Source organism: Vicia villosa, linkage group LG7, assembly GCF_029867415.1.
Source record: "Vicia villosa cultivar HV-30 ecotype Madison, WI linkage group LG7, Vvil1.0, whole genome shotgun sequence".
In the NCBI taxonomy this organism is placed as follows: Eukaryota; Viridiplantae; Streptophyta; class Magnoliopsida; order Fabales; family Fabaceae; genus Vicia; species Vicia villosa.
In genome coordinates, this window is record NC_081186.1 from 2,096,990 (window position 1) to 2,169,078 (window position 72,089).

A 72,089-nucleotide genomic window follows, 5' to 3' on the forward strand; every position below is an offset into this window, starting at 1 on the left:
GAGAGGAAAAAAAAGGGAGGAACAAGAGGAGAGCACAACAACAAACACCAAAGCCATAGCATAAGTTTTATATTTTCCAAAAGTTTCAAGAAACTTGTAAAAATCAAGGCTCATTCAAATAGCCACTTTCAATCAATTTCAATCACTCTATTCCACTCTTGGGACATCATAGAGTAAGTACAATGTAATTTTTAATATGTAGTAGTGTTAGGAGTTCATGAATTAAAAACTCCATATTTATGCATATTTTCAATTTCTCAAAAAAAAATGTTTTAATTTTAGTTTTAAGTTGATAAAATGTTTATTTAATTTTTAACATAAAAATATTTTATTTCTTTTCATAATTAATTTATTTTGCTTAGTTAATTAGTAATTATGTAAATATTGCTTTTTTTAATTATTTTCAACCAATCAAAAAACTCCAAAAATATTTTCCTTTTAGATTTAGGTTTATATTTTTTATAATTTAATTTTTGACATATAAAATAATATTTTTCTTGTTAAGTTTAATTATTTGTTTAATTAGCTTGTTAATTAACTTAAAATCAATTCCAAAAAAAAATCACAAAAATAATGAATGAAGTTTAATTTGTTTTATATTGATTTTTGTATATTATTTGATATTATTTCTTATCTTTTTCCTTTGTCCCGAATCAGAATAAAAGATCAAATATGGCAGAGATTGTATGCAGTTGATTTAAGACTTTTGAAAATTTATCGTGTAGTCGCTATGATTCTATCAAGCTTCTGATAAATTTTCATTAACTTTAAATCCGAGATCATCATTCACTCACCATCGATCTTCACTAACATCGTGAATATACTTGACTAGCTTCAAGATGATTCACGTGCTAACATACTAACAATTGACTTTAATTTCCGCATTTTATTATATTGTTCTTTATATTTCTTGCTTTATGCTTTATTTTATTATTTATTATTTATGTTTCTGTTATTTTTTCTTTGTCCATTTGGACATATTATTTATATTTCTGTTATTTTTTCTTTGTCCATTTGGACATATTATTTATGTTTCTGCTATTTTTCTTTGTCCAATTGGACATATTATTTATATTTCTGCTATTTTTTCTTTGTCCATTTGGACATATTATTTATATTTCTGCTATTTTTTCTTTGTCCATTTGGAAATATTATTTATATTTCTGCTATTTTTTTTTGTCCATTTGGACATATTATTTATATTTCTGCTATTTTTTCTTTGTCCATTTGGACATATTATTTATATTTCTGCTATTTTTTCTTTGTCCATTTGGACATATTATTTATATTTCTGCTATTTTTCTTTGTCCACTTGGACATATTATTTATGTTTCCGCTATTTTTCTTTGTCCATTTGGACATATTATTTATGTTTCCGCTATTTTTCTTTGTCCATTTGGACATATTATTTATGTTTCCGCTATTTTCTCTTTGTCCATTTGGACATATTATTTATGCTTCCGCTATTTTTTCTTTGTCCATTTGGACGCATTGTTTATGTTTCCGTCATCTTCACTTCTTCTATTTTTAAATCAAAAGTGAGCTAAGCAATTAAGAGCCCATGGATAACCATGGATATAAAGGGTGCTTAAAACCTTCCCTTTGTATAACCAACCCCCCGAACCCAAAATCTGTCAAAAGGTCTTTCCTGTTCTTTTATGCCTTTCCTATTTGGATAAAATAAAAGTCGGTGGCGACTCTTGCAAAAATAATAAAAAAAATCAAAAAAAAAAGAAAGAGCAAGGAGTCAGTTCGCCTCAAAAAAACCGAGTTACAGAACTGGCGACTCTGCTAGGGAGTGAAAAATCTTTTTAAAGAGGGGTTACCTTAGAGTTTTAGATCACTTTAATATTTGCTTATACTTGGTTATTTTGTACATACTTGTTATTTCATGCTATTCTTGATATATGTGTGGTTCTGTCACTTGAGATACATTATGGACAAATCCTAACCCGGATTAAGTACACATAAGAATTAGGTGGAGGGTATAGTCATGTATGGCATACAAGGAGTTCAGTCCTTAACAAGCTGTCATGAGAATCCTTCCGCTCAGTGGAGGTTCCTTGCTGGTAGTATATGTTTAGCAAGTTCAGTTGCGAAAACATTATTGCTTTCATTGAACTGTAGAAGCTGAGTTGGTCGTAGAACCCCAACCCATCCTGGCCTTATTAGGTTGTGGCGCAGAAACTATTCAGGTGAAGACTTGGATTAGTTGTCATGCGAAGAGCCACACTCAGACGAATTTTTCTTGAGAATATTGCTAGCTCACAAGTTCAGTTGTGCAAGCCGGTAATATCCGAAAGAAGAATGTGGACTCTGATGTATCAGTAGAACATGTTATGCAGGTGATTAACCCTTAGTACTATCCCATGTTTGGTTCTTTGACCTCATGCTCGTGACGTTAAACTTTGGAACCTACCTTATGTGCACCATGTTTGTGTTACCATTTCTGTATATGTGGCATTCATGCATTCATACATTCATAAAAATATTTTCCTTTGATTTCCAATGAGCTCAGAGATCTTTTTTTGTAAACATCGTAAGTTTCATCAAACTCAATGGATCTTGGGTGTTGATGGGGTGAAAACTCTAATCCACCAAAATGGATGATTGATTTTGACGATAACTTGATCAATGCTTTAATCCAATGCTTGAATGTTTGCAAATTAATATCTTAAGTTCTTTGAAACTAAAAAAAAAATAATATAAACAACAATTGCATCATTTGCATACATACATCCAGGTTATCCATGAAACTTATCCTTGTCTGTCTCCATCATAGAAGTTGTCTGTCTACCATCAAGCCGATTCTTCCTCCTCGGAATCCTCTTCCAGAAGGTTTTAGGTCTGATCTTCATTGTCATTTCCATCAAGGGGCAGCAGGCCATGATTTAGAAAGATGTTTCCCTTTGAAGGACATAGTTCAAGAGTTGGTTAGATCAAAGTTGTTATCTTTTAAGAATGTTGGTCCCAATGTTGTCACTAATCCTTTGCCGAATCAGAATGGCTGAAAACAGGTCAAAGACAATTATCTCTCTAAAGCCAGTTTATCAAGACAGGTCAGATCATCCTCGTCATTGATTAGTCACTAGGCCATGTTTCCCTACTGTTTGCATTTCCTCAGTGGTATTTGTTTGCTTTTAAACTTTGTTTATTCCTGAATGTTAGTTTTAATGAAATGAGCATCGTATGTTTGAATTCATTTTCATCTACTATGTCTATGTTTATGCTTCTTTTACAAAACTTTTCTCCTATTTTGCTTTCTCTATCAAACTTGTGTTTTATGCAAAGATTGGAGGGAGGATGATGACAACGAAATACCCAGGTTGTTGAACAGTATGCTTTCAAATAAAACTTTGCTGACGATGTACAGGCATTGTTTCAATTCCCAAACACTGGAGAAATAAGGAAGTTAATCCCTCGTCAACCCCTTTGAGCCTAGAAGTTGGTGTTTCTTTCTGTACGAAATAACCCACATTTTAACCCGGGGCAGGGTAGTTCCTAGTTAATTTGGTCGTGCATTCTATTTTAAGAGAATCATTCAATACACCTTTCAACAAGTGTTTTAATCACAAGCTTTCCTCCGCATACATCAAAGAAATGTTGGAAACGCCAAGCAAAATTCGATGATGGTTCGTTATAATCATTAAGCAAGGTAGTCACTATCTTTCAAAAAAAAAGGTATCAAAAAAAGAAAATAAAAGAAAAGCCTGCTAAGTCAAAATCAAAAAATGACTTAGGCAAAAATTAAGGCATCCCGCTGACTGTAAGTTCAAAATAAACAGTTCAGGCAAAAGTTAGGGATATCAAAATAAGGAAAAAAGAAGAGATAAGTCAATAAATTCTTGAACCACAAAATGTTGTGACTATCAAAAGGAAAAAGTGACTGTCATCTCTAAGTTTTCTTGGCTTGTGAACTTTCATCATTACAACAGGTAAAAAATTCCAGAAGTCTCTTGGAACCTGAATGCATATTTTGAATCAACTGGTTTTAGGACTGAAGATCATCACGAAGATGGGGTGGGTTACAAAAATTTTGAGCCTTATACCTTTTATTTTTTAAACCGTGAACCTGACCACGTTACAACCTTCAAAAGCCCTAATTGAAGCAAGGTTTATTTTGAAAGCATACTACAACAAGGTTGCGTAAGCTGACTCCCAAGAGATTTACCAATCATTTATGTTGATACCATATCTTTGCTTTATCTTTCACGTTGATTGTTTTAACCTTTATGTTTTGAACAGTGATTCCATTTTCTTTACAAAGTGACTTTGATTTCAAAAATATATTTTGAGCATTGCATTAAAATTACCATTCTTGAATGAACATTTTATTTGCAAGTAAGCACTCATCTTCTAGGAAGTTCAAACAGTCGAGAAACTTGGTCAGTGATCCTATCAGGGGCACGTTACTTTAAGATCCTGTTGTTCATATGTTTAATCAAGATTTGTTGATCAGAATATCCTCTTCAAGATGTATACTATGGCAAGTCTTCCCAACATTCATTTCAAGAATTGAATATGTGATCAGTTCATCCCTAACATAGTTCAATTGAAGCCATGATCAGTTAACTTGCAACAATTATTCAATCAGGGGCAATCTTCTTCAGCGATCCTCAAGCATAGTTTATCAGTCCTTCTCAAAGGATCATTTGTTTAATACAGTTATCAGTGTGACAAGAAGTTTATTCAAGCATCTTCCGAAGCAGAGTTGGTAGAATTTCCGTGTTGAGGAATCAAAGCTCCAATATTGCCTCACAAAAGAGTCAATCTCAGTTGTCATAAATAACTACATTGCATTGAGCATTCATCATGCATAGAAAAAATTCAACATCATGCATAGAAACAAATTCATGCTCATTTATATTTTTCTAAGTCTTGTTGTTATCAACATCTTACCTTGAGATCAAAGTTCAACTTACTTGGCATTGACCTTTAATATTATTCAATCACGCTTTACTCTTGATTAATCTTTATTTATATTCAATCATGTTTTACTCTTGATGTTGTTTGATCGTGCTTTACTCTCGGTTGGTGTCTCAATCATGTTTTACTCTTGATGTTGTTTGATCGTGCTTTACTCTCGGTTGGTGTCTCAATCATGTTTTACCCTTGATGTTGTTCAATCATGTTTTACTCTTGATGACCTTTGATGTTATCCAATCATGGTTTACTCTTGATTGCTTTTGATACAATTCAATCATGTTTTAGTCTTGATTGCCTGTGATGATGTTCAATCATGTTTTACTCTTGAATGCCTCTGTCAATTTATACTCCTTTCCAAATTCATTCATGTTTTACTCTTGAATTATTTCTGATGTGGGTTCTAGAGATTTTTCTTTCTGAACGTCTCTGTTGATTTCCTGTCCAAAGTTCCTTTCACGTTTTACTCTTGAAAGCTTCTGTCGACTGTTTCTTTCTTTTGTGAAGTCCGATTCTATTCCTGGATGACTTATACCTTTTCCCCAACGGAGTCTGTTTATTTCTCCCCTGTGGTGTCCTGTTTCCATCTCGTGGAAATCATATGCATTCATAATCATAAGCATTACATTGCATCTCAGGTTCAAAAATTGTGTTTTTATATATATTTAAGTCTCTTCAATCACGTCGAAACGAAGATTTCCAATCTTCACACCTCCGGATAGAAGAAACTTAAATAGGGGCATCTGTTGCACCCCAATTTTTGACCTCTGAGATCCCATCATTTTCTAAGTGTTATGATCATTATTGTTATACCCCAAAATTTGCCCGCGTCTTTTTTTTTTCAAAGAGAAGTCAACAGACTTCTGTCTAAAAATTTGGAGTTTTATACAATCTTGGATTTTTATTTCATAAATATCATGATTTTATAAATACTCAATTTTTAGAATTTTTTATACAGTATTTTGGTTCGCTGTTAAATTTATTCTTACATAAACGCCAAATACTGTTTATCACTTCATACACTGTTTATTTGAGATTTATTTTCAGATAAATAATGCTGACGCAGTTGGTACAGAATTAAAATTTGCAGGCGCGGAGTCCGGTTTTCAGATTATACTGGTAACAATTAAATTATTATTGGTTTTATTTCCCACTAATTTTTATTTTTATACTATATTATTTTTTTCAAAATCTCTTTCTTTCTTTTCAAATATCTTCCTTTCTTTACAAATCTCTTTCTTTCAAATCAAATCCTAGCTTTATTCTATACCCCGTTTCTTTTCAAAACCTACCATACTTTTTTTCAAATCCTACTACTATTCAAACGGTAACACTCCATTCCCAACGTCTCTATATCTCTCTTTTCACTCTATAAATACTCCTCATTTTTTCCATAAATTCTCACATCAAATTTCACTCATCTCCCAAATTTCTATCACACTATCTCATAATTATTTTCTCTTCTTCCCCGGCAAAAATGGCAAAGTGGATGGATACACTTTTTCTTATAGTCATCACTATTTTTACGGTGATCATGTCCTTCTTCTGTCTGCATAGTCCTGAAAAATGCGGACCTGCGATGGTTACACTTCCGATCATCTATTTTCTGTTGTTCATAGCATGGATTATTAATCGTCATATGTAAAGTTTATCGTATCTTCTGTTTTTTAGAATGTACCGTTCTTTATGTTTACCGTACTATTCACTACGTTTTGTTTAGGTAATATTTGTACTGTCAGTATTAAGTATTACACTATCTATTATACCGTCGTTTAACTAGTAAGATAATATTATGTGTGTTTATTGCTAGTTAAATATTTATTTTTCTATGCATTAAATCCCTTTCAATCTTATTATTGACGGTAATTTTGTTCGCGTACAGTGTATTTTAGTTATTTATTATATTTGTGTTTTTCTAACAAATCATGTAAATAATTTCTCACCATTAACACAACAAAAAAACAAAAAGAAAAAATTGACTTTAACTGTTAAGTTTTCACTTTAACTGTTACGTTAATACCCGGACAGCTAGTTACCAGTCAAACCCGCTATCAACGCAATTCTCCGTGTTTGTACCATCAGTCAAATCACTTTTTCGCACTTCAAATTTCCAAGATTTTGTTCTAGAAGTCTTCTGATAATCACGTGATCAACAGAGACTCAACACTGCACAAAAATCAGGTACGCCTAACTGTCTCCTACACAAACAGTCCCTAACTAGGGTTTTTGTTTTTTTTCAGGAGAACGAGTTTTTGAGACCTCAAATGGATTTCATGGATCTCCATATGTCTCCAAGTACCACCAGACAAATTTTCAAACTTCGATTCGCTCGGACGCACAGTCAACAGCTCAAACAGTCAGCAGACGACCAGTTTGACCAAAAAGTCAACAGACAGTCAAAAATGCAATTTTTTGTCAACATCCATATTTCGTCAAAAGATTCATCATGTGATCAATGCTTGATCATAATTCATCAAGAAAAGTTCAGAAATCGACAAAACTCAAAATTGCAAAATTAGAGTTTTTTACCTAAAAGTCAACTGAACTTTGACCGACCATAACTCTCTCATAATTTATCAGAAAAATTCCAACCAAATCTCATTTTCAAGGAAATTCAATTCTCTACAACTTTGATGTTGGGACCAAGGTCAAGAAATGCTTCCGCCTAAGAGATATAAGCCAAAACATTACAGGTCATTTTCAAAGTCAACAAAAAGCAGTTTTTTGTCAAAGCCCATATCATCAAGTTAACTTCTCCAAATGCAAAAACACTTCCAAAGTGGCTTGTAGAAGACATCTTGGGCTTTCCAAAAAGTACAAGAACACTTTCATAGGATCAAAATTGAGGGATATATGCCTTGATGAAGTTGACCTTTTTTGGAAAAATGCATGAAACAAGTAATGACCAAAATTTGATTTTTTTCAAAAAGGCCAATTCTTTTGTGATTCAATCTTGATTCCCATATGTCTAAAGGGCATCCACGACCTATCCATGATTCATGACACTTTTATTTCATTTTAATTAAATTTTAGTCATTTAAAACTCAATTAAAGTGAGATAATTCAAAGATATTATCAAAGATGCTTATGGTTGCCAATCAAGACCAATTCAAAGATGCTTCAAGATAATATTTGAGATTGGAAAGAATAACACTTGATTGTTTTAACCATGGTTAAGAAATGCACTCATTGAAAATATTCCATTATCATATTTTTTCCACAAAATCAATCATGAAAATTCCAACTTGCAAGGGTTCAAGATCAAATCATTTGCCTATAAATAGAGCTTCATTTCTTCATTCATGGAGAGGAAAAAAAAGGGAGGAACAAGAGGAGAGCACAACAACAAACACCAAAGCCATAGCATAAGTTTTATATTTTCCAAAAGTTTCAAGAAACTTGTAAAAATCAAGGCTCATTCAAATAGCCACTTTCAATCAATTTCAATCACTCTATTCCACTCTTGGGACATCATAGAGTAAGTACAATGTAATTTTTAATATGTAGTAGTGTTAGGAGTTCATGAATTAAAAACTCCATATTTATGCATATTTTCAATTTCTCAAAAAAAAATGTTTTAATTTTAGTTTTAAGTTGATAAAATGTTTATTTAATTTTTAACATAAAAATATTTTATTTCTTTTCATAATTAATTTATTTTGCTTAGTTAATTAGTAATTATGTAAATATTGCTTTTTTTAATTATTTTCAACCAATCAAAAAACTCCAAAAATATTTTCCTTTTAGATTTAGGTTTATATTTTTTATAATTTAATTTTTGACATATAAAATAATATTTTTCTTGTTAAGTTTAATTATTTGTATAATTATTTGTTTAATTAGCTTGTTAATTAACTTAAAATCAATTCCAAAAAAAAATCACAAAAATAATGAATTAAGTTTAATTTGTTTTATATTGATTTTTGTATATTATTTGATATTATTTCTTATCTTTTTCCTTTGTCCCGAATCAGAATAAAAGATCAAATATGGCAGAGATTGTATGCAGTTGATTTAAGACTTTTGGAAATTTATCGTGTAGTCGCTATGATTCTATCAAGCTTCTGATAAATTTTCATTAACTTTAAATCCGAGATCATCATTCACTCACCATCGATCTTCACTAACATCGTGAATATACTTGACTAGCTTCAAGATGATTCACGTGCTAACATACTAACAATTGACTTTAATTTCCGCATTTTATTATATTGTTCTTTATATTTCTTGCTTTATGCTTTATTTTATTATTCATTATTTATGTTTCTGTTATTTTTTCTTTGTCCATTTGGACATATTATTTATATTTCTGTTATTTTTTCTTTGTCCATTTGGACATATTATTTATGTTTCTGTTATTTTTTCTTTGTCCAATTGGACATATTATTTATATTTCTGCTATTTTTTCTTTGCCCATTTGGACATATTATTTATATTTCTGCTATTTTTTCTTTGTCCATTTGGACATATTATTTATATTTCTGCTATTTTTTCTTTGTCCATTTGGACATATTATTTATATTTCTGCTATTTTTTTGTCCATTTGGACATATTATTTATATTTCTGCTATTTTTCTTTGTCCACTTGGACATATTATTTATGTTTCCGCTATTTTTCTTTGTCCATTTGGACATATTATTTATGTTTCCGTTATTTTTCTTTGTCCATTTGGACATATTATTTATGTTTCCGCTATTTTCTCTTTGTCCATTTGGACATATTATTTATGCTTCCGCTATTTTCTCTTTGTCCATTTGGACATATTATTTATGCTTCCGCTATTTTTTCTTTGTCCATTTGGACGCATTGTTTATGTTTCCGTCATCTTCACTTCTTCTATTTTTAAATCAAAAGTGAGCTAAGCAATTAAGAGCCCATGGATAACCATGGATACAAAGGGTGCTTAAAACCTTCCCTTTGTATAACCAACCCCCCGAACCCAAAATCTGTCAAAAGGTCTTTCCTGTTCTTTTATGCCTTTCCTATTTGGATAAAATAAAAGTCGGTGGCGACTCTTGCAAAAATAATAAAAAAAATCAAAAAAAAAAGAAAGAGCAAGGAGTCAGTTCGCCTCAAAAAAACCGAGTTACAACTGCGTGTTACCCACGTGGAGGTAACATTTAAACAGGCAGGGTGAGTAAATCGCAATCATCATAGAAAACATAAGTAATAGATATAGTATTCATATCAAGGGAACAACAACCATATAACATCCTTTAATACATTACATCACATAACAACAATTACCAGTTCTTCACATCATAGCATCATCAATCCAATAATAAATTAAATACACCACTTAAAATATATCAAATGTTATATTCTAAGAATCAATCAGAGATATCACTTATTCCAAGTATTATGCAATGCCACAAATAATGAAATGCAACTTCATAAGACTCACGCATATGGTACCAAAACATCTATGAGGACTTAGTCATCGTTGTTCTCCAAATATCCCCAGCAATAGGATCAATTATCGCTTGTAATTGGAGCACCTCACAAGTTGCACTCAATCCACACTATGGAATTAAGGCCATCACTGGACTAAAACGTCCTAACATCACTGGATAAATATCCCGCAAACTTCACTGGACAAAAGTCCTACAAATGCTATGAATGCATGATGCGCAACACCACATAAAATACGACCATGGCTGGTCAACACGCATCATCATTCATCATATTCATCATACATCATCACATTCTTCATTTTACACACATAATCATAACATTATCGATTCATCATATAACATACGTCAAGTTATGACAAGACATAGTTAAATTAATTCACAATAGCAAGCATTACATATTGGTATATCACCTTATGAGCTCATCATCTCGTCATAAGGAAAACACACATCATCATCACAATAAAATCATGTCATCATAAAGAAAACACTTCTCAAGTTATACCAAAACATGGCTACGCCAACTCATAACAAACATCATCCCAATTCAAGCACTTTAAGTCTACATCCTATGATTCATTTTATTACACAATGGTATAGTTCATTGTGTTAGCTTTCAAAATCTTCGAACGGCACATCAAATGGAGTCCGGAAACTCAAGTTATGGCCTTTACAAAAATCTGTCAAAAATTGGTCTACCTTGGGTCCGCTCGCGCCAACCCATGCGTCGATCGCTCGCTCAAGATCATAACTTCTCCCTACCTCGGGTCCGCTCGCGCTGAACCATGCATCGACCGCTCGTCTGCATTTGCGTCGACCGCACCTCTGTTTGCGTTGACGACACACTATTTGTGTGCTGAATTTTTCTGCACTTTTCAGACTAATTCCTTTGCAATTTTTACACATTATAAGCCCTAGAAACACCCTATAATTACCATATTTCTTACTCCAAATACATATTTATGCATTCTAACCTATGGGTATCATCTATTGCATATTAATACATCCAAATCATCAAAATTCATCATATCATCATCAAACCCTCATAACCCAAAATTCCCCAAAACCAAATCATACAATTATCAATCACTTAAACCATTCATGATAATCTAGATAAACTCCCCATACCTTAGATTGTAGTTAGCTTTGATTCTTGCCGCGTTCTCTCTACAAATTCCTCCATGTTCTTCGTGCCCCAACTCTCTCTCTCTCTCTCTCTGCCTCTTCTCTAAACTTTAATCGTACATAATGAATCCCTCTTTCTTCTTTTCTCTTTTTAACCCTAGGACCCCTAATATGGTCTTCCCATCTTGTCCTCACTTACTCTTCACAAATGACCACTCTTGCCCTTAATATCTTTAACACTAATATTATTATATTTCACTAATTAAAATAATTCCACTTATTATTCTAATTATTCTAAATTATTCTAAAATACTCCAAAATCCCTCAATACACATAAGCATCACACAAATCACCACAACATCACATGAATCATCGAAACATCACATAAGTCATCATAATCTCAAACATCATAGATCATCACAAACCATCATAAGGACTCAACATATCATCACATTTTCAAATACTTTACAAAAATCACTAAAAAATCATATATATCAAATTCTTCACGATAACTCACATAACCATCATATTCATCAAAACATCATGAATCCCCATAAGGTCTCGCATAAAAACACCAAAACATCATATATATATATATATATATATATATATATATATATATATATATATATATCAAATACTTCACGATGGCTCATATATTCATGCCAAATTAATTAAATAAATAATTAATCTAGAATTTGGGGCGTTACAAGAAGCATGCTTGTGATCAATTTCAAATGCAAATGAATGACATGTGGAATCTTAGGGGGTAAAAATTAAGGTATGACATGAGCCCGGGAAAACAAGTCAACGTTTCTAATGAGTTGGACGACTAGCTTGTGTTCTTCTTCCTCGGTAAGCAAAATTCCTATCTTCGTCACTTGATGGGGTGAAGGCCTATCACGAATTCTTTCAAGTCCTCAACGGGCATGCGTATCTTATTGGTAGCACCCAACCTGGGATCCCAACAATCAATTTCTGCATCTAGGGCCTTGGGGAGGGGTATGTCCACTAGGGCGAGCTCTTCCCTCTCCATTGTCAGGCTTCCCTAGTAACACTCTTTAGAACTTTTTTTGTCTCCTCGAATTGTCCCGACTTGCCCACCAGGCATCAAGTACTTTAGGACCAAATATTGGGTGAAAATAACCACCCATAACGCATTGATTACGAGTCAACTTAGGATGATGTTGTAGGGTGACAGGGTGTCTACTATGAGATATCTGACTCCAATCGCCTTGGCGTCTGCTCCTTTGCCATATGTTGGCTCTAGGGTATACGTGGCCCCTCAATTGTACTTGTTCACCTAACAATCCTATTAATGAACCCTGAAACATTTTGATGTAGTTGGGATCGAGCTAAAATTTCAAGAAAGCATCCCATAATAGGACATCAACCTAACTCCCGGGATCTACCAAAACTCACTTGATGTCCAAGTTGCCATGTTGCACACAGATGGACATGGGGTCATTATCACGAGGGAGAATTTCAATGACATCACTACTAGAGAAGATGATGTTGATTCCTTCTTGAGCCTAGGATTTTCTAGGGACTGATAACCACCCATTTGGCCAATGATTAAAAATCGAATCCCCATTTCTTAGGAGCTTCCCTCTAACCGATGAACGTCTTTACCACATTTTTCATGAGTGGATGAGTAGGGAGTGCACTTAGGGCGAGGTTGTTCCTAATGGGAGTGACATATTGGTGTAGCCCCCCCTAGGGGTTACCATTCTCCCACCTTTACTTAATCCTTTTACAAATATATCACTACCAACCTGAACCAACAAATTACATTCATTTAATCAACTAACGTATATTATTTTATTTGAGCTCCTCCACCCATTCAATAATAATATTTTTTAATCATAATTAAAATAATATAGTTTAATTAAGATCCCTTGAGAAATATAATACAAATTTTAATTTCAAAACAATTCCCCTTAATTAAACCTAATTTGTATGTTAATAATTCTATACAAAAATTGATATTTTTACAACATTCGTGCTTTCCAAGTTATCATTACTTAAAAAAAAAAAAAAATAATAATAATTTTTTCTACCACCATCTTTTAATTTTTGATTAATTCTTGAGAAACAATTCGCTTATCTTCCAAATCAAGAAATCCATTTTGATATAAATGAAGAGAAATGTTTGCAAGCAAAAACACTCCATTCTCTCCTAAACCCTAAAACCCCTTCCAACTCCAAATGGGAAGCAACCAAGCCGCAGTCTCCCTCCTAACAAACCTCGCCCGTGCCGCTATCGGCTTCGGCGTGGGAACCACCGCTCTCAACTCCTCCCTCTACACCGTCGACGGTGGCCAACGCGCCGTCCTCTTCGACCGTTTCCGCGGTATTCTCGACGAGTCAATCGGCGAGGGAACTCATTTCCTCATCCCATGGGTTCAAAAGCCCTACATTTTCGATATCAAAACTCGCCCCCACACTTTCTCATCAATCTCCGGCACCAAAGATCTTCAAATGGTTAACCTAACTCTCAGAGTCCTCTCTCGTCCCGACACCGCCAAACTCCCTGTCATTGTTCAAAACCTCGGTCTCGAATACGACGAGAAGGTTCTCCCGTCGATCGGTAACGAAGTTCTGAAATCTGTTGTGGCGCAATTCAATGCTGATCAGCTTCTTACTGAACGTCCACAGGTTTCTGCTCTTGTTAGGGAGACTCTTGTCCGACGTGCTAGGGATTTTAACATTCTTCTCGACGACGTGGCGATCACACATTTGTCATATGGGGCTGAATTTTCGCGGGCGGTTGAGCAGAAGCAGGTTGCTCAACAGGAAGCTGAGAGATCTAAATTTGTTGTCATGAAGGCGGAGCAGGAGCGTCGAGCTGCAATTATTCGTGCTGAGGGAGAGAGTGACGCTGCTAAGTTGATTTCTGATGCTACTGCTGCTGCTGGGATGGGGTTGATTGAGCTTAGGAGGATTGAAGCTTCCAGGGAAGTTGCTGGAACGCTTGCGAAATCGCCTAATGTTACTTATCTTCCTGGTGGAAACAACATGATGATGGCTCTTAATCCTGGTCGTTGATTATTGCGGTAATCATCCTTTACTCATTTTTCAAATTTTTATTTATTTATTTAGAGTTTGGTTTTCATTGCAGTAATACTCATAAATTGAGGTGCACTGCAGTCAATATATCAAAAACTTACAATTCAAATTGCTGTTGCAGACATTTTAAAATCCTAATTCATTACTATTTGTTACATTGCAATATGCAAGAGTGTGTGTTCTTTGTATTTATGGTTGCCGATGGATATAGATAGATAATTAATTAATATTTAATAAGTTACTTGAATTTCAATTGTATTAGTTGTCCTTGATATTCCAATTCTACTTAAGTAGCGGGTGTTGAAGTTTTTGGTAACTGCCACCGTGATATTGGTAGTTATGCAGTTTTTGAGACATGTTGTGGCTGTAATATTGTTTGACAGAGAGTGATTTGGGAGAAAGTGGGATGTTGCTTTTTAGCCTTCCAGTTGAATTAGTGGATTTTATAGTGGATTCTTGTGAATGTGGTTGTTTGTTTTGGTTCTTGGTAGGTTATACTTGTAGCTTTTAGGCAGATTAGACTTAGATACAGTCATACAGTTCTTATGGCGCTGTTCTGACATTTCCTCTCCTAATATGTGTTTTTTTAAAAGGTGGTTTTTCACACTTGTTGGAGTTGGAGATCGTTATACTATCTTTTAATTGTGAAAGTTCCGTCCTTTTTGTGCCTAAGTATATAGCCACAAAACCATTGGAATGTTTGCATCATGAAAATGCAACAGATTTAGCACACTCTATAGGCAGGAAAAAGCACCATGCTGTAGATCCCTTTTTTATTTTTTCCCCTTCATTGAGAATAGGTAAGACTTCTTTTTTCGTGGTTGAACTGGTAGTTTAAGAATAGCTTAATTGATTAAGCTTGTGAAACTATTCCTACTTGAATTCCTCTGGGAGATTGGCCAGTACTGGTATTCTTCTGGGAGCTTGGTCTGTTAGTGCCCTTGTTCCTTTTGGAGCATTCTGCATTCTATTCCTAGCTGACCTTTATTAAAATAGCGGAAAAGGATCTGTAATCTAAAAACATCGGTTTGTTGAATGATTATTAGCCACTGAAACAACCGTTGTTATTGCGGTCATGCGGTTCAATTTGGAACAAATATGACCCCCAATACAACTGCAATTGTAGTTGTTGAGTTCCTAAATCCCTTGATGTTGCGGTCATAATTGAAGTTGGGGATTGCAATCTAAAACTATTAAATCTAGTATTCATGGTAACAAATAAACACATCTTCATATTTTCATAAGGATTTTAACTTCCTCTAGTATTTCCAAATAATCTATATTGTGCGGATTTATCCTTGGTAGTAAAGAAAATCTTGTATTTATTGCCATTTTCTTATTCAGAGTTCAGATATTGTCCAGATTGAGGACAAGAATTTTATTTACTTGTCCAGATTGCATGTGGAAAGAATATAAAATGTATACTATCCAAATAAGGTGGTTATGAAATATCAATCTTCAGTTAGTTAATGATGGTATAGCTTTGTTATATTATAGGACCATTTCTCTTAACATGGTATGCCTTAGATAGTTCGATCTAGTACCTTGAATGGATTAGAAATGGGAAGAGCTTGCTAAGTTGTCAATATAATTAACTTTTTGTTTGAATATAGAAGTCACTACGAGAGTGTGGAGAGGTTTAGGATACTGATGATCAGAGATCATCAAGAAACAGGTAAAAATAAGAAGGGCAGCGGGCACAAGTCAGACACAGAAACTGAGTTTCATTTCATGTGTGCCGATGCCTTGAAAGAAGCTGAGGATCTGCGGATTGGAACTGAGTAAAAATAGTTTCTGAGTAGAGCAAAAAGCTCATTAGGTGAACATCTTATTTGCCAAATAACTGACTCAACTTCTGAGAATCCCTTGAAAAATAATTTACAAGCATGAACATTTGTTTCTGAGCATTTGTGTGACATGAACTATTAAGCCTAAACTATGGAGTAGTAATTTAGTTAAAAGTTGAAACAAATGATTGAATTATGGATTACTGTTTGAAACTGAGCCCGTCTCTTCTACCCCTCCTGAAAGAGTACAACAAACGCTTTTTAATTTTTAAGTAGCCAGTAGTTTTTAGATTTCGAAGTAAATGTTCTCTAACATGTCATTTGGATGCCATCTGCTAAACCTGTAGTCCCCTAACATTTCCTTCCTTATTTCAGGGCTTGAAGATCTGTTTATGGTGTAATGGCATGGTTGGCATATGGTCTTGAATTTTTTGCTAAAAGGAAGCTTTTCTTTTGTTGTAGGCCCCATCTAATCTGATGAGTACAATTTCATAGGTTTTTATTTTTTTTTGGAAAAAGTGTAGAAATAATTTTGAACCTTCCCGTTTAAGGATAATAAATTTGTTTTTAAACTCGGTGATTTCATGTTTGGAATGTGACATGAAATTGAGTAGACTTTCTTGAAGCTTAGATTCGATTGAAAGAGAAAAGAGAAAAGGGATTAGGATTCATTCATTTTGAGACAGAGTGTTGATTAAGGCTCACTTATGCGTTCAAAGATAGGGCCATTTTATTTCAGCTTTAAAAAAAATGGATTTTTTCTTTGTATTTTTGAAAATATTATAAATTTTTTTATATTTGTTTTTTTAAAAATGAAACACTAATTTTGATATCTTATAACATAAACAAATATTATGAAGAATAAAACATAGTCAAAATCGCAATTTTTTCAAAAAATGGTATTTCAAAAATGATTTTTATGAAAATCTATTTGAAATAGTTTCAAAATTAAGTGATTTTTTAAAATTTGAATAAAAAGATGAAATATTTAAAATAACACTTTAAGAATAACTATTTAAACACAATTTTCATTTGAAGTTTTTATGAAAAATTTCTTCAAAGGCCCATAATATATCTTAAATTAATATAAACAATGCATTTAAATTGTGAATAATTTTTATGTAAAATATAAATTTTTAAAATTTAAAAGATCTCACAATTTTTATGTAAAATAAAAATTATTAAAATTTAAAAGACATATCTGGTGCGGCATAATCTGGCGCCACTATTACAGTGCCATGTAATAAATGTGAAGACCACATAAAGTGGAGGGAGACTAAATAAATTTCAATAAGTTGAATTTTGAAGTTAAGATAAAAAAAAAAAGTTAAAAACATAGGATAAAAATGCTTAAAACATTTTATAAAAATTATTTTTAAAATATATAAAAAAATCTATTTTTTAATGATTAAAACTAACTGGGAAATATTTTTTGAATATTCATATTTTTTTAAAAAAAATCAAAAATAACAACATTTTCAAAAAAATTACGAAAATATTTTTTTTTTTAAATTACCACGTTGTCGCCAGGGGGGTGGCGACAACGCTAAGCCCTTAAAGATGTCGCCAGGCCCAATGGCGAAGCAGTGTAAAAATTAGGTGTTGTCGCCACCCCCTGGCGACAACACCCCCCTTATTTTTTTTTTCAATTTTATTTTATGTTATGTTTTTAGCTGTTTTTTTTTCATATTTTTTTTATATTATTTTTTTAGCTGTTTTTTTATTTTTTTTAGGTTGGAAAAATAATATCAATAAATTAAAAATTACCAAATACATTAAAATTAAAAAGGTACATTAAAATTAAAAAGATACATTAAAATTAAAAACAACACAAAATACATTAACGATACAAATAAAATTTCTATTGAGCGCCACGTGGACCATGGTACGATACGCATTTAGGTTGTCTAATAGGTCGTGTAGAAGGGTCACGAGTTGGTAGTTCTCCCCTATTCCCGCGACGCCCCCCTCTATTTGGTTCATCTTGTGTTTGAGTCGACGGCCCCTCAATGCATTCCGGGTCTACAAAATATGTGAGCCGTCCTTGACCTCTAGAATTCCCGCTATAGGAAAGGCGGTGTTTACGGTGATTTCTGGTAAACAACCGCTAGTTCTCCAAACTATAATAAATATGATTTGGTTACTCGCAGGATCGACTAGATTGATCCTAGGACATAGTCAAACGAAAGGTTTATTGATGTGATTTGGTTCATACCTGTTTGTTTTGATTTCGAGAAATTTATGTTCAAATGACTAATCATTCGAGATAACGCTGGTTATATGAGTTAGTGTAACTTCGACGCATAAATCGTAATAAGAAAACATGTAAATTGCGAGAATGTAAATTGCAAGAATATAAATTGCAGGAAAGTAATGTGCATGAAACTAAATGACTTCGAAAGTAAAAGTTTAAACAAGGAAAGTAAAGAAAACGAAAAGATATTTGATAAAAGTAAATACACATGTATTCAAATTGGTGGTGTCATACGTACATTTCTCAGCGAACTCTTTCTCTTAACACTAGATACTTGAGCAATATGTGAGTGATTTGTACAAAATGAACACACGAAATCCTATCATTAAGACTCCTATTTATACTAAATTTGACCCTAACGGTCATACAATAATCTAATGCCACGTTATCCACGAGAACTCTGGGGATGCCATCTGTCTATGTGCAGTTACATAAACCGTTTCGCAATTCAAATCTTCCCGCTCAAGTCCTTTTCGACATGTGGCCATATAGTTATATTCGAAAATGTTACGGAAATACATTAAGCTTCAGTACTTTATGTAATTTTCCGCGAAATGTCTAAGTCTTGGCAAAGATATCTTCCGTGTTAGCTTCGATACTTCTCTCCTTCGTTTCAACTTAGACGTTTTCTTGAAGCATGGCCATCAGTAGCCATTTTTTAAATCTTCGAAGATGGTCATCAGTAACCATCATTCTTCGAACTTAAAACCTTCTAAGATCAACTTCTTAAACGAAATCTCCAGCTAACAAATTGCCCCCAATAAATGCCTGTTTCGACAAACGAGAGAAATGGGCGTTTCTTGCCATGATGGGATTTCGTTTGCTTTCTTAGAGTCCCAAGACTAATAATTGACGTCATAATCAATTATGACTCTATTTCCAAAACGTCTTGTCGCTTTCAAAAACGTCTTCTCAACAGTTACATTCCCACGTCTTGACCTTACTTTATGATCATTACTCCTATATCCTAGGAATAGAGCTGGTGACTATTCGACCGCCGTTGTATTAAATCAATACTTGCCGCGCGTCCTTTAGTCTTTACCCAAAAGATTTGAAAGGGTTTCCGTTAAACCTTTAAATACTTAGTCTTTTCCTCTCTTTTTCCTTCTCAGTTCTATTCCTTCAAACTCTTTTCAGAAAAGACCGTACTTAGTTGCCTCCAAACTTCTTCCTCAAATCAAACATCTTTCAATGGCGTCTTCTTCAAATGCTCTCCAACCAGTTCTGAAGCTTCAGAAACCTGTGCAAATGGGGAACCAAGAATACATACCAAATCCGAATACTGCGGAGGAACGCGCCATTTACGCTTCCCAGGTAATCATCCCTTTTGAACTTTCTGGAAAAACTTATGCTTTCATGGGCCCGTTACCAGGAGAAAATAGTTCACCAAATAAATTCTTTCCTGCGTATTATAAGACTAGGCCGCTGGTTAGCAAGATTAAAATAGACGATGAAGGTAACCCAATCTTAGAGGATTCTAACCCTGCAGAAGGGGCTTCGACTGCGCCTCCCGTAGCCTTAGAGAAAATTAGGTTAGATTATGTAACCAATTTTGTGAAGGTTTTTAGGTCAATCCCTTTAGCAAAAGATCCCGAACTGTATTATTCTTGGTTAGCCAAAGTGGAGAAACAGAAGGCTTCTTTCTGGCAAGAGTTAGGGATTTATGACCTAATTCAATTGTCCAAGACTGGTTTAGAGTATAACCAAACTATGTTAGTAGCGTCAGTCCATTTCTGGGACGCTTCTCACAATGCCTTTCACCTTCCATGTGGGATGATTACTCCAACCCTTTTCGATGTAGCTGCCATCACAGGGCTTCGACCGACTGGCGAAACCTTTGATCCTAATGTTTTGGATGTTGATACTATCAACTTCAACGAAGCTACAGTCACTTATACTGCTTTCATCCAGCAATATCATGATCAGGCAAATGCTGCAGTCTCTGACGTAGAACATATTGCTTTCCTGGCATTATGGCTTTCGAGGTGTGTTTTCTGCTCCAGGTCCATACAAGTAGCGAAAAGATATCTTTGCATGGCTAATCAGTTACATGATGGTAAGAAACTGAACCTGAGCCAATTGATTCTAGGATTTCTTTACGAAAACCTTGGTGAAGCTGTAGATCTTGTAAAGACTTATACAACAGGATCTCTCCTTTTTGCTGGTCCCTTCTGGTTATTACAATTGTGGCTTAATGCCACCTTCGAAGCTCACCTCCCATTCCGAGGCATCGTCAACGAAGAAGTTCCAGAAATCAAAAATCGAACTGTCGAAGGGACTAGATTGGCCTTGTTAACCCCGAAAGAAGAAACTGGGAAACTTCGTGAACATTTCTTAGCATATGTAATGATGTTTGCTAAACGTTACCAGTTCAGTTCTTCGATGGCTCCATTTGTACGAAGAGTTGTAGGTCCTGAATGGTTTACTCGAGAGTTTCCTGCAACATCTCCGGATCACCAAGCTGAGTCTTTGGCTATCTGGGAAGCTTTTCTTACCCCGAGGTTATTCTATCACCGCCTTCGACCTTCCAAAGGTCAATGTATCCTCGTTTGCTATCAGCCAAATCTTGTGTCGAGACAGTTTGGGTTGGTCCAAGTGAAGCCCAAGTGTCTGAATGACAAAAGGAACCACATGTGCTTCCGTACTTTATATCTAACTGAAGATGAATGTGATACGAAGATAGCCAGATATACTGATGTTTTCACCCTTTCTCCTATCTCTTTCGTTCCTGCTTTCTATTCCACTCCAGATTTTCAACAATGGTGGTCAGATTATTATACCACACAAATCTATGATGTCGAAGGCCTTACTCGAGAACTAACTGAAGCTTTTACTGCTGTGCAGGATAAATTCCACAAAGGTACCTCAACTCACATTAAAGAAATCCAAGCTTTTCAAAAGTTCTTTGAAACTATTTACAGGCCTGATGATCTTAGTCGGACCGTTCGCGAAGCTGCTGTTATTTTACGTGAAAAGTTTTCTGCAAAACTGGATAAGTTGAAATTGCCCCCGTCTGTTCGACCAGAACTACGTTATGAAGTGGCATTTAAACTTAATCCTCCAAAATTCCCTCCACTACCAAGTGCTGATTTTGGTGTGGCTTTAAGTCCTCCTTTCCCAGACTGGTTCGTGTGTGGGAATGCTTTCAAAATTCTTCAAGAGAGTACCAAAAAACGCGCTGAACGAGTGGTCCCGACTAAGCATACCCTGGATACTTTCAAAGGGCATCTTCATATAGATCTTGAACACGTTCGTGTCTTGACTCCAATACCCGAAGGTTTGGGTCTAGTTAACCTTTAGACTGACTCTTCTTTCTCTTATCGAAATAATAATTCCAATCTTTGTTACAACTGTTGCTCGAAAGAGAAAGGTTAAAGCAACTGCTGCGCAGAAAGATTCTGAGGCCTCGAAGAGCAATAAGCCAAGTGGGAGCGATTCTATTACGACTGACGCGAAACCCACGGTACACACACATTTCATATTCCAACTTGCATGTCTTACGAATATCGCTTATTTTTCTCCTTTTCACTTTTCAGAGTTCGAAGCCTCCAATGCCTTCGAAGCGAAAAATTCCTCCAACTACTACTCCAGACGTTGCTTCGGATGAGGAAGACAAGTCTCCCCCTCGTACCAGGCAAGGGCATAAAAAGAGACAGAAGGTCACCACTCCTGTGGGCAAAGGGAAAGGACCCGGGTCTTCGAAGATTACCTCTTCGAGTGATAAGGTGTCTTCTGAAGAATCGCCTTTAAAAGCCACTAGTAATGCTCTCGTGATGGAAAGCCACAATTCAAGTCCAGCCACTAATACAGCTAAGGTATCTAGGCTTTACAACATAATCATTTCTATAAATATTATTTTGAATGATTAAGTTAACGTCACCTTATGATTGCAGGATGATATTGGAACAACTACTTCTGATTTCAACTCCTTCAACGCTGCCATTGTCCTTGGTAATCCCCAAGGTGAGCAAAGAAGTCTTTTGCATATGTCGAATGATTCTCTTGCAACTCTTACACCACAATTAACCATATTTGTTCATTTTTGCAGATGTCCCTCAACACACCTCTCATATACTTTCACCAGTCCTCGAAGACGCTCCTCCACTTGCCACTATCAATACTGTATCCTCTGTTGAAGGAAGCCATTCGACTGATGATTCTCCTCCTACTCGCAAAGACGCAAACATGGGTGAGGAGGACCAATTCTCAGGCGAAGATAATGCAGCTGTACCATCGACTGGGAGTGAGGCCACCGTATCTGATCAAGGTGTCGTGGAAGAAACCTCTAAGTTGATCGAAACTGACCTCTGTGGAAATTCAAATTTCGAAACTGTAGTTATTCCTGAAACTACTCCAATGCCTGCCCCAGCCATACCTACTCCTTCAGAATTGGAGCAACTTAGGCAAACTGATCCTCTCAGCTTTCTTAAAACCATGATGAACATTGATAGTACTTCAGCTCTTGCGTCCGAAGCTTCTCCAACTGTTCAGACCAAGTATGGAGACAAAGAGGACACCCCTGGCCTCCTTCATCAAATAAAGGAGAATTTCTTCGAAACGAACCTCGTCGAAATCTTAAGTAAGGACTCCACGAGATGTCATGGCTTGAAGCAACTCTTGAAGAAAGTGGATTTACTTCTGGTTTCGAAAGAGGTCTCATATGTGATTGTACTTCTGGGCTCTTTAATCGACCAGCTTCAGTCTAACATTCTTTGACAGAACAAAGTTAATGAGCAGCTTGCTGCAAAAATGGCCTCTCATAGTTCTTCATGGAAAGCTGCCACTGAGGCAACCAACAAGGGTGACGCTCTCAGGTTGGAACGTTTGAAGAACCAAGAAGAATATGATGAGTGTGAGAAAAATATACAATCTTGGAAGCAAGAGATTAAGAAACTCGAAGAGAAGATACAGGAAGCTGAGTCTCGCCAAGAAACCATTCAACAAACCAATGATCAAGAGATAGCTGAAGTAGCGCGACTAGGTATCCAACACTTCGAAGCTGCGCAGAAATTGGTGCCAGAGATCGAAGAGTTAAAGAAGCAACGAGCATTGCTTGAGCTTCGTATGTCTTTGTGGGAGGCTCAGTATTCGAAGATCAAAGATAGCCTTCCTAGGGATTTCAGTTAATTTTCTTCGAACTTTGTATTACTTTTTTGTGGCGTAAATCCCTTTGTTTTGTAATCGCTCGTTTTCAGAATATATGTATGCAAAACTCGTCTTTTTATGTGTTCACATTTTGCTCTGAGATGACCAATGGTAATGTTTAGCAATACTTCAAAATATTATCAATATATTTCTTTTTACGCCACAGTAACCTTAATGAATGCCTCACGTGGCTCGATTGCCCTTCACAGCCCTAGACTTGACGTTTCTCCTCCCCTTAGCCGTAGTCATCATTATTTGCTGACGTCATTTCCTCTCAAACGTCTCTTTAAGACGTGCGTGCATCAGTTTTATGATTACGTTCCAACTTCCAAGGGCGGGAAACGGCGGTGACCATAACTTCTCTCTGGAAACACCAAATGCAGTCTAATCAATCATTAAAACTGAAACGTTTCCTTATCGCTCCTTTTGACTATATAAAGGGTTAGTGTCCCATTCTTTTCTTCACGCTTTTTTCCAAACCTTCACTTCAGAACTCTTTTCTTCCCTCTCGAGCTCTTTTCAACCACAATCTTTTTCAACCTCTAGCATGGCACTCAACAGCAACCTAACCTATGCTAACATTAGAACTCTTATTAAAAAAGAGTTCAAACCCTGCCCAGAAGAATTCAGCAGGCATTACATCAGCCTTCGTGCTCTTTTCCACAATCAGGGGATGGGATTTTACCCAACAATTTTAGAAGGGAATGTTTATCCCAAGATGCTTGCTGACTTCTGGATGTTTGCGTACCTACGCATTGATCCTGAAGGAAGAACTACCATAGTTTCTGAAGTTCGAGGGGCTGAAGTTTCTATCACGCCCTCCACCATCTCTGACTTGTTGCGCTGCAGCAACACTGGAGCAACCTTTGATGATAACAGTTTCACCATGACCACTTCTGTCTTACTGAAGGGTCTCATGGAGAATGATCCATATAGCGCCAAAGTCATCAGGATTTGGCATCAACTTCTAGTGGGTAACTTTTACCCACGAAGCTGTGATGAGAACATCATTATGGTGGAGGACTTAGAGTTCATCTCTTGTGCTTTGCGAGGGGTGAAGATCAACTTTCCTTTGTTGATCTTCAAACGACTCGTGGAGACTGTCGCTTTAACTTCCTCTCGAGAGGGTTCAGTAAGTTGCCTTCCTTTTGGGAGGTTTTTATCCTACTTGTTCCTCAAGAGAGGTGTAGTGCGAAGGATGCGAGATTTGGGGCGCATGAACATGTTCGAAGCAGAGGGTCTTCATATGCTGTCTTTGGAAGACTTAAAACAAAGGGTCAACTAAAGGGTAGATCCTTTTTAGGTTTTTTACTGCTTCGCTTTTTGTAATCTTTGCTGCTCCATATGGACCAAAGTCGCTTGTACCTCCTTTTTTAAAATTAATGAAGATCTTCTGCCGTATTTTTATTTATACATGTTTTCTAGTCACGGAGCCATTTTGGTGCAAATCTAACCATTTTGGCTTACGTAGTATTACTTAGATGTCTACGTTTTTGCAATCTTTACTTCATGCATGCTTGGTTTGTATCTCTTTAGATACTTCCCATTCACTCTTAAGATCCTACGATCTTCTGCTAATTCCTCTATCTCGTAAGCATTATTTGAGAATACTTTCAAGATTCGAAAGGGACCTTCCCAGTGTGGGGACCATTTCCCCAAAGCTTGGTTCTTTCGATCTATAGGTAAAATAACTTTCTAAACTAGGTCATTATTAATAAACGTTTTACCTTTCACCTTTTTATTGTATGCTCTGGACACCCTTTCTTTCTGTCTCTTTATCATATCCAAAGCTCGAAGTCTGTCTTCGTCCAAGTCAACTAATTCATTCATCATCAGTTCCCAGTACATGTTAGGGGGAATTTCTGCTTGTCTTTGTATCCCGACTGATTGCAAGTATATTTCAACTGGGAGTACCGCATCATGTCCAAATGTCAGTTGAAAAGGTGTAGTGTTCGTAGCTTCTTTCGGAGATGTTCGACAAGCCCAAAGTGCTTGGTCCAAAGTTCTGTGCCAACTTTTAGGTTTTTTTCCCTACATGCTTCTTTATGAGACCAATTATTATTTTGTTCGCTGCTTCGACTTGTCCATTTGCCTGAGCATAGTAAGGTGTAGAAGTAAACAACTTGAAGCCTATCTCTTTGGCGAAATCTTGCATCTTTCGCCCAATAAACACTGATCCTTGATCTGTAGTTATACTTTCTGGGATCCCAAATCTGTATATAATATGTTTTTGAATGAACTCGATCACAGCTTCTTGATCAACATTCGCGAGTGGTATAGCTTCGACCCATTTTGTAAAATAGTCGATTCCCACTAAAATATACCTTTGACCTCTAGATGACTTGGGGTGAATTTCTTCAATTAGGTCCAACGCCCATCCTCTAAAGGGCCAAGGCTTTATTATTGAACTTAGTTCATTTGCGGGAGCATGTTGAATACCTGCATGTTCTTGACATTCTTGACACCCTTTGGCAAATTCTATGCAGTCTTTTAACATGGAAGGCCAATACATTCCGTATCGAAATAGAAGCCATTTCATTTTGTGCCCCGCTTGGTGGGCACCACATGCTCCGCTATGCACGTTCGAGAGAGCTAAGTAAGCTTCCGCTTCACCTAAACATTTTAGCAATACTCCTTCAGGAGTCTTTTTGAACAACTCATTTCCCATCAGAAAGTATGATAAGGCTCGATATTTTACCTTTCTATCCGTGTCTGACGAAGGGTCCTTCAAATAATTCACAATTGGACTTCTCCAGTCTGTGTCTGCCAACGAGTCTATGTTCAAAACTTCGAATTCTTCTTTGTTAGCAAACCCTATTTGTGAGTTTTCCAGATCACTTGGAGAAAGTTTCGTAGCCATTGCTCTGCCTCTTACTTGGATTAATTCCTCGAATTTGCTTTTCGATACCCTGTACCCTGAGGCTAGTTGTGCCAAATCGTTTGCTTCCTGATTATGCAATCTTAGGACATGGTTCAGATCCACATATTCGAATTTTTTAAGCAACCTATTTGCTATGACAAAGTACATGATCAAATTTTCTTTGATGCACTTGTACTCTTTCGTTAGTTGTTTAATCACCAATTTGGAGTCTCCTTTAATTTCGACTCTGGTTGCCCCCAATTCTAACAAAGCTTCAAGTACGGCTATCAATGCTTCGTACTCAGCTTCATTATTGGAACATAGAGGGCCTTCGATTTTATACTTGAGCTTTGTTGGAATTCCTTCAGGAGAAATTAGCAATATTCCAACGCCAGTTCCTTCTTTGTGAGTTGAACCGTCAAAGTATAATTTCCAAGGTGGCAGTTCCACGTATTGCTGAGAATTTTCCACTACTGCATGATCAACAATGAAATCTGCCACAATTTGCCCCTTCATTGCCTTAAGGGGTTGAAATGTTAAAGAGTACTCAGTTAGGGCCAAAGCCCATTTGCCAATTGGACTATGTAATATTGGCTTCGATAACATATGTTTAATAACATCACAATGGGACGAAACATAAACATCAACTGGCTTTATATAATACTTGAGTTTAATACATGAGAAATATAAACAAAGATAGAGTTTTTCTATTGTACTATACCTAGTCTCTGCATCATTGAGTACTCTACTTAGGTAATAGATGGCTCTTTCGATGCCATTTTCATCCTCCTGAGCTAACATGCTACCTATTGTTTTATCCGAAGCTGAAATATACAAGCGCATGTGCTTCTTTCCATTCGGAGGAGCCAATATTGGAGGATGCATCAAGTATTGCTTGATCTTTTCGAAAGCTTCTTGATGTTCAGCTAGCCATTCAAACTTGCCTTGCTTGAGTCGAAGCAAAGGTGAAAAGGCTTGTGTGCGTCCACTTAAATTGGAGATGAATCTTCTCAAAAAGTTTATCTTCCCCAATAAGGACTGCAGTTGCTTCTTCGTGGAAGGAGGCTTCGCTTCCATAATGGCCTTTGTTTTATTCTGGTTAATTTCTATCCCCTTCTTGTGGACCAAAAAACCTAGGAAGTCTCCCGCCTGCACAAAGAAAGCACATTTAAGGGGATTCATCTTCAAGCCATGTTTTCGCATTCTCTCGAATGATTGGCTCAGATGATCTAGATGATTGGAATCTGATACAGATTTTACCACATTATCATCTATGTATACCTGCATAAATGTTTCTATAAAGTCATGAAATATAGAATTCATTGCTCTCTGATATGTTGCCCCAGCATTTTTTAGGCCGAAAGGCATTACTACCCATTCGTATGTACCTATTGCCCCTGGGCAACGAAAAGCTGTTTTAGATACATCTTCTTCTGCAATGAAAATCTGGTTATATCCAGAGTATCCATCTAACATACTCAGATACTCGAAACCTGCGGCTGAATCTACCAGCATTTCTGCCATAGGCATAGGATATTCATCCTTAGGTGTTGCTGCGTTTAGATCACGAAAATCTATGCATACCCTTAAAGAACCATTCTTTTTAATAACTGGCACAATATTAGCAATCCATTCAACATACCTCGTGGTCTGGATGAATTTGCGGCGCAGGAGTCTTTCTACCTCTGCTTTGATCTTCGAATGGATCTCGGGTGCAAACCTTCTTGGAGTTTGCTTAATAGGCTTTTTCCCTTCTTTGATTGGCAACTTTAGTTCGACCAAGTCTCGTCCCAAACCAGGCATTTCGTCGTAATCCCACGCAAAACAATCTTTGTTTTCTTTCATCAACGTAATGACTTTAGATTTTAGAGTTGGTTCCAGCTTTGCACTAACATACGTTATCCTCTTCCGATCTCCTTCCCCGATATTTACTTCTTCAAGTGGATCTTGGGCTAACATTTTAATATTTGAGGCCATAGGGTCTTTTTCGAACCCCAGAGGCTCTTCGTCGTAAATTGCGTCCAGTTTTTGGGTAAGTTCTTCCTCTGTGGTGTTTACCATTCGAACTGGATCTTCAAAGGATTGAGAGGACGCATGTAACCTTGAATTTGATATCTCCTTATTTTCTGAAACCGAATTTACTGTCATGTTTGATAACTCAGCTTCGAGAGCCGTGTTTCTTTTGTTCTCGGCTATATAAGCCGAAATCTTCTCAAAGAAGGAGGACTCAGACATCATCAACGTCGTCGTCCCAGCTTGTTGGCCGTATCGTTGGATAATTCTCTCTTGATGCGACATCCTCTGGACCGTCCATTATCTCTCTATTCCACTGGAAGCCATTTGGGTGTAAAGATAGATAATATAATGCGTTCTTGTTTGGAGTGTATATATCTTCCGCAGCATGACAAGGTCCTATATTTCCCAGGTTCCTGTCGAAGCTAGTTTTGTTGACTTGATTAACTTCAGCCATATAATAACTCTGGTCTCCTTCGATGTTCTCCACTATGCCATCTTGTCTCCAAATGGTTAGTCTTTGGTGCATAGTTGAAGGCACCGCAGTAACTCCGTGGATCCATTCCCTTCCTAACAAGAGGTTATAATTTGCTTTTGCTAGTATTACCATGAACATAGTTGGTCTAGTAACGGAACCCACAGTTAAATTTACTTGAACAACTCCCAGAGTCTGCCCAATTTTGCCTTCGTAGTTTGACAAAACCATGTTATGAGGCCTTATATCTGTGTCAAACATACCAATTCTCTTCAACATGTATTGGGGCATTAGATTCACTGTCTCCCCTCCATCTACCAGGACTTTGTTAATGCCAACATTCTCAATCTTAGCCCTTATGTAGAGTGGTTTCAGATGATTTCGCATGCCTTCGTCAGGCCTTTCGAAGAAAGCATTCTGCTCCTCAACTGCTCCGTTGTTTAGCACGTAGTAACACACAGGTCTGTGTTTTGTCATCTCTTCGACGTCAGTTTCTTCACACTCCTCAACTTCAGTTTCTTGATTGAATTCGTGAGGGAGGACTGACACCACGTTGCATATCAAGTTGAGAGATGATACTCCATCTGAATCGAAATCATTTGTCATTCTATCTTCTTCCTTCCAAGAACTGGAACGCATCTTTTCTTCTTCTTCTAATATATTTTCAGCTTCGAAGAGTCTGCGTTCTACCGGAGGTTTGCTTGCCTTTGCCCCCTGGTGTTGGACTTGGTTGCTGCTAGACTCTCCAATCTCTCTTGGCTTGTATTCTCTTTGGGCCTTCTTCATTCTCTGGTGCCGTCTCCATTGGGATCTGGACATAGGATTTCTACCTTTGTAATTCTCAAGCCTATGCATCTCTCGATTTGAGGTCTGGAATTGCTTCCTATAGGCCATCGCAGTTCTTCCTCCTTGGTCCCAACTTCTCCACTTATTGGTTTTTGCGCCAGCTTGCACCCATCTGTCCCTAGGTGTATCTGCAGGGACCTTGAATGTGACCCTTCGTGCCTTAGGGTGAGGACTGTCAGGCCTCTTATATGAAGTCCGATTGTCGAACGTATATATATTAGGACGGAGACCTTGAGTTTCTCGATTCATGATAAAATAACTCCTTTCGAGGGAACGCGCTAGGAGTTCATCATACACTGCTTCACACCTAGGACATAACACCACTTCCGTATTTGCTTTGTGGCATCTGACCAAGAAACTCACCAAACTTTCCGCAGTTCTTGGGTATATCTTTAGCAGTAGGTTTCCGCCTCTCCAAGGCTGCTCCAATCTCTCTCTCAGGGTCCTCTCGAAGTTAGCTTGGATTCTTCGATTCAGCATTATAGAGCATCTTGGGCACATCAACATTTTTCCTCCATTCTTCTCGTGGCAATTACAAAGGTAATCTTTCAAAGTTTCGCCCTTTGGTGAAATATCCACATTTCCCTGTTGCCTTGTTAACCATTCCTCCAGCTCTTCGATTTCAGACAAAGGTCGTCTAGCATTTACCATGTTGACAACTGCTGGAGGGGCTTTAGAAATTTGTATCTGCTGAAGTTTCATCCTGAGGTCTTCAGTGGCCTCACTAGTTTTTTCTTCGAGATTGTCGATCATTTCTGGGTCGAGGGATCCTTCAACATCAGTATTGAAGACCGCGTCATCATTTAGGCTTTCAGTAGCCTGCTTTCCCTTTGACATCATTTCTGGTTCAGCAAATTCGACTTCAGACACTTCCACCATGTTGATGTCACATGGCTCACACAGGTTGGTGTCAGCAATGTTCAGGGGGTTGGTATCGACCTTCATATGACTTTTGGTCTTGTCAGCGAATTTCAAACGACCATCCTTGATAGCATTCTGAATTAGATCCCTGAAAAGAAAACATTGTGAGATTTTATGGCCTAAAAAACCATGATATTTACAAAAGCCTCGCTTCTTCCGTTGTTCTAACGGGGGAATTTTAGAGTTAGGAGGCACTATCATTTGGCCATCTTTTACTAGTAAATCGAATATTTCGTCACATTTGGTGACATCGAATGTATAGGTTTTCTTAGGAAATCTATCGCTTTTATCATTTTCTACTGGATTTTTTCCGTTGGCAGGGGTAAGTAATTTGCAAGCATAAGGAGGTGCTTCTTTTAGTTCAGCTAGATCTATTTCGACCTCCTCTATGCTATATGAGTCATCGAAGTTTTCGCTATCAGTGTCTTTGACTTCAACATAGGATATTCTTTCTTTCTTGTAACTCTTGTTCACTTTAGCCTTTTCTGCTTTCAGTCGTTCGACCTTTCGAACCCTATCTGCCAATTGGGCCATATCTCTTAAATATTGGGTATCTAATTTCTTTCTAATCGAATAGTCTAAACCACCAGCGACTATTTCGACTAATTCGTGCTCTGGGACGACTGTGAAACATCTTGATTTCAACAAACGGAACCTGTTTAGGTAATCATCAATAGGCTCTGTGAATTTCCTTTTAATGCTAGCCAATTCCTTCAAACTTATCTTTGTTTGACACATGTAAAATTGTTCGTGGAACAATCTTTCCAATTGTGTCCATGTATCTATGGAGTTTGGGGGTAAAGTAGTAAACCAAATGAAAGCATTCTTCTTTAATGAACTAGGAAAATATTTGATCCTTAGATCTTCGTTCCCTGCTAACGTTCCTGCCTCTGTTAAATATCTGGCTATATGTTCCACCGTCGATTCACTAGTATCCCCTGCAAATTTGGTAAACTTGGGTACCTTAATACCTCTTGGCAATTCACTTTGCATGATGTATTCAGGTATGGGAGATGTGTAATTTGGACGTCGAAATCCAGTATTAAAGCCGTTATTAGCCATTATTCTTTCTATCATGGCAGTAAGATTATTTTCTGTTGCCAAATCATTTCTCCTGACTCTGTGGACAACTTCGTCAGGATGTTCGTCTCTCCCCACCATAACTAGTCTGGGCTGTTGTCGGGGAATAGCTTGTTGGGCAGTCTCAGTCGTTTCGATTTGAGTTCCCAATTCGACCGCTGGATTCTGTGCGACTGGATTTGGCCTTGGTGGGGGTACTATGTTTCGGATTGGTTCGACAATTGGATTCTCTTCTTGGTAGGTCGACTGGTTATTCCTTCGTCTATTTTGTGGGACTCCTAAAAAATCCGCCATTCGTCCCAATTGCGATGATAACCTTTGGTATGTTTCTGCGCTATCCTGGCTAGACCTAGTAATGCTTGTTGCTATTGGATTAAAGATTATTCCTAACTCTCTAGCAAGGAGTCCTACCATATCCTGGTTACTTGCATCCATTTCTTTTCGAAATGCTTCTTGAGTACTAGTGGTCATAGGGGGAATCTGAGCCGACAAACCAGTATTGTGTGTACTCCGACCTACTGAACCCATATTTGGTGAAAACGCCGTTGGGTTGGCTGTAGTGTATGTAGGCCCTGTTCCTCGTAGTCCTGCCATGTATGAATATGGCATCCCGTATGGCATATTTTGTCTCCAACCATCTACAGCGAATGATGGTCCTGGGGTAGATAAATAATTTGCAGCGTTCATCGATACGGGTGGTATCTCGCTTGTGCTTGCAAACGGAGGAGCGGTGGTCGATACTGAAATTGGGATAGTCCCAGTTGATGTGGAAGTATTTTCAATCATGGCTTGCGAACTACCCGCTGGTTCAGATCTTGTCGAAACCGGTATGGCCTGCGCTCCTTGAGTGGAAGTCGAAACATTCCTCGCGTTTGGCGCTACTGTTCCTGATCCTTATGGGGGATCTTCTTCGCCCCCTGCACTGGCCGCTATGACCATTTTCTTGTTGTACCTTCGTTTAGGAACTGGATTTGCACTGTTGGTTAATTTACCGTTCCTAAGGTTCATACAAGGTCTTGACAATTTCTAGACAAAACAAAACAATCAATTAATAACACTTAGTTTGACACAGTCCCACTGGGCGTGCCAATTGGTTTACGGTGATTTCCGGTAAACAACCGCTAGTCCTCGAAACTATAATAAATATGATTTGGTTACTCGCAGGATCGACTAGATTGATTCTAGGACATAGTCAAACGAAAGGTTTATTGATGTGATTTGGTTCATACCTGTTTTTTTTTATTTCGAGAAATTTATGTTCAAATGACTAATCATTCGAGATAACGCTGGTTATATGAGTTAGTGTAACTTCGACGCATAAATCGTAATAAGAAAACATGTAAATTGCGAGAATGTAAATTGCAAGAATATAAATTGCAGGAAAGTAATGTGCATGAAACTAAATGACTTCGAAAGTAAAAGTTTAAACAAGGAAAGTAAAGAAAACAAAAAGATATTTGATAAAAGTAAATACACATGTATTCAAATTGGTGGTGTCATACGTACATTTCTCAGCGAACTCTTTCTCTTAACACTTGATACTTGAGCAATATGTGAGTGATTTGTACAAAATGAACACACGAAATCCTATCATTAAGACTCCTATTTATACTAAATTTGACCCTAACGGTCATACAATAATCTAATGCCACGTTATCCACGAGAACTCTGGGGATGCCATCTGTCTATGTGCAGTTACATAAACCGTTTCACAATTCAAATCTTCCCGCTCAAGTCCTTTTCGACATGTGGCCATATAGTTATATTCGAAAATGTTACGGAAATACATTAAGCTTCAGTACTTTATGTAATTTTCCGCGAAATGTCTAAGTCTTGGCAAAGATATCTTCCGTGTTAGCTTCGATACTTCTCTCCTTCGTTTCAACTTAGACGTTTTCTTGAAGCATGACCATCAGTAGCCATTTTTTAAATCTTCGAAGATGGTCATCAGTAACCATCACTCTTCGAACTTAAAACCTTCGAAGATCAACTTCTTAAACGAAATCTCCAGCTAACAGGCGGGTGCCCACGGCGCCGTCAAAGCTTTGTCTAGGTGGGTTGAAATTTCTCCTAGTGGGTGCGGCCTGGAAGTTTGGATTTTGGAAGTTGGTGGTGGAGTCGGTTTGGTTAAAATAGATTGGTTGTGGTGGTATATTGAAGTTCAATGGTTGGCTGGGGTATTGTGATGTTGGTTGGTCGAATGTGTTGTATGGCGGGTATTCTTCTTGTATGCCTATGTCGGGGGTTAGTGGTGGTGATCTGGAAGAGCTCCCCACATGGAGGTCTTGGAAGTGTGATCTGGAAGAGCTCCCCACATGGAGTTCTTGGAAGTGTAGGTGGTGGGGTTGATTTTGTGGTTGAGTTTGGGATGGTTGTTGGTGGTGGTATTGTTGGGATTGTTGTTGTTGTTGTTGTTGGTAAATAGGTGTTTGTTGGTGGATTGGTTGGTGGTGGTAATTTTGTTGTTGTTGTTGTTGTTGTTGTGGTGGGTAATTTTGTTGTTGGTAATTTGGTGGTGGTTGATGATGTTGGAAATATGGGGGTGGTTGTTCTCGCTGAAAATTTTGTTGTTGTTGTTGTTGTTGGAAAATATGTGGTTGTTGTTGTCCTCCAAAATATGGTTGTTGTTCTCGCGGGTCAGCCAAATAGAAAGGGGCAGACACAATCATTTTGGGATTTGTGACCGATCTGTACCAGTTGACATATTCAGGCGTTGGTTTCATTTCTTCCGGCGCCACAGGAAATTGTAAAACAGTGGTGGAACGTTTAGCCCATATTTTACGCTGATCTCTAGCAAACGTCTTCCAATTTTCTACGTACCACTGTTCGCTAACCTTCGCCAGATGCCAACGTCCCAAAGAGTCAGGCTCAGGGGGGTCAGGGATACCTTGATGCATGCCGAATTGGAGCTTCACACGGTCACTTGGGTGCATCTCCATAGTGGTGAACCGTATGATGGGTGATTTTGCCGTCCAAACAGCCGCCTCTTTAGGGTCGGGTACGTGGTCCAAACCCAAGTAAGGTCTCCAAATAAACTGCAACAAAAAAAATATTAATTTCAAATTATATAAGATAGTTAATTTTACAAATATATTTAGAAGATGAAAATTTTTAGTGGTATTACATCTTGGGGTCTTAATCGATCCAATAGTAGGCGGTAAAAAATGATTTTGTTTACTGGTGTATTGGTGTAGTCCATCCCGGATGAATTAAACCTAAACACATTCAAAAATAAAAATCAATATAGTTACAATTAATAATGGAAAAAAATGCACTAATTAAAATAAGATCATTAAGTTACCTTGACGCGTAAGGGAAGACGTAAATGTGCGGATTTTCAGGGGCTAATACCGGCATTCTCCACCATCCCCATGTTTGTAGCAAGAATGCACATCCACTAAATGTACAACTATCCCTTTTTGCACATTTGCACAAAGAGCTATAGAGGTATGCCAACACCGCCGAACCCCAACTATACGTCTTAATTGCATCAATGTCCTCAAGTAGACACAAGTACATAAAATTAACACTATTTCCCGTGCCTTCGAGAAATAGAAACCTACCAAATAACAACATAATATACATTCTAGTTTTTTGTAGTTTACTTTCTTTGCTAGAGCCTTGATTCAACTCAAGGCCTTGATAAGCTAGTTGAAGGGCAGCAAGCTTTATACCTTGGCCCCTACCTCTTTGTCGCCCTTCACCCTCTTTTAAATCAACACCCAACAATTCGACGCATAGAGCGTTTGGTTGTTGGATATTTCCAAACACAACTTTTCCATTTGTGTTGAGACCCAATAACATGTACACGTCCTCTAGAGTGACGGTACATTCACCCATTGGAAGGTGAAAAGTATGGGTCTCAGGCCTCTAGCGCTCACACAATGCTAATATAAACTTCATATCGATTGAGGTACGTATTAAGTTCATTACCTTCCCAAACCCCGCACGGTCAAGATAAGGCACAATCCAAGGGTCCGGAGCATTTATCGGTCCCGCACGGGTCCTAAATCTCGTGATATCCTATAAAAAAAACGATGAACCATAAGTATTTGAATGTTTGAAATTAGTAAATTTAATTAAAAAATTTAAGTGTTTAGAACATAAATAAATTGAATTTACTCAAACTTACATAATCGGCGATGTTTGCAATGGTTCCTCGGTGCTCTTGACCCATTGTTAGGAGAGACATTTTTGTTGATGATGAAAACTAGTTGTTCTGATGAAAGTTGCTCTGATGATAGTTGTTTGGTGATGAAGAAAATGAACAAGTTTGGGAACCTATTTATAGCCAAAACGAAACACAATTAAATGTGTTTGGTGCAATAATCGTCTGAAACAATTAAATGTGACAAGACAAGTGCATGTGACGGTTGAACACTTAACACGAAGCAAGTCGCCACCCCTGTTGACGACAACTCTTAAAAATCAATGTTGTCGCCACTCCCATTGGCGACAACTCTTAAAAATCAATGTTGTCGCCACCCCCATTGGCGACAACTCTTAAAAATCAATGTTGTCGCCATCCCCTTTGGCGACTGCCATAAATGCATAGGTGTGTAAGAGATTCCCTAGCCTGCATACATTAGTCTTGTCACATTTATTTGTTACAGACTTTGTATTGCATGTATTCTTGCATGTATGCTTGTGTAAGAGGTGGGGACGAGATTCCATTGTGGCATGCATTAGTCTTGTCATGTTTGATTCTTGCATTATTGCATGCATTCTTGCATGTATTATATGAACCATGTCACACATAAACTTCACAACACATTTCTCACAAACATTTCTTCTTTCACACATAAACTTCACAAACATTCATCCCAGATATTCCTCACAAACACATATCAAAATTATGGCATCCACCTCGCAATACAAAGTTCGGGTTCATATGAACGGTGAGACTTACCACTGCGACACAAACGGTTTTCTATTTAGAAACTCTATCTCAACACATTTTGCTCTAAATAGACAAGCGGATTTCTCTTATCTAAAAAGGAAAATCGAATCCAAAATCAGAGAACCAGTCTCTCAAATATTTTACCAACAACCCTTAGTTGAACCTAACAACTCGGTCAAGTTTTATCAATCACAGATAACAACTGACATAGAGGTTCAAAACATGTTCCTTACCCATGAGTATTTTGGTTATGATTATCTGGAACTGTACATAGTGGTTGAACAAATTGTTCCTTCACAAAATATTCAGTCACAGGTTATTGATCCTGTTGTTGATGACGAACAACAGCCCGAAGATGTCATTAACGAAGAAACTGAAATAGAAGATGTCGTTGATGAGTTGGTGAACCATTCTTCCAAAGATGACGAACAAGTTCCAGCACCGGATACAGTACCGGATACACATGCATATTCGCCTCCAGCACATTTCACAACACTTAATTTGGGAGAGGACGAGCCATCGTCCGATATGTTCTACAATCCATATATGAGGTCAGACGAGGAGTTAAAAGAGGGTGACACGTTTCGTTCGAAGGATGATTGTATGTTAGCTATAAAAAATTGGCACTTAGAAAATTGTGTTGCTTCTAAAGCTGATCGCTCAAATCCAGAGAGAGTCACTATTATGTGCAAAACCCGGAGTGTGGATACATGCTGAAGGCATCATTCCGAAAGAAATTTAATGCGTGGGTGATACGTTCGATATCTCAAGGCCACACTTGCGTCAACACAAATATGGCACAAGATCATCGAAAACTCAGTCATGACATGATATGTCATACCATCATTCCTCTCGTCGAAGCTGACCCATCACTGAAGGTGAAGACAATTATTTCCCATTGTGTTTCTGTGTTCAAGTACAGACCTTCGTACAGAAAGGCTTGGTTAGCGAAGCAGAAAGCAATTGAAAAAGTCTACGGCAACTGGGAGGAATCATACCAACAACTTCCTCGCTACCTGGCTGCACTGCAATTGTATTCACCTGGGACTGTTACTATATTGGAGACACTGCCGGCACAATCCCAAGACGGAACCCCTCTCGAAGGTAATGGAATCTTCCATAGACTGTTCTGGGCGTTTCGACCATGCATCATCGGTTTTGGTTTTTTCAAGCCGGTAATTCAAATTGATGGAACCTGGTTGTATGGGAAATACAAGGGAAAATTGTTGATGGCGGTCGCGCAGGATGGAAACAGCAACATTTTTCCAATAGCCTTTGCTCTGGTAGAAGGAGAAACAGCTGCTGCTTGGAGTTTCTTTCTGAAGAATCTCCGAGCTAGAGTTTCTCCACAACCTAATCTATGTTTGATTTCAGACAGGCACGCTTCTATTGACAGCGCATACAACAATCCTACAAATGGTTGGCACAACCCCCCGTCAAAGCATGTCTATTGTATTAGGCATATAGCACAAAATTTTATGAGAGAGATCAAAGATAAATTTTTGAAGAAACACTTGGTGAACGCGGGGTATGCCTTAAACCAACCTGGATTTCAATACTACCGCCGAGAAATAGCATTGACAAATCCAGATGCAGGGAGGTGGATTGACAGCATTGGCAGAGCGAGATGGACTAGGTCATACGACGATGGGACTAGATGGGGCCACATGACTACAAATCTTGTGGAATCAATGAACGGGGTTTTCAAAGGCATACGAAACCTACCTGTAACTGCCTTGGTTAGTGCTACGTATTTTCGGATGGCAACTTTGTTCGCCACAAGAGGTAAGCGGTGGAATTCAGTGTTACAAACACAACAGGTATACAGCGATGTCTGCATGAAATATATACAACAAGAATCTTCCAAGGGTAACACTCATCGAGTGACCGAGTTCGACCGTCATGGCCACACCTTCAGTGTAAAAGAAACAATTGACCACAACCAGGGGCTTCCACGACAAGAGTATCGCGTGCCTGTGGCCAATTTCAAGCATATCGCATGCCTTGCTCCCATGTCCTTGCAGCATGTTCACATACTCACTTTGATGCATTATCTTTGGTATCATAAATTTACAAGGTATCAACGTTGCTCAACGTATACGACAATTACTTTCCGGTGGTAGCAATGGAGGCATATTGGCCTGTGTACGAGGGGGAAACAGTTTGGCATAATGATTTAATGCGTCGGAATAAAAGTGGTCGACCAAACAGCAGGCGTATTAGAACCGAGATGGACGCCACTGAAAAAATGCAGAGGAAGTGTAGTATATGTCGTGAGGTAGGACATAATAGGAACAAATGTCCCAGTCGTGGATCTAGCTCCACAACATAGTTTTTAGTTGCAATGATATTTGTGATATACTTTTTCAATGAAATGGACTTTTTTTCATTAATTAGATGGATTACAACAGCACAACAAACAACACAACAAACAACACAACAAACAACAAACATTAGGCCTATAAATAACTTTTTACCTAAAAACACAACAACACAACAAACAAATAAAATCTAGGAAATTATAGTGGTTAAAACAATGTCGTCTGTTCCGTCCATTATTTGTTCAGTATCATGGTCGGTTTTCACATCAACCCACCAACGGATCGTCTCTCCGGTCCTAAGCGACACCCTTGTTCTAAGCCTCTGGATCCTTTTTATTTCTTCGCCGGGACTGTACTCCCCTTCTAATTGTGCCATAAGAGTCCGCTTCAGGTTGTTGAAGTCGCGGATGTTCCAAAACGTCACCGCCATAGGAGGTTTGACCGGGGAAAAAAATTACATGACCATAATGTAACAGCCCGATTTTATTAGATATTTTATTTATTAGCTTATTTGTGTGTATTGTTAATTATTTGTTTATTTAATTATTATGTGGTATTACTAATTAATTGAAATATCTAATTACAGTAGAAACTCTTTAAATTAATACTCGTTAAATTAATAAACTCACTAAAATAATAAATTTGTCCGGTCCCGACTTGGGCTAATGTAAAAAATTGAAAAACTCGATAAAATAATAAGATAATAACTTTTCGTGAGATCCCTTTATAATTTTCGGTCCTAAGAAAATCATAAATTAATAATTCATAGAAACTGAAAAAATAATATTACACTCTATTGAAATATGATTCAATAGTTGTTTGTTTTCCTTTAAAGTTCAAAAGTCATTATTGATTTCCAATGCATATAAACACAGTAGTTACTAATTTACGTTGAGTCTCAAGGTTCGCTGCAACGTAATTCTAAAAGGCATAAACTAATTTTCCTTTTTGTTTGGTATGTACAGTATAATTACTTAAAAACTCTTTAAATTAATAATTATTAATTTATCGATAAATTAATAACTCTCTAAATTAATAAATTTCTCCAGTCCTGACATTATTAATTTAAAGAGTTTCTACTGTATATGCATATTTGTGTTTTATGATATAATTAGGATATTAGTAGTATACTATGTATTGGGCCTAATTAATAATTGGATGGGTGGGTAATAACATAACTAAGTCCATTAAGAGAAAGATAGTAAGAAGAGGAAAACTAGGGTTTTAGAGATAACACAATTTGGGGAAAAGAAGAGAAAGAAGAGAGGAGAAAGAACAAGAGAAGAGAAGAGGAATTGTAGATTTCTTGAAGAGGGTGGATTTAAGAGTTAGAGGTAAGGGTTTGAATACAAGTTCTTGTAGAATCTATGATTGGGTAATGTTTGTGTTGTGTGAATCTCTTCATTCTTTGCTATTTCATGAGAAATGTATGAACCCTAATTTCTATGCTATTTCTATGGATTTACATGATTAAACATGATTTTGATGGTATATGTTGTTCAATAATGATGAATACTGGTTGTATTTGATGTTTATTGATGTTTGGAAGTGATTTGGAGTGGTGGGTGTGTGATTTCGCAGTTCTGTATGTTGCTGAGTTTTTCTGCATAATCGCATAGCCGCTAAGTGGGGACTCTGGCCGCTAAGTGGAGCTTCGAAGACTGAAAGTTACTGTAAAGCCCGTTAGATGGCCGCTGAGCGGACCCTGCTGTAGGCAGAATTTTCCAAACTTTAAAATGTCATAACTTTTGATCCGTAACTCCGTTTTATGCGCCGTTCGAAGCGTTAGAAAGCTAATGAGATTGTCTATATAATAGAATAGGATGTATTGGAACTTGTTTGATTAATTATGATGATAATTGGGAATAACATTTACCTATATGTGTATGTTATGGATGAATTGTGCATGACCAATGTTCATGGATGTATTATGTGATATGATAACCGTGAATTATGTGATTGAATTCTAAATGCTAGTTGATGTGGAATAGTTTAAATTGGATGTTAATATATGGATAACATGTGATTACTTATGTGTGTATTATGAATTAAGACTTGTGGTTGATATTCATATATGTGTTAAGTGATGTGATATCCATGATATGTTGGAATGAATATAAATATACATTTATATGTACTATTTGAATGTATCTTGTTGATAATGATCATTTAAATGTGTATGTATCGAGATGTGGATTGAATAAATGATAATGCTATACTTGAATACATGTGATTGATTGTTGTGTGTTAGTTGATGCATTGTTTGGAAGAGAAGTCATGTTGTGTAATGTTGTGCAAAATTGTAAAGATGCGATTGTGTAGTTTAAGAGATAGAGAGATCGTCTTAAATGCATGAGTCTTGTTGTGTTGCACACGTACACAAGCATGAGTCTTTGAAAGTGGCAATGTTGGGTAATCTCGCGAAGGTTATTTACTTGTCCCAAACCTAACGAGTATGGGGTTTGAAAGCTTAACGAGTATGGGGCTTTGAGGTGGTTATCTTGTCCGTAGAGAGTGGCAATCGGCATGACCGAAAATGATAACGGAGGGATCCATATGCATATCGCATTGAGTCACACTCGAGTCGCACGTGTCGGTGTGAAATGTTATTGTTGATGTGATTTATGTGATATGAATTGTGTGGAATGATGTAGATGGATATGCATATATATGTGTATTTGGTGATTCATTTGATATGAATTGTTGTTGTGTTATGAATGTGATATATGTGATTTGGAACAAATGTGATATAGATGTGAATTTATATGTATTAATGATATATATATATATATATATATATATATGTGGATATGTGAATCATGTTTGATCACTTAGAATTGAGTGAGCTATGTTGTATGACATCAACATGTGAATCTTGATTAATTGCATATGATGCATGTTTATGGGGAGAGAGATGAATTCTTGAAATGTATTCTTATTGTATTTTACATTTCCCATTATTATATTTTCTATTTAGAATTTGAATTCTCACCCTTCTGTTTGAATGTTACCCTTGGTTGGTAACGTGCAGGTTCAGAAGAGTAGTTGCTTGATTCGTGGCTTAGCCGAAGAGCTCTGAGGTTTCATTTTGATTAGGTAGAGAGTCATATGCTCTGATCATGTAACACTTGGGGGTTTTCTTAGACTTATGTTCATGTTTGAATATTGCTATTTCTTAGGTTTTGTTGAATGTTGAATATATGTGATGACATTTGGATATGTTGATTTAAAGGCCGTTGTAGCCTAGAATTGTAATGTTCAAGTAACAAAGATATTGATGTTATTTGAATTTAGTAGATGAATATAGTATGGGATATATTCATTGAAATCTTTAATAGCAATTCGAATTTGTTTTCCGCAAGCGTTTATGCATAATGTATGAGAACATGAGGTTACAATTGTGTTACAATATGATCTTTGCATATTATGGATGTTGTATGTATGTTGTTTTGGGATTTTCGTTTTGGTGAAAATCAACATGTGGCGCTCTTTTTCCTTTATGCATGCTTACTATGTTTGATTGTATGATATATTTGGGGTTAGAAAAGGGGTGTTACACATAACATCTCTTGTATTCCGGCGCCGGCACGGGACGGCTGGATGATGTTCGTTCCCATGACTGCGGCCTTATACGAGACATGATCAATAATGTGAAGTGAAAATGGAAAAATTGAAGGAGAAAATAATGAAGAATGAATGCATGATGAGCTGCTATATATAGGCACAAATATTAAGTGTTGTCGCCACCCAAGGAGGCGACCGGGACAGCTGGATGCAACTAAAAAATTAATATAAAAAATAATGAAAAAAAATAGTTAAAAAAAATAATGGAAAAAAAATTACCAAAAAAATAATATAAAAAAATAATGTTGAAAAAAATAATGGAGAAAATATAGTAAATAAAATAAATAACATAAAAAAAATGAAAAAAAAAGGGGGGGGGGGGGTGTTGTCGCCAGGGGGGTGGCGACAACACCTATTTCTTGAACGAAGGCGCCAGGCCCACTGGCGACGACACCTCGGGCTAAACGTTGTCGCCACCCCCTGGCGACAACGTGTTGTTTTTAAAAAAAAAAGCCATTTTGGTAATTTTTTTGAAAACTTTGTTATTTTTGAATTTTTTTAAAAAAAGTGGATATTCAAAAAAAAAAATCACTAACTGGCCATAAATGTTAGTATTATTAACGCCATGTAATCCATATAACAATACGCGGAATCACTTAAAGGAGGATTTGTTGTGTATTTCAGTTCATGGAGCAATCATTTGCCTCGATTTTTTTAATTAAGTTCTATTTTTGTGAGGTACGAGAATGAAATTTATTTTCAATGATATAACATTTTTCAAGTAACTAAATGCAATAATGCACGAGAATTTTAAGATACTATGAGAAAAAGTAGGTGCCATTATAAAGGGGCGTAAATAACAATTTCTTACCAAAAAGCTTTAATAGTCGGGCTCGTTAATAAATTTGGCTCTACATCCAAATCCAATTATATTCATATTGATATTAAAAAAAAAAAGGAGAATTTTATTTTTACATGGTACCCCTAAAATCATATTTCACACTTCACATATTTTGTAATACTAAAAATATCTATCTTACTTCTTTTTATTAATTATATGCTGAAATTTTTTCTCTCCTGCGAAAAATTTAGTAAGCCATTTTATTGGCATTTTAAAAAAATTCGATATCCATTTTAAAAAAAAATTCAGTGTCAAACTTTATAGATTTTTCAAGAAAATCTAGAATATCGAATTTTTTCCAGGCCCCTAAAAAATTCGGTAGTGTTAATTTTAAACTGTTGATATTTTTTCGACACTTTTTAGGATTGTGATTGCACTAACAATTTTGTGTACATAATAGTTTAAAATTTGTATAAATATGCACCATATATTGTTAACAAAAATATCTCACAATGTCTCAATTTTGGTTTTTCGAAGTTGTGTACTTCAATGAAGTGAAACCTCCAGTTGATTTAAGGCTCGCAGAGAACACCCCTATTACTGTTTTGTTCTGAAATATAAACTCTATAATCTCTTGCACCACACCGACAATAAAAAGGTGGTTAAGATCAAGTTTTGTTTACCATCAATTGATAATGAAGGGTATGTTATGTTCAATAAGTTTGTAGGAAGAAAGGACTACGACCCCCTATATCTATTGTGTAAATTTAAGAGTGTCTTGACTAGGTAGTCATATTGTGCTCTGGTCAATGTAACACTTGGGATTTTGGGTTTATTATCTTTGAATTGATGATATGAGATATTGTTTGACTCATATGTATTTCCTATTTGGGATATTTTATATTTTGATGTGCGGCTTTGAGCCAAGATATTGTGACATGGTGGATATTTTATCGATGAGACAATTATTCTGCTGTAGCTTTGCATGTTTTGTTTTGAATCTTTAATTCCGTGTTACTCGTATGTGACCATTGCATGTTAAAGTATTGTTTTGGAAATAATGTGTGTAATGCCCTCATGTGATGCATGCTTATTACTCTGAATTTCGCAAATGTATGCTTTAATTAGTAGTCTAGATTTAGGGGTGTTACAATGTACTCTAAATGGATTGTGTCTGGATAAATCAAAGCTTTCGTCGAAGACGTTGCTTGATCTTATTGGATTTCAACAGTTTCATCATGAATGGGTTTCCCCTTGTCATCTACTTTGTTCTTGCTAACTATAGGCCTAGTCCTATGTTAACTAGGAAATAGCACAAAGTTTACATTTATGCTAGGGTCAGGGATTGGACCCATGAACACATGTGTTGTACCAGCAATATCAAGAGTAATAATTATCTGGGAAACATAGATTTTGCGTTTTTCCTCAAGAAGAGGGGGTTCTGATATGAATTCTTTATTTCCCACTTGCAGCGGTCTGGAAATCGTCATGATAGGTTAAGAAGCTTCATCAGTTTGCATATTCTTAGTCATTTGATCATCAGAAGACATTGTTGCAGAGATTTATGAGGAAAATTTGAGTATCAAAGTTTTTAGAGGAAGAAGTTGCAGAAAAATGCTTGCTTGAAAACACGGGGAAAGTGTTTGAAAGGAGAAGTTTCCATTATTTTTAAAGGTAAAGACCACCTCTTGCAATTCTAATATAATAAAGGATGAAAAGATAGTGGAACACGCGTAGACTCGTGATAAGGTAAGCAGACAATTGCATAGTTTTTAGACCTCACTCCTACTTACTAAGAATAATCATGACTCTGTTCGTGCACGTCTTGATAGGAAGTTTGGACGTATGGTCATAATGACCATGACGTCACGAGTTGAAAAGACATTGGAAGGTCTGGTTATCGAAATCAAGTTCGCAAGAAATGCCCATTTTTATATAAATTTCGAAATAGACATTTATTGGGGCAATTCATTAGCTAAAGATTTCAACAAACGAAGGAAGATTTTTTGTAAAGGATATACCTCGAAGAGAGGCATAAAACATGGGTTTTGAAGGCCATTCGAGATTCTCTGTTTATGTAAAAAAGGGATTTACCTCGTCGAAGCGAACTTTAGTTAAATATCTTTGACGGCGAAGGATAAAAGACTTAGAATATTTTGGAGCATTGGAAAGCAAACTTTGACAGCCACGTTGATTGCGTTTTGGCACCTCGAATGGAAGAAGATTTTAATTCAAATGATCTGTTTTATTCAAAAAGGACGTGTGGTAGTATTAGAAGATTGAGGATTATTCAAAAAGGACGTGTGGTAGTATTAGAAGATTGAGGAGCATGCAGGTGAAAACCTGGCACTCCGTTAGGAAAAGACCGTTAGGGTCGAATTAGTATAAATTAAGGTCTTAGCGTTAGATTTTAGTATGTTCAAATTTGTACAAAATTCAATTATACTTAAAGTACAAAGTGAATCGAGAAACGAGTGCTGAGAATATACATGTGAATCACCAACTTATGCTGCAATGTCCCATGCCCTGGTAGCGATCTTCCCTCCGGTCTTCCTCTCAACCCTCTTCCACCCTTCAGCATTACCTTGATACCGAACCAAGAAGAAACTACTAAGCTGTGACTAGACAGAAAAAAGCAAAAGTTAGAGAGAAGGGGGGATTCTCTCTCTAACATTCTCTCTCTTGGATCTTCTTAACAAATTAATGATTAGTCTACCTAGAATCATATTTTTAGTGTATGATTCTATGTGTCTTTCTCATTATATTGTATAAGTAATATAAGTAACAAATAAACCCTACATTCATTATGAGCTGCAAAAGTAAAATAGATGAATATAAATTTTCATAATTGTTGTATACAAAAAGGTATTACACGGTTACACCATCACCAATGAAATTTATATAATCTTTGTTCTGTGCACCTGAATATTGTTATTACTACATTCTAGTAATTTTATATCTAAACTATTAGCTCAAAACTTCTTTGTCGTGGCAAAGAAAAAACAGATGATCATTGTCTCGAATGACACATAAATCATCGATCTCCGCATCTTCTGCACTTTTGATTATGTTTGGCTTTGGCATTCCAAACTTTTTTCCTGCAGTTTCACAAGTTTACTGTCAGAAATGTGAAAATAAGATAAATTAAAATATTTTGAATTGCTTAGTATAGTTTTCTCATTTTCATGATGTTAAAGTGGATGCTTACCTGCAATCTCGAGAAGCTCTTCTATTGAATCAGGTAGAGTTATCAGTTTTCCACCTTGTGGTGGCAAGGCCGTTCCGTCTTGGCCAAGAAAGTGGATGGTAACTCTCTTATTGATTGAATGATTACTTGTTCCATACTCATGAGGAGGAGTCGTGTTTTGTTGCTCGTCGTCTTGAGATTTCTGTTTCCATCTAACGCGATTTAGTCTCTTTTCATTTGCTTCTTTTTCTTGCTGATTTTCATCCAACATGTTTGGCATCATGTCATATAACATAGCTTCCCCGGGCGAAACATTTGTACATGCAAAACATGGATTTCCACTTATGTTGTTCCCATGAAGCATCTCATGAAGTGCCAATCTAGGGCTTATATGTGGATATTTAAAATCTTTTTCAGCTTTTAGCATCTGTCAAGAGAAGAGAAACAACAAGAATGTCATTTTTTCTTCGATAATAGTTTTAATGTACTTTTGATTCTTCTATTTTTACGGCGAAGTTGAATTATATATTCATTACCATAAAAAGATTTGTCATTATAACTGGTGCTGCTTCTGGATTTGCATGTATGACATTCATCAACGAAGTTCGGCTAAGTTTCAATATTTGCGAAAGCTCCCTCGTCCTAACACTGAAAGGCTGTGGTCTGTTGTATAGAACTCCAATCTCTCCAAATGTATCTCCTGCATTTTCCATCTTCGAAACTTGATCATAACTGTCAACTGTGTGAATGAGCTCCTGCAGCACATTAAAATATAATCATTAGAAATGTATTTAAATTTTATTTAATATATGGTTTTAAATTGTGTTTAACATGAATTTCACTCACCACTGCCCCTGAAACCAGCATGTAAAGATCTGTTGGAGATTCATTCTGCAGTATAACATATTCTTTTGGTGGAAAATACTCAGCTTCCATATCTGTAACCTATTATTATCATTGTCACATATAATAAGAATAATCCATTGTTTGTGTAATACATGTAATAATGAATTGAAATAAAGAATGTCAAGTAGTTACCAGTTGAAAAAGAAAGTCATGTGAAACTTGTTGGAAGAGATAGGATTTCTGCGCAACTGGATAAAACAGCTGGTGTGAAATGGCGGCGCGAATTGCTTTTGGCATGCCCTTTATTGTTTCTTGTTGCTTTAACCCATCTGTCTTGAACTTCAAAGATAAGTGTGATAGTATTTGATCTTGTGTATCATGAGGCAGATGATTTCTTGTTACAAATTCAGAAGCTGCTCTCACTGTATCTCTCTGTAAAGGGGAAAAAAAAGACAATTTCACATTTAATAAGTACCAAAACAATAAGGATGGTGTGTTACTAGCTGAAATTTATAGCAATTTCAATTAAATTTTGACAATATTGATTTTTATCGGTTTGAATTTTAATTGAGAGGTATTTTAAATACACTGTCAAAAAACACTTAATTTTTAGCTTTTATTATCACAAGAAATTTCTAATACAATTGGACACGTAATTTTAAATCACACTACAATTACGGTCTAATATAATTAGAGATACAACTATAACTATTACATTAATAATATTGCAGCCGCAATCACGGTTGTAAAGTTTAATTTAAAATTATGGGCTCCCATATATTTGTAAGATGTACTTGTGCTTATATTTTGGACCCATGTTAGTGGGTATAATACACTTTTTCCCTGCCACCACTAGACGACAAAACAAATGGTCCACAAATATATTTTTGTTTGCTGACATGCTTTAATTGAAGGATTAATTTTGGCTTAACATCTAATGGCTCTATTAAGGTAGTCATAAAGTGTTGGACAATTTTTAGATTCGATGCTTAGAATTTCCTAAAAAAAAATAAAGGTCACATGGGAGATTCACACTGAAGAAATGATTCTATGGTTCCAACATAAAAAATAATGCCTAATTGGTGGATATTAATTAAAGTCATAAATCAAATTAATGAAGATATAAAAAGAATAGGATAAGAAAACTTACAAAAGTTCTGGTATGGCTTGTCCATTGAACAACAAGATTTGTAATATTTCCAATGATATAAGCATCTAATCCCAAGTTGAACAGCATGAAGAAAATATCAAAAATCATTTCTTTAGGATTGACAGGATGCAAATCGCCATACCCAGTTGTAGTGAGTGTGACAATAGCCCAATAAATTGATGTCACATATCTATCCCAAATAGATGTTTCTTTGAATTTTGGATACACAGAACCAATCCATGTATCACTTGAATCAGTGTGCCTGTCTGCAATGAAATAGATAAAGCATCCAGCAAAGTGTATTGCAAACAATGTCACCTGAAAATTTCGTCAAAATATACTATTAATATTTATGAAATTTTAATTAGGAATTAGGAATACTATTTTGTTTTATAAACTTACAGCAATGAGCTTTATACACCTAGTCCAAAAGTAATTGAAGCGAATATCTTTCTCTAGCCTGAAAGAACAATATTAATAGTCGCGATATGATTGTGATTTAAAATCTTATATGGTTAAAAAGCATAAGATTTTGAGTATGATATGATGGTGGACCTTGCAAAGAGAGAACTGACTCGTCTCAGACGCCATAACCGAAGCATATTAAGAAGTTTGAACCCAATCGCGCCGCTATGTTTAGTGAACAAGGAGATAATAGATTGCAAAGGCGCCGTCGAAGAAACATCAAAGATAAACCAAGTACATAGGTACCTGTAAATGTAATAAAAAATTTCATCATGATCAAAATTTATTTATAGACAGAAGAAAAAGTAAAAATAATCAAGCAGTTTGGTATGTACCTGACTGCAATTTTCTTAGGCTCATCAATAAGAACGTAAGAATGATCATCAACATAAGCAACAAAGAATGTCAACACTATATCGATTGCGAAGAAAGCATTGATAATGTTATCGATGATTAGCAGCGTCGGATGCTTATCAGGTAGAAAAGCAAAATGAAAGGGGCATATCCATGCAGAATAAATCACCAGAAGTATCAACCACATCTCCCAAGCCCTATGCTTTGGATTGAAAGGAGAGATTATGTGTCTTCTTAACCTTGTTTCCGGGTTAATTCTTGCTCCAAGAGAAGGCAAGATATCAGCAGACAGAAAGTTGCCATACGGAAAAGTTCCGGTATGGAATTCGTCAACAACCCAAAACCGCTTGAAAAATCTCTTCACACATGAGAAAGACATGACCGGCTTGAATCCTTTGAGGCTAAAGAAGATGCAGTTGAATTGAATTGAATCGATCCATTAGAAAATAAGCATATTTATAGGAATGCCGTTTTGACTAAGTTGAGCTGGTGATTCCTTTGCACTTTTTGTTGAGATGCCTGTGATATTAATATACACTTTAAAGGAATAATCAAGAAACTTTTGCACATGATATATATATTTATATATGATGATGAAATGTAGTTGTCAAATTGTGGTGGTAAAATAAAGTTACGATAAAATGGAATAGAAGAAGCAAAACGATAACAAACTTGTATATATGCTATGCTGAAAATTGTGTGTGACTTGACTTATGTTTATACCTAAATTTCTTTCACATGGAAAATGAAATCTACTATTGTAATTTGTAACAGTAACCTATGATTGTTCTGGAACCAGGATTTTTACTCAACAAATAGAAGTGTTTCATTTAAAACGGAAAGATAGAAGTGGAATTCAATTGAAAGAGATTCTATTTAGGATACATTTATACCAATAATCTTTATCTTATATGTGCTTACCCTTTTGTAAGAGAATCCCAAAGTTTATGCTATGAAAAGATTCCCCAAAATTAAGAGAACAACTAACTTGAGTTAAAGAAGAGTAAGAAACATGTAGAGTTAATTGAAATTAATGTTGATCTTATGAATATATGGGAGAACCACACTTGAAGTGTGGAACTTAAATTAAAAATGGTAGCTTTACTGTATATATAGTTTGTTATAGCTCTTGATTCAGTTGGCTAAAATTTAGGTGTAAAATTTTAGGGTTTTTATCTTTCACAATAGCTATCAAGTTTTAGGGTTTTTAAAACTAAGCCTTTGACGTTTTAAAATGAAAAATATACGAAGTTGTTGTTGGGTGATTTCATTATTTTACAAGCTATTGTAAAATAATGAAATCACCCAACAACAACTTCGTATATTTTACAAGCTATTTTTAAGGCAAAAGTTGTTTAAAAGAATATTCATAAAAAAAACTTATTTTAATAAGAATTACCATTTAAGATTAATATATTTAAAAATAAATAAATTTTATAAAACTTAATAACTAAGTAAGGATTTTTTTTTCCTGATTTCCCAGAAAATAGAAATTGAAATACTTACAAGTGATACATAAAACTTCAATATTAATAACATTTACAAAGATGTTACTATTATAATAAGAAATAATAACTTTTACCGTAATTTTAATATTACATTTTAATAATAGTATAAATCATTAATAATAGTATAAACCATTAATAATAGTATAAATTTTATATATATAGAGGTTAATGGTAGTATACTGTCAGTGTAAAAAAATTTACACAAACATCTAATCAGACTATTTTAAAGTGCTAAATAATAAAAGTATTTTAAATTTTATAGTATAACTTGGTGCTTTACGTGGTTGTCATTGGTTGACAGTGTAAAAATATATATATATATATACTTTTTACAATTAGATTAAAATATCATATTATAATAAATTTTTTTATGGATGAAAGTCCAAAAAAATACTCCAACCCAATACAAATTTTGATTACCTGAGTTCATAACACAGCAAACTCTACCCGCATTATAAATTATAATATTTTGTTAGAATGATAGTACTATTTTCTATATATTATAATTATGTGGTTGTATACTTTTTATATTTTCAACGAAAGTATTTTTATTTAATTATTAAATTAATATTAATATATTTATTATAAACATACTTGATATTTTGTTAGGATATGAATGTAAAATATGATTTAAATGTATATTATTAGTTTATTTAAAATTAAAATAATCTAAATTACAAATCTTTTCATGACTAAAAAAATTTCTAAAAAATAATATTAATTTTAAAATAATCAGAAGCACAAATTGTTTACTTAGTATTAAAATTGTTTTAAATAAAATTATTTCAAATAAATAACTTTAAAAATCTTACCTTTTAGAAATTTAATATAATTTTAAAAACTATCTTAAAGTTTTTTAATGCATTTTATAAATTATATTTTTTTCACGATTTATTTTGATAAATAAATTGTTCTAGAATTACTTTTAAAACCAAACAACACTCCCAGTACTTTTAATAGTACTTTGCTTCATCTTCTTCTTTCTTGTCGAGCTTCTTTGTTAATTTGGAGGGATATGGCTTCTTGGATTGGTTTTGTTTTGTGAGGGGAGTTATCTTTGATTGAAACTTACATGAATTGGTTTTGTTTTTGTAAATCTAAGAGGGTGAAAAAAGGTAGAGAAGGTATTATATGGTTGGCGATTGTGTGGTCGATTTGGAATGTTAGAAATAGCATCATTTTTAGAGGTGAGGATTGGAATATCCTTGACATGGTTTGGAACATTAAGATTCTTTTGTGAATTTTTTTTTTGAATAACAATTAAAAAAAATTCCAGAAATAACCATGTTTTCAAAAAAATTCTCCAAATGTCACTTTTTTGCTATCTGCACCACGTTGTCGCCAGGGGTGTGGCGACAACACTCAGCCCAAGACGTTGTCGCCAGTGGGTCTGGCGCCTGCATGCAAATTTTAGGTGTTGTCGCCACCCCCCCTGGCGACAACACCCCCCCTTATTTTTTTTTTCTTTTTTTTTTTTGTTATTTTTTTCTTTAACATATTTTCTCTTAAATTTTTTTATATTATATTTTTCAAATATTCTTTCAACATTATTTTTTTATATAATTTTTTCGGTAATTTTTTTTTCCATGGTAATTTTTTTTCGGTAATTTTTTTCTTTCAACATTAATGTTTTCGGTAATATTTTCTCTTAAATGTTTGTAAATATTATTGGTTCCAAATATTTTTTCCATGGTAATATTTGGTAATTTCTTTCAATATGTATCCTGAATCCATTATTTTTTTGGTAATGTTTTTTGTGTTGTAACCCATAAAATCTATGAAAAAAGTTCATTTCATTGAAAAAGTAAATTACAAATATCATTGAAAGTAAAAACTATGTTGTGGAGCTAGATCCACGATTGGGACATTTGGTCCTATTATGTCCTACCTCACGACATATACTACACTTCCTCTGCATTTTTTCAGTTACGTCCATCTCGGTTCTAATACACCTGCTGTTTGGTCGACCGCTTTTATTCCGACGCATTAAATCGTTATGCCAAACTGTTTCCCCCTCGTACACAGGCCAATATGCTTCCATTGCTACCACCGGAAAGTAATTGTCGTATACGTTGAGCAACGTTGATACCTTGTAAATTTCTGATACCAAAGATAATGCATCAAAGTGAGTATGTGAACATGCTGCAAGGACATGGGAGCAAGGCATGCGATATGCTTGAAATTGGCCACAGTCGCACCAACGATCTGGGATATTGACGCGATACTGTTGTCGTGGAAGTCCCTGGTTGTGGTCAATTGTTTCCTTTACACTGAAGGTGTGGCCATGACGGTCGAACTCGGTCACTCGGTGAGTGTTACCCTTGGCAGATTCCTGTTGTATATATTTCATACACACATCGCTGTAGACCTGTTGTGTTTGTAACACTGAATTCCACCGCTTACCTCTTGTGGCGAACAGAGTTGCCATCCGAAAATACGTAGCACTAACCAAGGCAGTTACAGGTAGGTTTCGAATGCCTTTGAAAACCCCGTTCATTGATTCCACAAGATTTGTAGTCATGTGACCCCACCTAGCCCCATCGTCGTATGACCTAGTCTATCTCGCTCTGTCAATGCTGTCAATCCACCTCCCTGCATCTGGATTTGTCAACGCTATTTCTCGGCAGTAGTATTGAAATCCAGGTTGGTTTAAGGCATACCCCGCGTTCACCAAGTGGTTCTTCAAAAATTTATCTTTGATCTCTCTCATAAAATTTTGTGCTATATGCCTAATACAGTAGACATGCTTAGAGGGGGGGTTGTGCCAACCATTTGCCGGATTGTTGTATGCGCTGTCAATAGAAGCGTGCCTGTCCGAAATCAAACAAAGGTTAGGTTGTGGAGCAACTCTAGCTCGGAGATTCTTCAGAAAGAAACTCCAAGCAGCAGCTATTTCTCCTTCTACCAGAGCAAAGGCTATTGGAAAAATGTTGCTGTTTCCATCCTGCGCGACCGCCATCAGCAAAGTTCCCTTGTATTTCCCATACAGCCATGTTCCATCAATTTGAATAATCGGCTTGCAAAAACCAAAACCGATGATGCATGGTCGAAACGCCCAGAACAGTCTATGGAAGATTCCATTACCTTCGAGAGGGGTTCCGTCTTGGGACTGTGCCGGCAGTGTCTCCAATATAGTAACAGTCCCAGGTGAATACAATTGCAGTGCAGCCAGGTAGCGAGGAAGTTGTTGGTATGATTCCTCCCAGTTGCCGTAGACTTTTTCAATTGCTTTCTGTTTCGCCAACCAAGCCTTTCTGTACGAAGGTCTGTATTTGAACACAGAAACGCAATGAGAAATAATTGTCTTCACCTTCAGTGATGGGTCAGTTTCGACCAGAGGAATGATGGTATGACATATCATGTCATGACTGAGTTTTCGATGATCTTGCGCCATGTTAGTGGTGACGCAGGTGTGGGCTTGAGATATCGAACCTTAGGGGGAATCGTTGCAGGAATCTATCAGGAATCGCTTCAGGAATCATTACAGGTGTAACACCCTTCTAAACCCCACGGAAATTTATAAAATAATTTTCAGAGTAAAACATGAAAACAAGGGTGCCACAATTCAATTTAAAACAAATTATCATAAATTCATTGTCATGCTTTCACTAAGGAACAATCTGTCATAATACATAAACATCTCATGTTTACACAGCGGAAAATTCATCATACGGATAAGCATAACATCATCTATGCAATATCCCACATAATTTAATACAATAACAACACGATAGAGTATCATCATAAACTCTAATCTAACGTTCCCCCAGTGTTACAATATCAGAGCATGACACCTGACGCTACCCTAATACACTGACTTATGAGCTAATCCTCACCAAGTCGAAAGCAGCTATCCTCAATCTGAAAATGTCAACAGTAAGGGTGAGTCTCATCACAGTTAACAAATGTTATTGCATCTTAAATAACAACACATCATAGTTATATCATTCACCCAATTTCATCATATTCAGATTATCAGGAACATCTATCGTTTACACAAACATCAACAGAACACATCTTTCAAACAGACAATCATACTCAACATTAATTCAACAAAACACACAACTAACACATCATCAATATTTATAACACTGGAATACATCCAATCATGTTATAAAAGTATGCATATGTATGAACTGACACTATGCACGTGGTACCAACCTCATCAAATGGGAATAACCCATGACCGATCCAACATCATCAAGATACGGCCCTGCCAGCACAGATTCCACACAATGGGAATCATGCCCTTCACTGATCCAACACACCCTTATGGATACAGTATCATCAATGAACATGAATGAATGCAGCATATACAACATACTATACCATCGTCAAGTCTAATGAGTAACATCATTAAATACCCATTTCATCATCATCATCATCGTCATCATCATCATCAAAGTATGTTTATATACATTAGCATCATTCAAATATAATCAATCATCATCATCATCATCATTAAAGAACATACAAGTGTCCACATCAATCATCATCATCAAAAATAAGGACACACATGTATTCACATCATTTCAAAGCAAATCAGTCATCATCATACGACTCTAAACAAATCATCACATCATAATGTTTTTCAAAACAACATCTCATATTGTCACATTTCATCATATATGTCAACAATACATCATCCAATTAAACAAATCGTCACATGATTAATATTTCAACATATCATGTATTTAACACATCTCATCACATATATGTACAATACATCATACACCAAGAAATAAAATCATATTTAAAAATAATTGGATTCACACCTCATTTCATCATTTAAAACATAGGCTATTTCATAAGATTCATCGTGCTCGAAACGACACTAAAAACGGACCTACGGTTCGAAAGTTACACATCATTTAACCTTTCAAGAAAACAACTAACGCTACAGCACGCGGCGCAACCAAGACTTCGCGGCGCGACCTGAATCACACAAACACGTTCGCGGCGCCAACCTATGCACACGGCGCGATGCGAGGAAAAAGTACGCCTTCGCGGCGCCAACACTAGGACGCGGCGCGAACTGGCGATTTCACAGATTTTCGGGTCTGCGTCAGATCCTGCGATCTGACTCAATCTGAGTCCAAAACTGACTCTAAACGTCATATACAGGAAGTTAATCATCAATTGCATCATTATTCATCATCACACATCAAAACAACACATAATCAATTAATAATCCATGCAATTTTCATCAATTCATAACCTCCCTAAACCCGACATATAATCCAATTGACTCAACAACATCCCTAATCAATATTATTATCCAAGAATACGATAATAGATGATAACCGGAGAGTCCCCCCTTACCTTAGCCAAAGATTCTTGATTGGTCTCTCCCTCCATTGCTCCTCTTCACGTTACCAGCTTCCCAATCCCTCATCTCCTCTCACTACAACGAGGAAGGGCTTTTAAAGCGCTTTTTTTGGCCTTTAACAGCGCTTTAAAGCGCTGCCAAAGCCAGCGCTGGCATAGGCTACGAAAGCGCTTTTAAAAGCGCTCTGGTAGGCCCCCCTATAAGAGCGCTTTTCTGGAAAAAGCGCTCTTGTAGGCCCCCCTTTAAGAGCGCTTTTCAGGTAAAAGCGCTCTGGTAGGCCCCCCTTTAAGTGCGCTTTTTCCAGAAAAGCGCTGTGATAGGCCCACCTGTGAGAGAAAAAATTAAAAAAAAACGCAACATACTAAAGCGCTTTTGTAAAAGCGCTCTTATAGGGTGGGCTTTAAGAGCGCTTTTTCCAGAAAAAGCGCTCTTATAGCCCCCCCTATAAGAGCGCTTTTACAAAAGCGCTTTAGTATGTTGTTTTTTTTTTTTTTTGCTTTTTTAGTAATCTTTGGCAGCGCTTTTAAATAGAAGCGCTTTAGTATGTTGTCCTTTAAGAGCGCTTTTTTAAAAAGCGCTTTAGTAGCTAAATGAGGTATTTTAATGTGCAGCCTGTAATTTAATCCTCCCAGTCGACCTGTAATATTTTCGACCTGTAATATGTTTTCAGCCTGTAATATTTTCGACCTGTAATTTATTTTCGACGATATTATTTCAGCCATCAGTAAGACAATATATATATATATACTAATATAATACCATTATAATATCCAATATTATATATATACATCATTACAACATCAATAATATTATAGTACTTCAATTCGACACAAATCCTACATGAAAAAGCGCTTAATATAAAAATGACACAAATCCTCTTTTATTTCTTCCATTGTGGTGAGTCTGCCGGATGTCGCAACTTTCCATCAATAATTCTTTCATCTGCATGCCAAGTCAAGTGTCTTGAATCGGTCTCACTACGATACATGCGTCTAAATCTCGGAATTATAGGAAAATACCATAAGACTTTAGCAGGAGACAACTTTTTCTTATATCGAGGGGCACCACATTTAGGACACTCATTCAACGCTGCATACTCGTTTCGAAACAAAACGCAATCGTTTGGACATGCATGTATCTTATCATAGCTCATGCCAATAGAGGACAACATCTTTTTGGCTTCATACGTTCGATTGGGAAGAACATTATCCTCTGGTAGCATATCTTTCATAAGGGCTAATAACTCTGTGAAACTTTTATCCGACCATCCATTGTCCGCCTTTAAGTTGTACAACTTTAACACCGCAGACAATCTTGTGAATTTTGAACAACCATCATACAACGGTTTCTCTGCATCGCTTACCAACCTCTCAAACATTTTGGGACAATCCGCAAGATCTTCTTCAAGCGCTTCTGCAATCTCTTCGACTCGATCGCAATCGTATGTGTCTGTGCAATCGTCGTTTGAAGCATACTTCCTATTACAACTCGACCCAGCATTCCCGTTACTTTTCTCACCATGCATTGTCCAACATGTATAACTTCTATCAATTCCAAACCGTAGTAAATGGGATCCCAACTTTTTCCCGTCAACCTTATCCCCATAACAGCAACCCAAGCAAGGACACGGCATTCGAAGCGGGTCTTCGGAGTGCGCAACCGCAAACTCAACGAATTTCCATACCCCTTTCTCGTACTCTTTCGACAATCGGTTTGATCTCATCCATGTCTTATCCATGACTTAATTAAGCTAAACAAATGCTTCTTGGTTTCTCTATCAGGTACTAAGGAATTCTGTCAAGATAATAAATAGCTATCATCATTATGTCTTGATCAAAATACCTAGTGAGATCCTATAAAGTGTGAATAATAGAATACCTAATCAGAATACCTAATCAGAATACCCGATTTCTTAAAGAAGACATTACCTTATTTCAAGGTAATATCCTCTAATATCATGTTAACAACACATGATATAATAATCCATCATCTTTAAGTTATGGTTCTCATATAAATTGAAATTGAAATTAAGCAGAAAACAACAAATTATAAGCAAGAAGAAAGGGATAGTAACCTGAGTTAGACTTGATGTGGGAGATGGGTAGGTTTGAATCGGCGTTGTACAAGTAGAAACCAGAGACTTCAAAGTAACTGTAAAATTAAACATATACACGATGCAGTTAAATACACCACTACTAACAAATATCAAAATAAACCCAATCTAGAACTCAATTATTTAAAATGCACAATAATTCACATAAACATGGTACCAATTAATTTTCAGCTGCTCGACCTGCTCTAATTAGCACCAAAACACTAATGTCATTACCATTTTTCATGCTCTAACAAGTTGCAATGAACTCAAAACAACACTATTATCAATTGTCCATTTAATTTCCAGCATTTCAACACCATTGAAACTCATCATTCTCTCAATTTACATGTTAACAACACCACCAACCATCATAGAAATTTCCAGCATCAAATGTCCACCAAATAAGCAATACAATTCACATTATCAATCACTAAAGCAACACCAAAATTCCTGCATCTATATACCTTCGTACAACCACATTTCAAAGCATTTTTATGAGTTAAAAGTAGTGGAAAAAACAACAGAGGACAAGTCTGAAATACTGCACTCAAATGCTCAACTCTAAAGTATAAATAGGAAAAGTTGCAAACATTAGAAATAAGTGAGCAAAGAGATAGAATTGAATTTATCCCAAATGCAGTACCACAAACAACAATCAACCTGCATTAGAAACACTCTCTACCCTTCAAACAAACAAAAATCTGTCCTCCAACTCTAGCCAGCAAGAATTCCAAAACAGTATAATCCAAAATAGCAGAACCACAATAGCAGTACAATCCACAAATACAAATCCACAAAACCAAATACAAATCCAAAATAGCAGAACCACAATAGCAGTACAATCCACAAAACCACAATAGCAGAACTTCTTTTTGACATTGCCATCAGAAAGTAACAAGGTATGAAATACCAAACACAAATCCAAAATCAGTTCATAGGGATAGGGTTCGAACCTGCGTTTTTTCTCGAAGGGAGTACGAACGGCGGCGGCGGCTAGTTGTTTTGGGAGTACGACGACGGAGGGAGTACGAACGGCAGCTCTGCAACTGCAACCGTCGGAGGGAATACGAACAGTGGGCGGCGGAGGGAGTACGAACGGAGGCGGCGGCAAGTTGTTTTGTGAGAGACGGCGAGAGATGTGTTGTAGAGAGAGAGTTAAAGGTTTGTGAGAGACAACGAGAGATGTGAGAGACTGGGTGATGAGCGAGGAAGAAGAAGACCCTTTTTTGTTTTCTGAAACAAATAGGGTGTTTTAATTTTATGAAATATAAATTTAAAAAAAGGCTACTAGAGCGCTTTTCAGAAGCGCTTTCATATGCCCCTTTATACCAGCGCTTTATTACTAAAAGCGCTTTCGTACCTACCCCCTATAAGAGCGCTTTTAAAAGCGCTTTCATACCCACCCCCTATAAGAGCGCTTTTAGAAAGCGCTTTCATACCCACCCCCTATAAGAGCGCTTTTAGAAAGCGCTCTCGTACCCCCCCCTTTACCAGCGCTTTCTAGAAAGCGCTCTCGTACCCCCACCATTTACCAGCGCTTTTTCCCTTGTTTTTTTTGTTTTGTTTTTAGCGAAATCTATAAGAGCGCTTTTCCCTAAAAGCGCTCTCGTAGGGGTGCTGCAAAAGATCATATTTGGCGTAGTGTCTGCTCTGCTTTTCACGTTCCTTTTCTTATTCTCAATTCCTTATTATTTTATAAAATAACCTTTTAATTGGAATAAAACTTTTACTAACATAACACCCCCTCATTCCTTAACATCACACTTGGCCCAACACCATAAACCATCCTTTTCCAATTAATTCCCACAACCACCTATAATTCTAATTATTAATTAAATTTCCATTTAAATTAAAAATTAAAATATACGGGTGTTACAACAGGCGCATGCTAGGGTACAGGAACTCGTTTCGGACGCATGCGAAGGACAGAAAACAGGTGGGGACCATGTGGGGCCCTAATTTTTTTCTTCAAAATTAGGGTTTACGTTTTTCCCTTGTATATGAAACCCTAATTGTGATAAAGACCTAAGGCAAGGCGTCCGTCCCTCTATAAATTAGGGTTTCCTGTGTGCATTAGTACACACACGCAAAAATGAGATCTCGAATAAGGCCAGATAGCACACACCGGACTTCTGAGCCTCCACCACCTGTGAGGCGTTTCGACTATCAACCGGACTATCGTCGAAGGAATGGATATGTTATTTTCTCTGCCGTCAAACCTCCCATGTAGGTAATGTTTTGGAACATTCAATCCATGGACCAGCTTAAGAGAACCCTCCTTAGGTTTTTGGACGGAGAGTGGAGTCCAGGCGAACAAATCAGATCTATCAAGAGACTTAGAACAAGGGGAGGTGTTTTTCTTGAAAGACAGCGTTGGTGGGAGACAATGGAGGACGACATTCAATGCACTCGAATGATGGAGGACAGAGAAGACATTGTCCTAACCGTTGTAATATCCTAGATGTTGCAGTTTCTTTATCATTTCAGCTACTTCTGTACCGTCCAATTAAATGCTCTGAGCATATATTAATGAAATGTTTTTTTTACATTACAAAGTTTCCAATTACTATTTAAGTTATTAATAATTAACAAAATTATTTTCCTCTGTATTTCACCCACTATAAATAAAGGTGTGTGTGTGTGGAGTTGAAGTACCAACTCTTTCTTCATTCTTACTGCAAACACTAAAAAATGAACTCAGTTTGGGCTGTCGTCTTTTTTGAGGAAGGTAGTCACATGCGTGTCTGCCTTAACCCCCATTGGAATTTCCAGAGAATTGTTAGAGCCATCAACACTGGGTTTCGTCAACTAGATGGTCCGACCAGAAAAGTTAAACAGATAGATTACCGTTGTCCATACATTACGTTGACGGATAATAATCCAGAAGGCACCTACATGTATTATTGGGACCGTGTGAAAGACGATGTGGACGTGGATCTAATGTTTTGGACACATAGTGGAGAGGTTAACCGAGGCGTTGAAAATCCACTTGTTCTTGCAGTGATACTTGAGTAGTTTAGATTAAGTGTTGTTGTGTTTGTTGCAATGATCGAGCGTGTACTACAAGTTGTTATGTGTTATTTTGCATTGTAATATCGTGATATACCGGTTGTTTTGTGTTGCCAAAACCGGATCGTTCAATTAAAATAAATGTGGTCGTTGTGTTAATTGTGTTAATTGCCAAAACCGGTTGTTTTGCTTTAACCGTAGTAATTTCTTAGATGTTTTAGTTTCTGTCAGAAGTTGTACACTGCAGGGAATCTCGTCCCCACCACAGACATGACAAGACGAGACACTGCAGGGAATCTCGTCCCCACCACAGACATGACAAGACGAGACACTGCAGGGAATCTCGTCCCCACCACAGACATGACAAGGCGATACACTGCAGGGAATCTCGTCCCCACCACAGACATGACAAGACGATACACTGCAGGGAATCTCGTCCCCACCACAGACATGACAAGACGAGACACTGCAGGGAATCTCGTCCCCACCACAGACATGACAAGAAGAGACACTGCAGGGAATCTCGTCCCCACCACAGACATGACAAGACGAGACACTGCAGGGAATCTCGTCCTCACCTATGCATTTTGGCTATAAATATGTTCACAAACTTGTTCAGTTTCTTCATCACCTCTTATACTTTCATCAGAGCAACTTATCATCAGAACCACCATTTTTTTCTCGTCAACAAACATGTCTCTCCTAACTATGGGTCAAGAGCATCGAGGAACCATTGCAAACATTGCTGATTTTGTAAGTTTGAGTAAACACTTAATTTTTTTTCACCTTAAATTTTCTAATTTCAAATACTTATGGGTAATGTTTTTTTTATAGGATATCACGAGATTTAGGACCCGTGCTGGACCGATGAATGCTCCTGACCCTTTGATTGTGGACTACGTTAAACGTGCGGGATTTGGTGAGGTAATGAACTTAACAGAAAGCAAAGTTGATATGAAGTTTATATTAGCATTGTGTGAGCGTTGGAGGCCTGAGACCCATACTTTTCACCTTCCAATGGGTGAATGTACCGTCACTCTAGAGGACGTGTACATGTTATTGGGTCTCAAAACAAATGGAAAGGCAGTGTATGGAAATGTCCAACAACCAAACGCTCTATGCGTCGAATTGTTGGGTGTGGATTTAATAGAGGGTGAGGGGCGACAAAGGGGTAGGGGACAAGGTATAAAGCTTGCTGGCCTTCAACTAGCTTATGATGACCTTAAATTGAATGAGTTTTCTGACGAAGAAAGTATCCTACAGAAAACTAGGATGTATATTATGTTATTGTTTGGTAAGTTTTTATTTCCCGAAGGCACGGGAAATAGTGTTAATTTTATGTACTTGTGTTTACTTGGGGACATTGATGCAATAAAGACATATAGTTGGGGTTCGGCTGTGTTAGCATACCTCTATAGTTCCTTGTGCAAATGTGCAAAAAAGAATAGTTGTACATTTAGTGGATGCGCATTCTTGCTACAAGCATGGGCATGGTGGAGAATGCCGGTATTGGCCCCTGCAAATCCAAACAGTTTCGCCTTCCCTTACGCTTCAAGGTAACTTTTGGATCTTATTTTAATTAGTGCCTTTTATTCTATTATTATTTGTAACTATATTGATTTTTATCTTTTAATGTGTTTAGGTTTAATGCAATCGGGTTGGATTACACCAATACGCCTTTATCCAAAATCATTTTTTACCGCCAACTATTAGATCGACTTGGACCCCAAGATGTAAGACCACTAAAAATTTCCATTTTCAAAATATATTTATAAAATTTACTATCTTCTATATTTTGAAATTAATATTATTTGCTTTGCAGTTTATTTGGAGACCTTACTTGGAATTGGATCACGTACCCGACCTTGACGAGGCGGCTATTTGGACGACAAAATCACCCATCATACGGTTCACCACTGTGGAGATGCACCAAAGTGACCGTGTGAAGCTCCAATTCGGCATGCATCAAGGTATCCCTGACCCACCTGAACCTGACTGTTTGGGACGTTGGCATCTGGCGAAGGTTAGCGAATAGTGGTACGTAGAAAATTACAAGACGTTTGCTATAGATCAGCGTAAAATATGGGCTCGTCGTTCCAAATATGTTCTAGAATTTCCTGTGGCGCCGCAAGAAATGAAGCCAACTGTTGAATATGTCAACTGGTACAGATCGGTCACAAATCCTGAAATGATTGTGTCTGCCCCTTTCTATTTAGCTGACCCGCGAGCACAACCTCCATATTTTGGAGGACAACAACAACCACCACCAAATTACCACCAACAACAACAACAACCACCACCACCAAATTACCAACAACAACAACAACCACCGCCAAATTACCAACAACAGCATTACCCACGGCAACACCAACAACAACAACAAAGTTACCACCAACAACCAATCCAACCACAAACACCTTTTTACCAACAACATTCTCAACAATACCACCAGTTTTTTCCATCCCAAACTCAACCACAAAATCAAGAATTCCATGTAGGGAGCTCTTCCAGATCACATTTCCAAGAATTCCATGCGGGGAGCTCTTCAAGATCACCACCAATAACCCCCGACATGGGCATAGAAGAAGAATACCCGAAATACACCACATTCGACCAACCAACGCCACAGTACACCAACCAACCATTTGACCTCAACACACCACCACAACCATTGTATTTTAACCAAACCGGAACCACCACCAACTTCCAAAACTTCCAGGCCGCACCCACTAGGAGAAATTTCAACCCGCCTAGACAAAGCTTTGACAGCGCCGCGGGCACCCGCCTATCCTATGGAGGGAATTCTTCTAGAGGTCAAGGACGACCCACAGATTTTGAAGACCCAGATTTCATTGAGGGGCCGTCGACGCAAGCACAAGACGAACCAAATAGAGGGGGGCGTCGTCGCAGGAATAGGGGGGCATTACCAACTCGTGACCCTTCTACACGACCTATTAGACAACCTGATTGTGGATCGTACCATGGTCCACGTGGCGCTCAATAGGAATTATGTTTGTATCGTTAATGTATTTTGTAATGTTTTTAATTTTAATGTATTTGTATCGTTAATGTATTTTGTAATGTTTTTAATTTTAATGTATTTGTATCGTTAATGTATCGTTATTGTATTTTAATATATAATTATTTTTAACGAATGTCCAACTTTCAAAATAATGAATCCACCACCAACTTCCAAAAATAATTTTAAAAAGATAGATAAAAAAAACAATATAAAAAAATTATTGAAAAATTGTAGTTAAAAAAAAATACTGTAAAAAATTATATGATAAAAGATTGTTAAAGAAAAAAAATAACAAAAAAAAAAGAAAAAAAAATAGGGGGGGGTGTTGTCGCCAGGGGGGGTGGCGACAACACCAAAACAACAAAGAGGAGGCGCCAGGCCCACTGGCGACAGCTCCTAGGCCCAGAACGTTGTCGCCACCCCCCTGGCGACAACGTGTTAAAAGTAAAAAAAAAACATTTTGGTAATTATTTTGAAAATGTTGTTATTTTTGAAATTTTTTTGAAAAATCTGGATATTTTAAAAAAAAAATTCTTCTTTTGTGGCGTTGGTCGTTCATCGGGAATATTAATCCGACCAAATACAATTTATATGAGTTCAACAAAGATCCTATGTTGTATCTTTCTTAGGTATATTTGGTGTTTAATTTTCCCGGTTTCGGGTTTGGTTCGCCTTTTGTAACTTTGTAAGAACTTTTGGTTCTTGATATATAAAATTGCTTGATTATTAAAAAAAAAAGTACTTTTAATCATCCCAATACTTTTGTATTAAATTTTTACTTAGTAGTCTTTGTTGCGATGATTAAAATGTTATTAAAATATTAGAAGTGTGGTTTGATTTTAAAAGTAATTTTAGTATAATTTATTTATCAAATGAAATTGTGATAAATATAATTCTGTAATATGCGAGATACAATATTAAAATAGTTTTTTTTATTTATATAACATAATTTTATTTTAGAAACTAAGAAGATGAATTAACAATTTATGTTTCTGATTACTTTTTCAGAAGTTTTATTTTAGAAATTTTCTTTTAGTCTTGAAAAATATTTAAAGTTTAGATAATTTTAATTTTAAATAAAATCATAATATACATTTGAATTGTATTTTAAATTCATATTCTAACTAAATATTTAATCATCAAATAAAAATATTTTCTGTAAAAACATTTTTTTATGAAATTCTGAAATATTAAATGTAATAGAAAAAAATCAATAAAATGATCTTTATATAAATTTTTTAAACGCAAAATATTCATTTTAGTCCCTTAACTATAGCCTCTGGTTCACTTTGGTCCCTTATCTTTTTTCGTGTCACTTTGTTCTTTTAATTTTCTAAAAGATACAAACATGTCCCTTTCGTCAGTTGGCCTCAAACGTCCGTCTATTTTATCTACGTTGTAGGTGAGCTGGCAAGTTTTCTTCATATTCTTTATATTTCTTGTGTTCCCCTGCATTATACTTCATCTTCCTTCCTCGTCGTTTTCAGCCGAGGCCAAATTAGGGAAAATTCTTCTCCCTCTTTCTCTTTGTTTGTCCAACATCTTCACCATTATCATTTTCTTTGTTATCACCGTTCTCTTGTTGTTCACCTCGTTTTGGTCACTGATTGATGAAGGCCAACCATTGTTCTTCGCGTGTGAAGCAGAAAAATTCTGAAAATTGTGAGTCATGTGTATACACTAGCTCCCCAGTTGTAACAATTACAAGGTAAGTCCTAATTTTTGTTTGGGTATGTTAACATATGGTAAATATGTTTTGATTTAAATTTAAAATTTGCAGGGATCCTTGGAAAGAGGATGTGGGTTTTTCTGTTGGTTTAATGAGGAAAGGACAGAAGACAGAAATCAAGTCCTGATGAATAAGTTAGAATGCATATCAAGAGAATTTGATGAAACCAAAAAGCTGTATGAAAATTGCGGATTAGAAATGAAGAACTAGGGAATTCGGTGATGGAAATGCAAATTCAATTGAACAAGATGTTGAAGTGGAAAAAATCAGTGAACTTGATGTGTATTGTAATGTTAGGTGTATGTCTTTTAAGGATTTTTTAGGAGTATGTATAAGCTGTTATGTGTAATGTCTATGTGTTTTTGTAACACACTCTATCAGAAAAATGTGTAATATCATGTGTATTTGGTCACAATTATCAGTTGAATGTTATTAATGTTTGACACAGTTTATCAGTTAATTGTTATTCTTAATGTTTTTGGCATATGAGATAGCAATTTTCACATCCATAATGACACAAGATTTTGAATTTACCTAAACACATAGCAAATTACCTAAACATTAACAAAATTTATTGGCTTATCACAGAATGACATTAACACAAAAGCAGATATTGTTGCAAGAAAAAATGACATTAATTGATAATTTTGCAAGACATAGGCATATTTCCATAAGTATTCCAAAGTGCATTGTCATGTTACATAGACATGTTCAAAATACAATACATAAGATCAAAATGTTACATTGACATCCTAAGTCCACAAACTAGATAAGACTAAGTACTACTATAGGGTTCTCTTTGATGTGCTTCTCTTAGTTGGAGTAGACCTTCTAGTGGTAGAACCAACCACACTCTTGGATGCAAAGGATCTTGTCGTTGTTCTTGGTGGAACAAAGGGCCTTCTTACACCAAGTTTATGTTGCTTTCCAGTTCCTTTTGCCTTTCCCTGATGTTGCCTTCCCTTGAGAAGACTGAGTTGCATTCATGTATCCCTGTGTTACACCACCTTGTTTTGTAGTAGCCCGTGTAGCTTTGGCATGTGCAGCATTGGCCTGAGATGCAACAACTTGTGTTGTTGAAGTCTGTGTAGCATTGGCCTGAGATGCAACAGTCTGTGTTGCATTGGCTTGAGATGCAACAGCAGCTTGTGTTGCTGAAGCCTGTGTAGCAGTGGTTTGAGTTGCTTTAGTTGGTCTGACCTTACAAGTCTTTTTGTTATGTCCGGTTTTTTGGCACCTAGAGCACTTAAATATAAAACTTGTTCTTCTCAATTTTTTGTCAGTCCCATCAATCTCACCTTCAGGGCCGGATTTGGGCCTGTGCAGTATGGCCTACTGTAGCGGGGAAAATCTGATATCGAAGCCATGGGATTGACTCGAATCAATATTCCGTTTTGAAATCGCCACCGCGCTTTATTTTTTCAAAGGAAAAGGGAAAAGAACGTAAAACCCAAAGTTTTGTTTTTAAAAAAAGAAAGAGATCTCAGGTACGGGTGTTGATTATATGAGGGGAAGGTTTTAAGCACCCCTCATATCTGTGGTACTCCACAGGAACCTTTTTGAAAATCTGTGTGTGTGCTAAAAAGAGAGTTTGTTTTATTTTTAAAATAAGCTCGGCAAAGCGTTAAGGTTTGGGCCTACATACCTCCTCGGTGCAATGGAGAAGTCAGAGCTAATGTAGTTCCGCTTTTGGGAAAAAAAAGTTTTTAAAACGAATAAACACTTTGTTGTCGTTAGAGAGAAATACTCAGCCATTGATCTTGAGCATGAGAACAAACAAGTTCTTTGCATCGCAAATGAAAGAAGGGCGCCAACTCGGATAAAATCAACGAGTATGCCACTAGCTCTCTCACGCGGAAAAGATCTTGTTATTATCAATCAATTTCAACATCGTGGGGTATAACCACTCGTTTCGACAATTAACGGTGTCTAAACTTTTGAAGAAAAGCCACTAGGGGCGAAAGATATTTTTAAGAAAAAGGTTTTGAAAAGATTGCAAACATAAGAATATTTTGGAAAAAGGGAGAAGATTTTGAAAATTTAAGAATGGGAGGAGATGAAGAGGCTAACCTAATGCATAAAATAAAAGCTAAGGAAAGAAACGGTCTAACCGAAATAAGAAGCCAACACTTGACATTAAGAGCCAAGGTAGTTTTCCCATCCTTTGGATTTATCAATACCAACACATTAACACTTGGGGATCCAGATGAACTTATTGTCTTAGCACCACTTTTTATTAAGCACATTAAGATTCTGACGAAAATCGGGCAGAGTAACGGCTGTTTTTAGGTAAAATCCTTATCTCAATGCCTTGGAATTAACCATCAAGGGCTTTCAAGGAAATACCTGTACACATAAACATACAACAGAACAATGCCAGACAGACAGAACAATCACATGATAGTAATAGAATGAGTCCAAAGGTACTAGGTCCATAAGTCCGAATCTCCAAAGCGCTAGGGATAGTAACCGATAGTCCAAAGAGAACCTTATGTATTTTTTAGATTTTCGATTGTTTATTAGTGTTTTAGCGAAAAAATAAAGTATGGTCCAAGTGGACAAAAGAAAAATAACGGAAGCAAAAACATATGTCCAAGTGGACAAAGAAAAAAAAACGGCGGAAAGTAAATATGATGAAATGATAAAATAAAGCGATAAAGCTAGAAATATAAAGAGCGGTAATATAAAGAGCGGTAATATAGAGAGCGGTATAGTAAAGGTGCGGAAATTAAAGTTAGTTGTTAAATGTTAAAGATAACCATCTTGAAACTTGTCAAGTATGTTATCAAAATTAGTAGGAGATCGATGGTGAGTGAATGATGTACTCGGATTTAAATTCAATGGGGTTTATCAGAAGCTTGATAAAATCATAGCGACTACACGATAAAAACCTCCACAAGTCTTAAATCAACCGCATACAATTCTCTTCCATATTTGATCTTTTTGATTCGGGACACGAAATATTGCGCTATGTTAAGCAGATCGCCAAGTGATTTATGTAGAAATCACCCTACAACGAGGCCGGTCAAAACTTTATGTGCTAATGCATGCGAGAAGAACGATATGTAGATCGCCTTCCGAAAGCAATACCGCACGAAAAGAAAAATGGTGAGTGATCTAGTCTTTACCAAGAATCCATAAGAATTCTCAAGGCATTAAGACTTTCATCGATCAAAATAAAGAGAAGTAAAAGATGGAACCACATTAAAAGCTCCTTTCATCCATAATTTCAATCACATAATTTTGCGGATTTGGATTCTCATCCTATCGACGCCCTAAGTCCATTGAAATTAGAGATAAATTAGGCCTCTAACTTGTGATTCAAAGAAAATATCAAAAGAATGGGGTAGAAGATGAGTTAGAACCAAAAACAAGTCAAAAACCACAAAAATCAGCATTCTGCCCAGTGTAAATCGATTTGCACAGAGTGTAAATCGATTTGCATAACTCTGTTTTCAAAATCTGCGCAGTTTTCAGTTATGTAAATCGATTTGCACAAGATGTAAATCGATTTGCACAACACAGTTTTCAAAAAAACAGCAAATAAAGAGAAGAAAACTTGTTTAAACATAAAACCAAACACCTTGTGATCTTGGATCAATTTGTGCACGAAAATGTATCAATTAAGCAAGCAAATCTCATCAATGTAGCACCAAAGGTGCATCAAGCATAAACAACAAAGGATCACATCTTGGATCATGAAAAGGATCTAGAATTTTACCAAATCTTCACAAACTTTGAATCTTCTTCAAGAACACACAACCACAAGCCTTGATCTCTCACAATTGATGAAGAAAAGTAGTGTTTATGTTGAGGTTTAGCTCCAAATTAGTGAGGTTCAAGATGTGACTCACTAATTTGTGTGGAAGAAAAAGAGCTTTGAGTGATGGGTTTGGAAGAGGTGAGGAGAGAATTTGCAATAAGTTTCTTGGCTATCAAAGCTTGAAAAATGAAGAGGGGAATGCCTCAATTTATAGGAGCTAGGCTTGGGAATTTTTGTGGCTTGGAGTTAGGATTGGAAAATAGAATTAGGCTTGGAAAAGTGATTTGGAGCCAAAAATGAAATCCAATGGTCTTGATGCAATCACATGAGGGTACATGATTAGATGATGTAGGAAATCAAATGTAAGAACCAAGTCATGCTTCCCATGCTTGCAAATGATGTCAACACTTCAAAAAGCTGAAATTTGCCTTCATTTTTCCAAATTCGTGCTGGTGCAATCGATTTGCATCTTATGCAAATCTATTTACATAGCTGAAAAAAGGCAAAATCTGGGGAAAAAACAGTTATGCAAATCGATTTGCACCTTATGCAAATCGATTTGCACTGATGGAAGAAGCAAAATCTGGGCAAAAATCAGTTGTGTAAATCGATTTACACCTTATGCAAATCGATTTGCACAGTGAAAATGTTGAAAAATGCCCTTTTTGATGGATACTTTGACTTGGTACCTACAAAACACAAACATACAAAAGCACAAGGCAATATTTTTGGTATTTTGGGTTAGTAAAACATATATATACAAAAAAACATTGGTGTTTGATGATCCCTCTTACAGATGAAATGAGCATAACACCGAGAGCAGAGTTTTAAGATGAAACTCTTGATTGATGATTGATATGCAACTGTTGTATGATCTTAGGGTCAAAAATTGGGGTATGACAGATGCCCCTATTTAAGTTTCTTCTATCCGGAGATGTGAGGGTTAAAATCCTCAGCTCGACGTAATTGAAGAGACTTAAATATAAAACACACAATTTTTGAACCTAAGGTATGATGCGATGCTAATGGATGCATCAAGTATGATTATAGAATAGAGGGAAGTATAACACCACTGGGGAGATAAGAAAGGATTCCACTGGGGAAAAGGTATGTTTCATCCAGGGATAAAACTTGGATTCCACAGGAGAAAGAGACAGTCGACAGAAGTTTTCAAGATAAAACATGATTGAACTTCGGGAAGAATCAATAGAGAATATCTAAGGCATACATGAATGTGGCTACATCAATTGAATATCAAGGTAAAACATGATTGGACAACATCAAATGACAATCAAGGTAAAGCGTGATTGGGCAACATCGAATGACAATCAAGGTAAAACGTGATTGGGCAACATCGAATGACAATCAAGGTAAAACATGATTGGGCAACATCAAATGACAATCAAGGTAAAACGTGATTGGGCAACATCGAATGACAATCAAGGTAAAACATGATTGGGCATCGTCAAAGGATAATCAAGGTAAAACATGATTGGATAATCATCAACGGATAATCAAGGTAAAACATGATTAGATAATCATCACAGGTCCATCAAGGTAAAACATGATTGGATGTCATTAAGGGATAATCAAGGTAAAACATGATTGGATAACATCAAATGACAATCAAGGTAAAACATGATTGAAGGTAACCAAGATAAAACACGTTTGAAAGCGATCAGGATAAAGCATGATTAGAGATAATCAAGATAAAACATGATTGAAGGGAACCAAGATAAAACATGGTGGCGATCGGGATAAAGCATGATCAGAGACAATCAAGATAAAACATGATTGAAGGGAACCAAGATAAAACATGATGTAAATCTTTCAGGAATGACACTAAAAGAAGAAAAGATACATCTAGGAATAACACTAGACGGACAAGACAAACAAGTATCTGTTTTGGATAGGTGCCAAGTAAGTTGGACTTTGATCTCAAGGTGAAGATGTTGATAGCAACAGGACCTCGAAAAATGCAAATGAGTATGAAATTTGTTTTAATGCATGATGTTGAATTTTTCTATGCATGATATATGATCAATGCAATGCAATTGTTTGTGACAACTGAGGGAGACTCTTTTGTGAGGCAAGAT

General features: G+C 36.4%; 3 protein-coding genes across 3 annotated transcripts; 2 read left to right on the forward strand and 1 right to left on the reverse strand.

The window, feature by feature from the left end:
• The first annotated feature begins 13,562 nt into the window (after nucleotides 1-13,562).
• On the forward strand, nucleotides 13,563-16,888 carry LOC131620266 (prohibitin-3, mitochondrial-like). The gene is made up of 2 exons (XM_058891269.1): nucleotides 13,563-14,516; nucleotides 16,692-16,888. The coding sequence occupies exon 1, from the start codon at nucleotides 13,669-13,671 to the stop codon at nucleotides 14,506-14,508; it is 840 nt and encodes a 279-aa protein (XP_058747252.1). The 5' UTR covers nucleotides 13,563-13,668; the 3' UTR covers nucleotides 14,509-14,516; nucleotides 16,692-16,888.
• A 29,463-nt stretch (nucleotides 16,889-46,351) lies between these two features.
• LOC131616889 (potassium channel KAT1-like) lies at nucleotides 46,352-50,061 on the reverse strand. Its single transcript, XM_058888338.1, has 9 exons — nucleotides 49,520-50,061; nucleotides 49,275-49,430; nucleotides 49,122-49,179; nucleotides 48,720-49,037; nucleotides 47,762-48,001; nucleotides 47,570-47,668; nucleotides 47,260-47,478; nucleotides 46,745-47,150; nucleotides 46,352-46,634 (listed from the first exon to the last, which is right to left on the reverse strand). Exons 1-9 carry the CDS (start codon nucleotides 49,915-49,917, stop codon nucleotides 46,504-46,506), a joined length of 2,025 nt encoding a protein of 674 aa, XP_058744321.1. The 5' UTR covers nucleotides 49,918-50,061; the 3' UTR covers nucleotides 46,352-46,503.
• Nucleotides 50,062-62,187: 12,126 nt separating this feature from the next.
• LOC131616911 (serine/threonine-protein phosphatase 7 long form homolog) lies at nucleotides 62,188-66,357 on the forward strand. The gene is made up of 6 exons (XM_058888353.1): nucleotides 62,188-62,232; nucleotides 62,314-63,035; nucleotides 63,122-63,212; nucleotides 63,302-63,502; nucleotides 66,118-66,209; nucleotides 66,282-66,357. Exons 1-6 carry the CDS (start codon nucleotides 62,188-62,190, stop codon nucleotides 66,355-66,357), a joined length of 1,227 nt encoding a protein of 408 aa, XP_058744336.1.
• Nucleotides 66,358-72,089: the final 5,732 nt, after the last annotated feature.

Bases quoted from the DNA above. Each gene is read 5' to 3' on its own strand.
- LOC131620266 (XM_058891269.1), top strand. From the start codon at position 13,669: ATGGGAAGCAACCAAGCCGCAGTCTCCCTCCTAACAAACCTCGCCCGT.
- LOC131616889 (XM_058888338.1), bottom strand. From the start codon at position 49,917: ATGTCTTTCTCATGTGTGAAGAGATTTTTCAAGCGGTTTTGGGTTGTT. The intron at 49,180-49,274 runs GTCCACCATCAT...TTGTTCTTTCAG, and splicing joins GTCAGTTCTCTCTTTGCAAG to GCTAGAGAAAGATATTCGCT. The intron at 46,635-46,744 runs GTAAGCATCCAC...GTGAAACTGCAG, and splicing joins AGAGCTTCTCGAGATTGCAG to GAAAAAAGTTTGGAATGCCA.
- LOC131616911 (XM_058888353.1), top strand. From the start codon at position 62,188: ATGGGTCAAGAGCATCGAGGAACCATTGCAAACATTGCTGATTTT. The intron at 63,036-63,121 runs GTAACTTTTGGA...TAATGTGTTTAG, and splicing joins GCCTTCCCTTACGCTTCAAG to GTTTAATGCAATCGGGTTGG. The intron at 63,503-66,117 runs GTTAGCGAATAG...TGATTGATGAAG, and splicing joins GACGTTGGCATCTGGCGAAG to GCCAACCATTGTTCTTCGCG.